The sequence below is a fragment of the Scomber japonicus genome, chromosome 11 (assembly GCF_027409825.1).
Source record: "Scomber japonicus isolate fScoJap1 chromosome 11, fScoJap1.pri, whole genome shotgun sequence".
Taxonomy (NCBI): Eukaryota; Metazoa; Chordata; class Actinopteri; order Scombriformes; family Scombridae; genus Scomber; species Scomber japonicus.
Window position 1 is genome coordinate 21,977,883 of NC_070588.1, and position 72,089 is coordinate 22,049,971.

At 39.9% G+C, this 72,089-nt stretch overlaps 3 protein-coding genes across 3 annotated transcripts; 2 read left to right on the forward strand and 1 right to left on the reverse strand.

Moving 5' to 3' along the window:
• Positions 1–1,866: 1,866 nt before the first annotated feature.
• cmss1 (cms1 ribosomal small subunit homolog) lies at positions 1,867–30,759 on the forward strand. The gene is made up of 10 exons (XM_053328935.1): positions 1,867–1,947; positions 28,733–28,869; positions 29,144–29,215; positions 29,309–29,447; positions 29,541–29,600; positions 29,700–29,802; positions 29,894–29,954; positions 30,040–30,127; positions 30,220–30,308; positions 30,421–30,759. The coding sequence occupies exons 1-10, from the start codon at positions 1,899–1,901 to the stop codon at positions 30,502–30,504; spliced, it is 882 nt and encodes a 293-aa protein (XP_053184910.1). The 5' UTR covers positions 1,867–1,898; the 3' UTR covers positions 30,505–30,759.
• A 386-nt stretch (positions 30,760–31,145) lies between these two features.
• tmem30c (transmembrane protein 30C) lies at positions 31,146–34,645 on the forward strand. Its single transcript, XM_053328474.1, has 7 exons — positions 31,146–31,463; positions 31,711–31,827; positions 32,066–32,173; positions 32,361–32,451; positions 32,540–32,686; positions 32,791–33,003; positions 33,200–34,645. The coding sequence occupies exons 1-7, from the start codon at positions 31,266–31,268 to the stop codon at positions 33,385–33,387; spliced, it is 1,062 nt and encodes a 353-aa protein (XP_053184449.1). The 5' UTR covers positions 31,146–31,265; the 3' UTR covers positions 33,388–34,645.
• Positions 34,646–35,573: 928 nt separating this feature from the next.
• On the reverse strand, positions 35,574–52,442 carry dcbld2 (discoidin, CUB and LCCL domain containing 2). Its single transcript, XM_053328472.1, has 15 exons — positions 52,123–52,442; positions 49,342–49,566; positions 47,762–47,899; positions 43,856–43,907; positions 43,703–43,775; positions 40,638–40,771; positions 40,416–40,456; positions 39,777–39,992; positions 38,875–38,999; positions 38,195–38,342; positions 37,966–38,103; positions 37,786–37,879; positions 37,644–37,693; positions 37,426–37,560; positions 35,574–36,660 (listed from the first exon to the last, which is right to left on the reverse strand). Exons 1-15 carry the CDS (start codon positions 52,223–52,225, stop codon positions 36,242–36,244), a joined length of 2,091 nt encoding a protein of 696 aa, XP_053184447.1. The 5' UTR covers positions 52,226–52,442; the 3' UTR covers positions 35,574–36,241.
• Positions 52,443–72,089: the final 19,647 nt, after the last annotated feature.

A 72,089-nucleotide genomic window follows, 5' to 3' on the forward strand; every position in this document is an offset into this window, starting at 1 on the left:
TTTGTGTAGCTCCCTCTGGAACAACACGTCTTTGTCTAACTATGTTCACTGTATTCCCAAAGACCTGTAAACTAAGTGACTTTAATGTGTATTTTCCAAGCCACCATACCAACTTTGCCATCACAAATCCAACCTGGATTCATTTGACTTGTCTCATGATGAAGATAATATTCTTCAAAGTTCAAACACTGCAGCATTAGCAGATGAAGCCTATGTGTGTGAGCCAGAATGTTAAAAAAAAAAAAAAAAAAAAAAAAAGCACCGTAAGTGGTCGAGTGGTTAGCGCGCAGTCGACCCGGGTTCGAATCCCGATCGGAGGTCCTTTGCTGCATGTCACACCCCCCCTCTCTCTCTCCCATGTTTCCTGGCGGTCTACTGCTAAATAAAAGGCGCCTATGCCAACAAAATATTTACAAAAAAAAGTTAAAAGGGAAAGTTGCACTTAACCATATACTGTAAATAAAATAATAAAATGGATGTAGACACAGCAACGTAACCAAATGGTTAACCCTGAAGTTTTCCTCTTGACGACTGAACTTTTGGAGCCATAAGTGACGGCAGCTAGCAGCTAAGGTAAGCATATTTGGAAGGGCTAGTGGAGGTGACCCTTAAGTTAGCTGCTAGCCTAATTAGCGCGGTTCATTTGCGATCTGTGGTTTACTATCATAATGCTAATGCTAATGCTAATTTCCCCAGCGAAAAACAGCCTTAAAATCACTATAACAAAATGTACTTACCATAAAAGAACTTCACACTCATTGGAGACTCGTTAGGGGGTTTTAATCCAACCAAACGCCGACCGACACTTCTTTAGGCGACCAAAACGTTACAATTAACTTTCATGAACTGAAAACATACTGAAATAGACGGTTTGGCTACGTCTATACTCCGGGACAACGCCGCGGTTACCTTACCGAGTCAGCGTCGTGGCGACATGTTTGTGCTGTCAACCAAAGCTGCCACGCCCTAAATTGTGCATTACTTTATGCCTTAATAATATTTAAACGGTTGAGTTATATAACATTTTAAAATTGCCGTATTGTATAATATTGTTGCACAACTAATAACACTTAATATGCCTACAGTGCTGACAGTTTGGCCAATTAAAGTCGCCATCATAACTGACAGGTCAGTTCCATTAGGCTAAATAATACCCCAGCAATCAAATAAAAGCCCTCAATTACAAATGCTACTTAAGTAAAAGCATGGAAGTATCAACAAAATGTACTCAATTTATCAAACATTCAAGTATTCATTATTTAGACAGGCTTCTTTAAGAGTGTTATATTTGCAGTATATTATTTAGTTTGCTTTTATCACGACAACATAAATGTAAGAGAATTTTAATGTTAGTCATTCATCAGAACCAATTTTAGATACTTTAAGTAGTAGCTACTAGTTTTAATATTACATCATATTTTAAAAGTGTATCATGTCTTCGTAATAATTATGATTATGACAACAAAATATAACATTTTATGTCAAATCTGAAAATAACTAGTAAGTAGCCTATAAGTGGCAAATGAATGTAGTAATTCATTGTATAAGTCAAAAGTACAATATCTCCCTATGAAAATGTAGTGGGGTAGAAGTCATGGACTGTATAAAAGGTAGAAGTCAATGTACTTAGTTACTTTCCACCACTGCTGACAAACAGGCGGTGTCACTTATCAAAATTTAAGTTAAACTACGATCTTAGACATCGTTGCCTATACGGAGATAAACCCTCACCTAATAACCATTCTTTAGTGTTTATAGTTCAATGTGAAAAGAAGTCTCATTGACACTTTAAACCCATTCGTATGTTTTCACCGTGCTGCTTGTGAACACACCCCCGACACACACGCTGTCTCAGCGGTAGATTTGGATTGGTCTGTCTAACTTACTCGCTGAGGAAAATGGGAGACGACCTGGGTGACGAGTGGTGGGCGAACCAGGCTAATTCAGGTATATATCTTAGCACTAGTGTCTTTATTTACTGGTGTGTCTGAGACTTGTGGTCCGTTTGGTTTCGGTGTAACTCTGAACGCTGGGTTGTTGTCGCTGGTCGTAATGACATGTGTGTTGGTTGTTGCTAACTCTATGCTAACGTTAGCTAACCATCGAGTAGCTGTTAACTTCTGGGGCTAACGTGCTGTGAACCGTTAACATCAGCCGCCACAGTAACATGTCTAAAACACGAATTACCAACATGTGTGTGTCACTTGACCCTGGTTTGTTAGAACAGGGAAAGTTAGGGTTGGTTGCCGGAGTTGCTCCGAGCAGCTTTCCATACATGTGTGAACACGTGTGTGAGTGTGTCTGTCTGTGTGTGTTCACGTTATCATAACATTGCCTGCCGTGCTATATACCTTCGCCGAAAAGTTCACTCTCCTTAATATCTGTCTTAAATCTTTCGTTCGTTTCGTTATGTTCATCCATATAACCAACAGAGGAACCTTCCTGAAGCTATTCCTCATATTGTTTAATGTACTCTGCATACCAATAGAGGGCACTCGTGTACTCTTAAGGATTATTGACCTGATTGAGTCGGACATCAAAGTGTAGTTGCCTTGCTTACCCAAGTAAGATGCATCATAAGATGATCATTAAAGTAAATCGTTTTTAATTGGACTTGTTCGGACATGCCAACACATCCTTTCTCTTGTCTTGCTCTTCTCGCTCTCTCATTTATACGCACACACATTTGTGAAGAGCTGACAGTTTTTGAATCTAACCCAGCTCAGCAAACAACTTAACATTTAATATCCCAGTAATTATGTTTTCCCTTCTTCATTTCATGTTAAACGTATGATATAGTAACATATCAACTAGATATTGTTTGTAGTGTGGAGCTCAAGTAGCCACTTTACCTGTTGAGAATAAATGGTCTGCAAGCTGTTTACCTTCACAAGTGAGCAGCTACATTCAATTTGACAATTTTTTGGTTGATGTTTGGCTTTTCCTGTTTTTCATACATGAGAAAAACTGTTTGGTAACATGTATTTATTCTTGTGGAAAAATATACAGTCAGTCACTACAGTACATTTTTGGAAACTGAGTAACCATTTGTAGCAAATTCTGATGACAGATATATTTTCAGAGCTGCAATGACCAATCGATTAGTTGGCAACTGTTACATTTATTGCCAACTATCATCAAAAAAAAGTATACCAGTGCACATCAGGATACTAGGACAGATCCTGGTGTGGTTGGTATACTTTATTAATGATTGTAATTTACCCTGCATCAGTTGGCACCCAGGAAAGAGACACTACTTTGTGAGGGGTATCTTCAGCTTGTTATCGCCAACTGTGTTGATGATCAATTAATTGTTTTGAGTCTTTTTCTTTCTTTTTTTTCGTTAAGAAAAAATGTTGAAGACACAGGAACGTTGGACATCCTTAAGTCAGTCTTTTCCCTGCATATACCATTGGAGGTGTTACATTCTCCTGTCAGTACTGAGAGCTTTGTTGCCTCTTCTGTCATTGCTGTGTCCTTTGGTCTTGGTGATCTGTGTTGGACCAGGCGTCTGCAGTGACCCCAGAGGAATCTAATTATAGAAAAGAGACATAAGTACTTGTTTGCATAACAAGCTTCAATCACAAAGCCTTTCCCTTGAGGCTATTGTGGTCCAGCTCTGTATCAGGGCCAACCTGTGATTGGTTTTCACTGTACGGCTTAACATGTGTATCCCAGCCATAAAGAAAATTATAGTAGATTGGGAGGCACGCAAACGTACACAACCCTAATGAATTGATGGATATCCTCATTTGTTGAAGTTGGCTTCTTTTATAAAAAATGAAATGAATGCAACATGCATCCAAACCAAGCTACAGATGGATATGATATGTTTCAACATTCAGAAGGAACATATTATTTTATTGCACAGTGTGAGTCTTAAACCTTCATGAGATTGCTTTGACATGCACTTTTTATTTAGAGACATGTGAGGGTGACCGGAAAATGACAAGACAGAAAAAGGAGGGTTGAAGTCTGTTAGAGCAAGGAATTAACTTTGAAGTTAGACTCGCCTGGGAAATAAAGCAATAGCAATATGTACCATCATTAGACACTCGATCAATAGCAATTACAAAAATGGTTTGATTGAATGTTCAATAGTTGCGCTTAAATGCAAACAGCAATGAAAGCACATAATGAATACTCAAAGGTCGGTTGCATGACCAAAAAGTGTGCTGATATCCCTTGATAATGGAGAGTGATGATCTGATCTTTTTTTAAAAACATATTAAAACAATTATCTATTGACTGAAATGACATCATGACACATTTTTCAGCTTTAGTGCCCAGACCCACTTTGAAGTAGTGAAGAATGATGAGGGGATCAATTTCCAAACTGAGTAACTTTTATGGTGATGAGTCTTGTGGCTCTCACTAATGACAAAGATTTTCGTGAGAGCCTCCGTCACACTGCAGACTTCCCCAAACCGTCATCAAATGCCTCATCTGGTTTCTACCTTACCAACTGGTGATCTCATGCTGGTTAAGGTTTCTCCCTGTTTGTCATCATATACCCGCTATGTCGGTTCACTGCCAGCCTATCAAACCACGGGCGACCTTTTGGTGTTCCCCAACACTGTCAGCTTTTTTTAATTTAGATGACACATTGCCTCACAGCTTTGGCAACAAGATACAGTACATAAAAAGGCAATTTAAGTGCAAATTTTGGGCCATTTATTCCTGTCACACTAATTAACCATATATTTAGCGGTATTTTTCAAAAGTTGACATCATTAGAATTGGCTGAGCTGGTAAAGATCATCAACTGGTTCCTCTTATTAAAACTTTTTTGACAGAAAAGTCTCATTTAGATTTAGTAGACGTTTAATGTGTGATGGTTATTTGTGTGATTTGAGAAGTTGGACACATTACTCTAAGATATTTCTCCTAGATGTATAAGTTCTTTTAATTTTCCTGTTTTTTGTTACATTGTTTTTCTGTTATCACTGGTGACTATTTACTTCTTACCTTCAAAATAATTCTGACTAGATCTTCTTCCCCTGTGTGCCATACACAGCAATTTGAGCAATTGAAGCGCCCCATTTGCATAGGATTATCATTTAAATGACACTAGACCACTGACATACCAACTTAGATGGTGGGATTTTCATGTTTTCATGTGGAACAGGAACCAAATAGGAAAATGCAGTAAAGTAAGGGAATCAGCACAACTGTGTGAAACTAAACTTGTAAATTGGTGCCACAAGAAATGATGTAACAGTGGGAGGTGTGACTGGCAGGAGATAGATGATGTTGATTGCTCACTTCAAAGTGGCTACCTTTTTTTCCCCCCTTTTTTTTTTTAAATTGTAAATGAGAACAACAGCAGAGGACATTTGTTGAATAGGTTTATCCAGAAGTTGTTGTTTTCATATAATAGCTAGAATTTAAAAACGAAAGTCTTTTAGTAGTCTCTTTCCCACAAAACCAGAACAACCCCACCAAGACCCTGGAAGAAGAAAAAAATCTAACTAGGGTTCTGCCACTATCTATGTGTTCTTTGCTTTGCTCTGTGCTTATCAACCTGTAGCTCTGTTGATATTAAACCCCTTTCAGAAGTAGTCAAGGTGGATAAATGAGAACAACATAATGACTTTTTAATGAACATCAAAAAAAAAAAGAACATGAATGAAACATAAATGTATACATCACATATAAAGTTGGGATGGTCTCCCTTGGTATTTATACAAGCACTACACACATATATACAATTGATAAGAGGCTTTTAAATTCAGTCTGTGGATACACCAACCAGATCAGGCTGTACAGAGGCTCTTTTAGGACAAACTATACACATCTTTTATTTGATGGTTGTTACTTAATAGAACGAACTCAGGGTTCACTTCAGAAGAAGTGTATTGTTTAAGTTGTCTAGTCCAGGAATGTGGCATCAAACATAATATGTCCAGAGTATATTTTCAGCTAATCACAAAGGCCACTTACTGTTATATTTGAGGAGTGTGATGCTGGAGAGGTTGCAGGAGATATAGTGATGCTACTGGTAATCTTGCCAACACCTTTGACATGGCAGCCATTAGCGAGGACTTGAGTCCTTTGCTCATGTCTGAGGTAGTACGGGCCGACAGACTGTGGGATGCTGTGGGTCATACCATTCAGAGACTGGACATATGGGCTCCCCAGGTGAATATGGATCTTATTGTCCTCTGCGGTGATGATACTGGGGCTTGTGTCTGTGCTGTTGGATTTCTGACGTTGCCAGCTGTTCTGCTGCTCTGGCGTCTTGCAGAAGACAGCCTGGCTCACGACCTCCGTTGGCTCTGGAGAACAGGTCCTAACTGTTACGATCTGAATGGGGGAGTTGCTGTTGTCAGGTGTTACAGAGCGTGATGAATTTGGACTTAACACTCGACTGACAGGTGTGCCGTTAAGTGGGGAGACAGTGCAGTCAGGACTTGAAGGTGGGGTTTTAGCAGCAGACAGAGCCGAATTCTGGATTATTGTAATTCTCTGCTTAGGTGAGGCTCCGCTCGTTGGGATGACGGCTGTGCTGGTGTAAGATGTGGCTGTGTCTGCAGTGGGGCTGCTAATCTCAAGTGTGGCCGTGTTGAGTGTGTGGTGCGGTGTCACCTTGATGTGCAGAGGCTGCCCCGGTGTGTGTGTTAACATCATCACCTCTCCATTAACATTTTGGTGCATATTTATGCTGTTGGCTGAATGGTTGCTGTATTGACTGGTGTTGTTATTTGCACTGTTTATGCTGTTAAAGTTGTTGACAAGAGTTGAACCACTTCTGTTGAGGACTTCTGCATTATGGTTGGGATCCTGGTCATCATTTTCTTCATCTGATTTCTCATTCACCGAAGGAACTTGGTAGCTGTATTCAGGAGGCAGACTGTCTGCTGGCTCAGTTTGCACCTCTTTGGTGGTCTGATAAAGGTCTGAAAAGTGCTGACTGTTTGCACTGGGTGTCGAATTTTTGGTTTGTCTATACCTGTCCAGCTCACTACTCAGTTCCTTCATCTCTCTGGCCAGCTCTTTGTTCCTGGCTTCCTGTTGGGTCAACTTGCTCTGCAGCGTGGAGTGATCCGTCTGGACCCTGCAGATGGACTCCTCAGTCCCCATCAGCTTCTGGAGTTTCTCCTTCAGGGTATCTACCTCTCTGCCTAACAGTCTGGACTTCACCTGCTCCCTCTGAAGACGACAAAGGAGAAGGTGTTCCTGGTTGACCTCCTGCTTCTCTGCCTGCTGATACCCAGAAAGCTCCCTTTTAGCCACCTCTAGCTCCTCCATTAGAGCATTGGACCTCCTCTGTTCATCCATGAACTTCCTCTCCAGGGACTTGAAGTCCTCCTCCACCTTCACCAGTTCTCTCTCCAACACCTCCTTGTCCTGGAGTCTTTTTTGCAGCCGATCTAGTTCCTGGGTCAGTTCTTTGACTTTGTTGTCCGTTTGGCAGTGATGGTTAGTGATGTTCGGGATAGAGCTGTGCATGTACTTCTCCTCTTTTTCTTTTTTGTTTTCCAAGACCTGTAACCGTTTCTTCATTATGGTTATTTTACTCTGTAGTTCCCCATTCCTCTTTTCCTCTGTCATTAGCCTGGCTTGGAGTTCGTCCTTTTCTTTCGCTATGCCCTTAATCATTTCCTCTAGCTCTGCCTTAGACCTCAGCACCTGCTGCTTCTCGTCTCTCAGTCTTTCTGTCATTGTTGCCAAATTGCTTTGCTCATATGTATTTCCCTCCCTCCTGCTGAGTTTTTCCTCAGCTTGCCGGAGCCTCTCTGCCATCGTCTTTCTGTCGTCCACCAACGCTACAGTCAGCGACCTGAGCTTGGCCAGGTCTTGTCTTATCACTGCTTCACTCTTCTCCAGTTGACTTTCAACAGCCTCTAGCTCTCTCACCCTGACCTTCATAGTGTCTACCTCACCGGACAACATCTTGCTAACATCCCTCTCTTTTTCCAAGCTGCCTCTCAGAATACTACAGTCTTGTTTGCTCTTGCCTAAAGCCTCCTCTATCCTGTCCAATTCGTTGATTCTACCATTGAGCTTATCAACTTCACCCTTCAGGCCACAACAGTATTTGGTCTCCCTCACTAGTCTGCGGTCCAGGTCTCGACATTGGTCTCTGATGCGTATCAGCTCCTCGTCCTTCCCCTCCATTTCCACCACCCTCCTCCTCAGTACCTCCACCTCTGACAGCAAGCTCGGGGTCCCTGTTTCTCGCTCATTGAGCTCTCGAAGTTCTTTGTCTGCCCTCCTCAAGACACCCCTAGTCCCCTCCAGATCATCAATCCGATGGCCGAGTAAGACCAGCTGCTGTCTGAGCTGTTGATTCTGAATCCCGTCATCAACTAGTTTAGCTGTCATGGTGTGCCGGGTTTGGTGAATGATGTTAACTTGGTTGTGTCGCTCCACCTCTAGACACAGTGATTTCAGCTGCTCGTCCTCTTTTGCACTGGGGTAAGCAGCACTGACCTCCAGGGTGGCGTAGTTAGTGATGGTAGTCAGTTCTTTGACACGATGCCTCTGTTCCTCCAGCAGTTCGCTCAAACGTTGTTGTTCCTTCACAACCAGCAGTGCAAAAGCCTTCAGCTCGATCAGCTCTTCTTTCAGAGTTGATACTTCTCTTTCACTTTTCTTCTCCTTTATATCCTGGTATTCGCTCTGCTTTACAATCAGGAGCTTGAGTCTGTCAAAAAAGAAACAAATGACAAAAAGAATTGTTGCTTGGGTTTATTGTGTAATTGACTCATTTCACTCATCAAAAACATTTAGTATAGTTTATACTTAACATGTTGGCTACAGTGTAGAAACACTTTTTTCTCTTTTTGACTGTGTGTGTGTGTGTGTGTGTGTGTGTGTGTGTGTGTGTGTGTGTGTGTGTGTTAAAAACCCTAAGACATGTAGTTATGCCTGTATTTCCAACTATGTTGTTGTGCACTTCTCTGTAGGCAGCATGCTCTTTGTAGGATGTTTTGACTAGCACAGCAGATGGTCCCTTGGCAGGGAGTGTTAATTAATTAAGAAGTTCCTCTACCCTTGAGTACCCACAACACCGCATCCAATCACCCTCCTTCTGTGCACCTCGAACGCACCTCAAATGCCACCCCCTTTCCAGCCAGGAGAGGCAGGAATTCCCCCCTGTTCCATAAGTAATTACAGACCAGCTACATTTACCAAGCGCTGTCACTCCTCACATTTCCCCAGATGCATACCAGTAATGTACAAATGCATTTCATACTCACAAGTGTTAATCTCATTAACCAAAACTATGACTAAATATGTTCGTCAACGACCTTTCTTTCCATGACCAAGACGAGATGATGACAAGACAGCACAGACATCAAATACTAGCTGTGGCTACATCAACATACAGTATTCTTGACCAAGGAAAAAGACAAAATATTATAGACTTATTTTTGGGTTTTTTTAGTATTTTTTTATATATTTTTGTAAATTACAATCCAAATATCCCATTTATTGGATGGCATGTGCTGCACGCCATATCAGGACTACACCAGCACAATGAGCACAGTGAGGAGAACATCAACTATTTTATAGAGAGCAATTTAACATGAAAGGTTCTACAAGTAATTGTAAAGCAATTAACATGTATTCATTGCTTTTTATTACCAATGAGTGAACAGGTTGTAATGTAACTTAAAAAACGAGATGTTCCCCGTCTTTCTCAGTTCTATGTAACACCCTGTGCCCTGATCTCTGTGAAGGACCCAGGCCAAGATTCTTCATGAAAATCCAAAGGATGTGATATGTTTGCTTACTCCCAAGTGCCTTGCCTCTCTTCCCACTTACGTCAACAAACAAGCAGCATATAGACACAACAACACAACAAAAACAGTGCTATCCAACTAGAAACACTGCACATACTAGCTGTCCAGCTAATGATGGCTAGCTGCTTCAGTCAACCAGAACACATTTTACAACAAAACGCCCCCACAATGACTGATGCCAGAGAGTGAAAAACATTTTGCTGAAACACAGTGCAAAACACAGTGCTGGAGATCTTTCATGTAATTAAGAAGAAAGAAAAAAGAAAAATTCACGCAGTAGCAATAGTTGGTATATTGACTGCAGCTCACAGAACTGCCACCAGTGTCACTAATGAGAAGGAATTTCTGATTCTCACAAATGCAACCTTTTTTCTTACAATGAGGCTCAGAAAAAAACAAATGCATTGCTTTATTATATGGGAAACAATGTGGCCATAAAATAGCTGGGAAGAATACCACAAACCTGAAAAGGCAAGTTACAGCTCGCCACAAAGACATTGAGGTAGGTTAATGTCTTAGTGGTAATGTTGGGGGGGGGGGGGGGGTTGTTTTTTGGGGGGGTTTTGTAAGGCAGTGGTGTTATATTGCGTAGGTTGTGTTTTATAGCCAGACCAAATTCATTTAGCTTGGCTACCAGATTGTTGTGAAAGAGATGAAAATGAACAGAAAAGGTAACATAGGATTGAGTTTAGTCTTTGGTATATGACTCTCAACAACTGGGCATTGCAAACATTAAATGGTTTTCATATATACTTTTATACTGAGAAAAAGTAGAGGCCCAGTCAAACCTTTTGCTTGGAATCATATTATGCAGCGTAAGTTTTCGAGGTAGTTTGTGTATCATTGTCAAAGCACTAAAAACGTATACAGCATGACATAGTTACTCATTTGTATCCCATTACACCTGGAAATATAGGACCAAAATACAACAATTCACATGCTGTGAGCTTTTGTCAGTGCAAAAAAACAGTTTTATTGTATAAAACTATACTAAAATAGTTAGTTTTCTTTGAATAAGATAAAACTAAAATGTCCAGACATTTAGTCAACTAAAACTTGACTTAAAAACAGGATGATGTTGATTTAAATATGATGAAAACTAACAGGGATATTTGTAGACCAAGGTTAGTTTAAAAAAAAAAGAAATATAGCTTGCAAAATGTATTTAACAAAGTGTAAATTTTTGTGTTGCATTATTGCAAGTGAGGCACACAAGTGATTCGTCACCAGACCATTTTTATTACTCTGAATTAGTTTTCTAATGAGTTTGTGTCCAAGTTGAAAAGCTCTGTAGAACACCTAATGTTAAGTGCAAAATATTAGATTGCATATTAAGCTTTTCAAGTAAACACTATACAAATTTTGAAATTTTACATTCTGAAGATCTTTCACTGTTAAGACAGGATTTCACTTACAGTAATAACCTATATAGTTGAGTGGGTAAAAATACTTATGATCTGTTGTTCTGAATGGAAAGGTTGGTCATATTCCTCTAATACATAACCTAATCTCATTATTGATTTTTATATGATCACACATTAAGTTGTGAGCATTGTCTTGTCAATAATGCTCCTATAAAAAGCTAATAATTGCAAAGTGTGATCAATGAAGTTATTAAAAATGAAATGCTAAAGTTTTCACTGTAAAAGTTTCGGAGTGAAACTTAAACTTCTTTCTGTTGATATAAAATTTAGATTCCTATTGAAGTGCACTTTGATTATTTGGGATCAACTTGGAGTTGTAAGACTGTCTAATCTATGGAAAATTGTCCAACAGTTGGTTTGTCCGTTTCAGCTCATCTTGCAGTTACAAAGCAACTTTAAAGTGAAACATGTTTCTAAATGTGTATCATCCTGCTGTTCACAAGTCTTGTGATTGTTCTTACCTGTGCTGTTGGTTTCTGTCCTTTTTTTTATAAAATCCTTAGAGAATAAATGGTCTCTGCTCTTTCACCTCTCCCGTTCCCGGAGATCCCAGTGATGTGGACATTCCATCCGGAAAACCAAACATTATGAGAAGTGCTCTGCACACTGAGTCTCACTCGCAGTCAGTGGCGCCCATTACATCATCAGCTAGTCCTTATATGGGACTGTACAGGCTCTACTGCTGTGTGTGTGTGTGTGTGTGTGTGTGTTTTACTGGAGTTCAGCCCATTCCAGATGAGGTCACTGTGTAGCCTTGCCAAAGAGGCTAATGGGAAGGACAGAATGTGTTTGTGTGTGCACGAAGAAAGCTAAAGCTTCAATCACAATTCAAAGCAGATAGGCTCTCAGTTTGCAGGATTAGCCGCGCAAACATGTTAACCATGCTGCATAAGTGAGAGGCCTGACTTGGCGTGTCCTAGGAATTGTAGCCCTTCTAGAAGCATGCATTATATGTTTTGTGTGTGAGTGTGTGGTATTCACATAAGTTTTTAGAAGAGACATGTTTTGTGTGTTGTTGCTGCTTTGCCTGGGGCCTGATAACCTGACTGTGAGATGACATCATCAGTTCATCGGCCCACAATTACATCCATATGTCTCTTTCTTCTTTCCCCACATCCCCTTTATATGTCTTCTCCGTTTTGTTCCTTTTCTTGCTTTCTGGGTTTAAGGTATAAATTGCAAATTTTCTTGTGTGCTCACATTTGTTTCCTTTCTCTTGGCATTATCAGTTCCCTCTATATCTGTCAGTTAAGTCAAATCTACAGTATGTGCCCAGTGGGGCAGCGAGGAATGACTGATAATCCTTTCATCAGTTTTCTTGCATGTCTCATGATTCACAACAAGAACGAGAAACGATAATGGAAAAAGATGTGAACCCTAATAAATATTTTGGCTTGCTAGATCGTAGTAGTAGGAATGCTGCAGGAGAGAAACAAACATATAGCTCTGTGTGGCGCATGCCCCCCCCCCCCCCCCCCCCCCCCCGGGAGCAATTACTTGCATTGTGACTTCTATTTCCAGCTTTCATTGGGAAATATACCTCTGGTGTTTTTGGTTTTTGTTGTTTTGTTTTTGTGTTTTGTCAAGCAAATTCATCTCGTCCCCAATTAGATTAGAAGTATATCCCCTGTGAGTTTCTGTCAGCACACAAGTATTTCCAAAACAGCCTAAATGACACAGTTCAAACTTCACTATTTGGACATTTACGTTCAAAAGCCTTTTTACACCCAGCATGAATATCTGTGCAGATTGTTCATATCTTTTAAAGAAATGTATTTCATAGTGTCTAGTGAACAGTGTTAAACATTTGTGCAGCAGAAAAGAGTTCATGTTTTTTGCTCAGAGATGGGCTAGTATAATCATTCTGACGTGTCGGAGACAGAAACAAGAAGTCACTTAGTGTAAGTAAGCAAATGTGGTAAAAATGTCTGTATGATTATTGAAAGTTCCTGTGAGCTCCAGATTTAGCAGTTCTGAGTTGAATCAACACTCTTTATATATCTCCTTTTAAACATAAGGATAGTCACGTCGTCTGTCACGTCTCATCAAATCAGTAGTTTGAAACTATAGTGTTTTATTTCAAAGCACTCTGGATATCAGTCTGTTGTTTTTTAGCCAGAAGAGTCCGTCTTCTGTCTGGAGGGTTCGATAATGACCACTTCTATAGCAAAAAACTTTGTCAGAACAAGTTTGTTCTGTTTACATTTTTATTGTTATTTACACAGCTGTGTATTTTGTTAAGCAGGAGAGGAAAATCTGTAATTGTACTCGATAATCAGTCTGTTATTGTTGTTGGTTAAAACAACTGAAGGGGCATTTTCACAGAGGCCTATATTTTTTTTCTTATAAACTATTTATTTTATATAATTTTTCACTTAGATGTTGATATATTGTGTAGCTGTATATTTTCAAACAGGGAATGTCTTTGCTTTTTATTTTGATCACAGCATGCTTCAATAAAAGTGGTTGTGACATATCACATGTGGCTTTAGCTCACAACTGAACATTTAGCCCACGTCATAGAAAATACCAAGATAAATACCATGTATCGACATTCAGCCTAAAAATACCAAGATATGATTTTTGGTCCATATCACCCAAGCCTAGTATGGATAATAAATCAGCCTACTCAATTATTCTGCCTTTCCTCTAAAGACTCTTCTGACAAAGTGCTCAGTAAGAGATATTTCTTTTGTTGTGGAATGTGAGAACGACCCTTCACATTTCTTGCCATTCCTATCCACAGACCGACTCCCAAATCCAGAGTCCACCAGGTCCATTGAGGAGGAGCTGGCATCTGCAGTGCTTGTCCTCAATTACAAGCATGAGCCGATCCCTCAAAGGCATTTCCAAGAAAAGCCTCAAACTTTGCCGATATGTAATATTCCCCCTTATGTAAGTGGAGCTCTCTCTCCTCTGTTGCCATAGACCGTATTTTCATTCAGGGGTATAATTTTACAATATTGAGTTGTTTTTTTTTAGATTCTGCCTTGAAAACAGAGAACAACCAAACTTTTTAGTTTACTTTTTAGTAGCTACTACTGAGCTAATCTGCCGGGGTTGGGAACAGTGATGGACAGCTAAATATGGGAAACTTGCTACTAATATTTTTTCTATTACTCTTTGTCAAAGATAAAAGGTTCAATCAGAGATTTGTTAGCATTGGGGCTAAATCAATCCAGGTAGTTTGCTGAACAGGAACCAGATCCAAAATGGACCCACTGATCAGAACCCATCCCTATCGTCTGCCACGTGTCACCACGCTGGAGAGCTTTTCCTCATCGACTTCTTAATTTAGATCATCTGCATTCCTCTCCTACATGTGTGTGTAACACTTATTGATGCCGTATTGGAAGTGAAAACATTTTAAAAGTGGTTTGCAGCTGTAGGGGTAGTGTATTTGAAGTGTTTGTGATTCAGAACCCAAGTAGGCAGAGGAGAGCGTGGATGTCTTTTTAAGTGTTGAACATGTGTGTGCGGTTAATGCTGAGATGCTGTCAGACCATCGGAAACACACACACAGGCTTAGAGCATGTTCTGATAGCTGAGGTCGGAACAACCAGATCCCTGCATTGTGATGTGCAGATGTAATCATCTTTTGACACGCAACGGGGATCTTCGAATGGCACAAGTGATTATATGCCGTGACTGGAATTTACTATATAGTTCACAGCTAAAATAAGTCATCTGCTTTGCACATGGCACCTCATGGAGCTACTTTTTAAGGGAAATGAAAAAGACAGAGGGGTGCTGATTTTAAGCCAGGCTGAGTAACTCTCTTGGCTCAGAGCGTACGCTTTGAAAAGAAACTGGGAGGGAGATTGAAAGATAGAGCTGAAGAGGATTTGGAGCAGGAGTGGAAATTCTTTCAGTTAAATATTTAGGCTACTGCAGAGCAAGATGTAAGAAGGGCAGGATGGAGAGAGAGATGAAAGGGACAGGCGTATCACCATGTGCCTTGTATTGTTTACCCTGTGGATAAATTCAGGCATTGACTCAGCTCAAACCTATTTGTGCCAAGCTAAGAGATGCTGGTGTGCAGCAGGGAATACAAACAAAGGGAATATAAACAGTTTTTCAAGTATACCTAAGAGTAGATATAAATACACAGACAAGAAAATAATAATGTGTGGATTGATTTGCAATGTGCAATGATGATTAGGTCATTTAATGGGTTTGAATGGACAAGAATAGAGACTGCAACTGTTATTTTCCAAATTGATTGATTGTTTGATGTGTGAAAATGTCCATCCAAAATGTCTAAAGCCAGAGACCAGCAGTCCAAAATCCAAAGATTCACAGACTTTCACCTCACAAGACAAAGAAATGATCGAAAATATATGCAGTTTAATTTTCCACTACGAACTATCGACTAATTGATTAATTTGCCAATCGTGTCAGCTGTAGATAATAGGCCAACAAAGTGAAGATAAGGAAAGGGTAAAGTTGTGACATCGAGATACTTTGGTCAATCTAACATTGCAACAACGTCACAGTTTATTAATTAGATCCGTTAATACTTTAGTGAAGCTCAGTGATGTTTTACATGTTTGCTCTTACAGGGAATTCGTAGAGGAGGACCGACAGGGAGATGAAAATCCTCTGTGTTTGAGAAGTCAAGAATGTATGAGCCACACAGGGTTCACACCGCACCACAGACATGCTGTCTACTCATGTATTAATCATCATTAGACCAAGATGAACCACAGTGCCTTCATGTGTGCATGTTTAGGGTTTCCACATTGTATTTGAATGGACAGAATTCTAGTAAACTTAATCACTTTACTGGCATGACTATTTTTGGTCTTTAATTGCATGTGTGCCTGTGGTGGATCAGTAAAGTGTTTGCACTTTGGCATACAGATGCAGACAACTAGTCTCCTCCCAAGGCTGAGAGCCCGGTGCAGGTCCGGTCTCTACACAGCTAGATTACAGAGTGGGTGCTGGTGGTACATGAACCGAGACAACCAGGAACTTGAACAGAATAGCCCTGTCGTGGGCCTCAAATTGCATAGGAGAACAAGTAACCACCTTCATGTTAGACATCTGAATGTGCTTTCTGTTTGTGAAGGGAATCTTTATACCCAACAGCAAACCCTCAGCACATTTGCTTAGTTTAGAAGAAGGTTTGATCCTGTGCTGTGCGGTATTGTTAAATTGGGGCAGAAGGATGCCAATTTGAAATGTACAAGTAATTCTATGTGAGTGCATGTTTATGTGTTTACAAGGGAGAGTGAACAGAGCCAGGCTGGCCACAAGGCCAAACCAAGTCCAGGATGTATTGGGCTGTGTCTGAGTAGAGTAACTCTTAGTACAGTCTTGAGGTCACATACTCTGTCTGGTAGAAATCCAGCAGCCAACAGTGCCTTGCTGTCTCGCTCAGCCATGAAGAGCATTACAGACCAACATAGATTAAAAGAATCTAAGTCTGCACAAGTGTACATGACAGAGCTCAGATCTGGCTTGTTCCACCGTGCTGAAATACTTTAATCCTTCCGCCTCTTCTACACTAGCTGTAAATCCTCATCTGTTTTACTACAGGAGGGACTCTGTGGATATTTCTACAATTCTAGCTTCAGTGAAGGGCTGTCAAGTTAGTGGGAGCTATGAAATATCAGTGTTGTCCTTGCTTAGGTATTCATGTGAACCTCTTGGGTTTGGTTCACCAACCTCTCTCTGTCCTCCTCCAGTAGAGTGGTAAGGCAGCTACTCTTGTGGATATAAGTCATGTGGCTCCTCTCTTGCTCTTCTAGCCTGCGTAGAGCATCACTGTGAGAGCGGGACACATGCAGAAGCTGCTCCTGTATCTGTGTAGATGACTGCTTCTGTGGCTCCATTACATGATTCAGCTGCGAAAAAAATGGAAAACAACACAGGGGGTAATGAAGAGGAAGATATATGTGTACCTTGATTTGTATACGGTCTGTCAGGAATGGCCTGTAAGGTATATATAGTGTATGTGGTAAATGAAGTTCTGAGGGTTTGTTTGCCTGATGCAGACTTCAGCATCTGTGTAGTGTAGGTTGCTGCAGACAATATCTATAATTCTTAGCTTAAGCTTAGATTAAGATCATCAACTCCAGTCACACAGACCAAGTGAAATGTGGCCATCAGTTATTTAGATATTCTGACACAGGCAGTGGGATTAAACGGTAAACGAACCCAAGGACCTTTTTTTTCTTCTTCTTTTTTGTTCAAGTGAAAAAATTGATACAGTCCAACGGAAATTAAATTGTATTTTCTGCTCTGTAAATCACTTGTCCTTTGAGAAAAAAAACAAAATTATTTGGTTTCATTTGATGAAATAGTGTTCTGTTATCTGTATACATAGACGGAGACTGGCATCCTGCTACAACAACCACCCACACTAACTTTCCTGCTAAAGTGTCCTTCTTATGTAACTTACAAACTTGAACACACATCGTCCTGCACTTTGTTGAACAAGCTACCAAACAAACATAGACAGACAGACGGATGCATAATCACTGCAGACGAATAGAGCCAATACAGTCAACACATGTAGTGCAAAATAACAGATTTGTGCAATGATGCGGCAATAATTGATGCTCTTTTGTCAGACAGTAATGCATTCACCTCATTAAATTTGACAATTCACTTCATATGGGGTCTAATTTCTTACTATTGGCTGTTGTTACCTCAGAAATCGGTTTTCCGTACACATCCTGCAGGTGGTCCTGCTGGGCCTGTAGGGAGTCCCTCTGCAGGGCATGGAGCACCTTCTCCAGTCTGCTGAAACCATAGTGGGCCCCCAGTAGACCTGAATCTGTCTTCTCCGATTTTAACACCGTAATCACCTCATCTCTAGCCTGATATGACAAACAATGCAACAGAACATGAGCTACATTTAGCTACAGATGGAATAAGTAAAGTGAGCAAATCATCGTACCTGTAGCTCTCCCTCCAGAATACTGAGCAGAAACAACATGTCATCTTGGGACAGGTCTTCTCTTTTGTGTCTGCTCTCCCGCCTCTGTCTCCTGTCTCGCCCGTTATCCCTCTGAAAAGGGCTTTTGGGGGGTTGAATGGGCTGGATGGAAGGCTCCATGTTGTTTTTCTGTGGATCACCTTGATTCCAAGCAACCTTTTTGCTGCTTTTACCAGGGTGATGCATTCCTAGGAGGAACAAGATAATGGGAAAGTATTGGAAGTGGCAGCTGAACACAGGGACAAATAGAAATGTGGGCCTCCAATCAAAGAGGTTAAACAGGGTCGCGTAATGTGTCTTTACAGTACAAGTGGTTATTGTGTGACTTTAATAAGAAACCAGCTGATGCAGATTATATAAGCCTTTATGAGCTAATCCAAAACCCAATCCAAGTCAGAAGGCCTCTTGTCATAACAGTTAGTGTTCCTGAAACGGATAGGCCTGTGCCTGGCATTACTTTGTGTTGGGCTTATGTCATCTCATAGCCTGTCTCTTAGCACATTTACAGCAATCAATGTCAGCTTTGCAGACAAAAGGACTAGAGGTTGCCAGAGAAGGGAGCCTTAATTGCTGACCATGTGAGTTAGATGTGAGTGTGCATATATGTGGTGGAATCATATTAGCTAAACTGTTTGCTAGCCAGCAACACTGACTTAGTGTTCTCCCATATTTAGAGAGGGAGAGCAAGCAGGTTCATATTAGTGAGAGATGATGTCATCGCTTTGCTCTTCAGCTCTGCTTCTCCAGTCCAAACTCTGTCTCAGGGAACGCCTTTTATTGCCTAGTTGTTGGTCAAATTTCTTTAGATAAGTTACTGAAGGACCTTGTGTTTACCAGCCTGATGAAATTGAGAAGAGCATTTAATTGATGTCAGGGCTGTTACTTTTTATTTGAAATTCGAACTTTGGTTTGAACGTGGGGAAAAATTAAATATTCAAACTCTGATGATCTGTTCAAAGTACAGAGTTTATAAGAGCAACATACCATTTGAAGTAGTTTTCCTTTTGAGCCAGTAGAGGGCACTATCAAAATTCACAATGTTTTTTGACCTGTCAGTAAACTAAACTAATAAATAAAAATGGACTGGACACTAGTGAGCAGAGCTTTGTGCATCAGATAATCATGACACCAAAGCTTCTTTTGGTTTTACACTGTAGATGGAAAAATGTAAACTTCTCAAATACACCCGTACATGTTCAAACCGTAATCTGATCCAAAATATGCCACTGGACAACACAAACAAACTTAGCACTTAGCATAAACAGATCAACGGATGACCATTTATGGGCATTTGCAAACAATCTCATGTCATCACAAGGAGGAAGTAGAGGAAACTGTGCATTCCCGTCACTTTTTGTAACTTAAACCATGTTTCACACGTCCAACATCATATGGGCATAAAACAGAAAATAACCCTGAAACTGATGGGTTCCTCGGACCATTTTACAGTGTTTAATTGAATCACTAAAGAGGAAAGCATTCAGTCTCTTTTTCTCTGCCTCCTACTCTGTGTTCTGAGTTGTCCTTTCTCTTCCACAAGTGCACACACATGCAGGCACTACCTCATTGTAGTCATCATGTCCTGAGAGCAACCTTGGGTCCCTCTAAACAAGATTAATACAGGTACATGAGGGACAAACATTGTGCAAGAAAAAACAAACATATAGCGAGCCCTTTTAGCTGGTTCCAGACTCTAGTGTGAAATATCGTGAGGGTGTTGGCTCAGTCAGTAGATTGTTTCTGCATACCAGTATTTTTCTGTCGGCCTCTGTGTGTAAAGAAAGAGTGATGTTCTCTCCACAGCCTCCCTCCCTTTCTCTTGATACCCTCTCTGTATCAATCAGTAAGACAGATGAAGCTGTCTTTGCTGTCCCCGCGTTCCTTTGCTCCACTTGTTTATAGCGACAGGAAGGGATAATGAAAGCTCTTAACACAATTGCTGGGGAGTTTTCATGAGGTCCCTTTTAAACTATCAAGACTTGCTCAGGAATCATTCACAGACCAGAGGCCGGCCTCCAACACACTTAACTACATGAATTCAAAACAATGATATCATCTTTTTCATTTGATATTCATTGTCCAGCGGCCCAGAGTCAAAGATAGGAAATTGTTGAGGTTTTGGACTAAAGAGAACCTTCATCAGTCACTTTGAATAGGTTTGCTATAGATCAAGATAAGACACGTAGCAGCGCTGATTAGAGTAACTCAGCAGTGGCCTTGGAGTGTGTTTTCCCTGGGCATACAATTCTTTTCTGTGCCCATCTGATGGTGCTGTTAATGACAGCAGTCGAGCCATGACTTGTGCTGCTGTTTCCTTGCCCTTGGCCTCCAGCTGACTAATGCTGACAAGACCCTGACCACCTCACAATTTTCTTTCTCAAACACACAGATGACACAAGTCAGACTCGGCTCTTTCTTTATTGTGTTTAGGCCGTCTAGACAAGCACATACATAGTGATGTCTAAACCCAAACTAAGACAATGCCAGCCAATGTAATTCCTCTAAATTTAAGTTCTGGCTGAGAGACAGTCAGCCTTAATAATGGTTGCCAGGGTTGCCTCACTGAGGACTGTCTGCCAGCAGGCAGGTTGGCAGCTGCACATGTGGCAGGCCGCCCCTGTTTATTTATCTGAACACCACCCAGAGCTGCATGCCTGCATCCCTCCTGCCTGCCCTGAAGGGCACTGGCTGCCCTCTGAGTAAAACAACACTTCCAAAAATGTAGCTCACTCTCACTGTTCTGGTCCACACACACAGGTGGGATTTTAACAGTATGGCTGTGGCTTATGGTTTGTTCAACCTGCTCCTTCAGATTTTTAAACCAGCTCTGTAATCACATCAAACCAAGATGTGTCACTTTTATATTTAACTATCAATAAAACACTGAGTGGCCCTGTCTGGACCTTTTTTCAGATTGTCTATACTCCAGGAGTCTCACAAATTAGTGGCTTCATATTTTTAGAATTTATCACAAAAGCAAGAAACCCACTAACAACTTGGCTAGATTTGAAAATCATGTCAAAAATGAGCTCAGCAAATGTTTTATGATGAGAAAAATGCATTGAACATGTTTGCCTCAAGAATTGAGACAAAGTATTTTTGTTGAGAAATGGTAAATGTAAACAGAAACGTTAAAACTCCCACTCACATTTACTCATATTTAGACATGAAAACAATCTGACAATCTGTCATTTCTTTGTGTGTTTTTCTCATTTTAGATCAGTGTTACTGATTTTGTCATCTGGTGTTCTCAAACTGGTGTTCTGAAATTTATTGTTGAGAAAACAATATTTTCTCCACTGAGCGTCTCCCCCCCCCCCATAGGAGTAAACAGCACCGCCAGTGATCCCTAGGTAATTTAAGTTTGAGACCCTTGCTATCGCTATTCATCTCCCATGAGCAAATTATATCCACTTTATAACCACCTGTCATGGCAGGTCGGTTCAGTCAGTGCCCCGAAGTCCTCTTTGGCCTCCAGTTTCTAGGGTCAAGTTCGCACAGTACTCTGTAATTTGCATTTGCCACGGCTGATGTATGTTTTGGCAGGAGCACAATACTGCAGGCATGGTTGGTAAGAGTGTTGTTACAGAGAAATTATACAGTAAGCAAGCCAGCTACAGAGCGAGGGAGAGCCTATAAATTTATATTGTCACCAGAAATGAACCACTGTTGTATTTTATGATTATATATGTGGTTAGGCTACTCTAAATGCTTTATACACTGAAGATAACTTTAGCATAAAGACAGAGTTTATTAGATTGCAATCAGTTGCCTTTGCTGCCGTTGTTATAATCACTCTCCCTAATGACTCTCTAAAAGCTGTTTGAGAAGGCTAAACTATTGAATTTTCATTGCCTGAGCATTTACTACAGTTTAGAGTAGATTTTCCATGTTGACTCAGTATAATGTCTTTGTTTTATCATGAAACTAATGATAGCTCTGCTGCAATTCTTTACCTCTATTAGATGATATTGTGTTGTACTGCATACATAATTTTTGAGTGGAGGAGAAATAAGGGAACTACAAAATGCTCATGAAATCTGGTTTGTGTGAACTTCTTGCATGTTGTAGTGATGTTTCCTGTGCCAGTCATTTTCTGCCGTAACTAAGGTACATTACATGGTAACCATAAATATGGAAAGCAAAACAGTAACCATTAGGCGGGCGGTGGTGTAATGAAATACGGCCTACATTGTTACGCTCTGATGTAAACTGTGTCCTCCAGAAGTTATTTTTGTTCATCAAGACTTCCTCGACAGAGAGGTGCTCATTGAAAAATGAAGATGTGACATTCTACAATTCACCATTTCGTGTGTGTGGGTGTTTGTGGATGTGCACACTTAAGCCCCCCTCTCACTCTGACACTAGACGCTAGATTCCACATGTATTGCATCATGTGTGTTGATGATTGATAGAGAACGAAGGACGAGAACAGTGTTACAAATATCATCCGTATAGTAAATGCCACTGGAAGATTTAGAGGAGAATAAGGACAGATGAAAAGATTAGATGTGTAGGTAAAGCAAATGTGGGAAGGAGACTGAGCTACAATCATGTTAACAGGAGGAGTGGAGTCAAAAGTGTAGTTATTTAGGGTGAAGTTAGGCAGCTATAAATGTTTTGGGCCACCTACAGCACCAACATTACGTAAGTTGCAATGTGCTGTCAAGGCATGCCAAGGTGAGGAAAGGGTTTCTTCCTTTGGTGCTTGTGAAAGCTTAAAAGCTTTGGGTTATTTACATAACCAAGTGTCTCTGATTAGATCATTGTGCGTGACATCATCAGAAGCAGAGGCGAGCCAGGATTGGCTGGACTCAAACACATGGATGTTGGAGTGTAACTGAGACAGTTTAGTTTTTCTATTAATGACCATGCGTCTGTGACCGAGTCAGATCACAGTTCACTTTATAAACCAGAGGCTTGGAGCAATGTGCATTGTTTTAGAACCAGAAAAGCATTTGGTTTATTGACTCAGATTTCATAAAGTGAGGGTTCAGTCTGCTTTCTGTGCATGCCCAAGTACATTTTTAAAAGTAAACCTCTTGTGCCACAAGTGTTGTTCAGCCCGTCTTGTGTTGAGTATCCAAAACATGGTTGTGAGCAAAGCGGTTGTCCTTATTGTGCATCCAATGCCCCTCCTGCTGGTGATATTCTATATCTGCATTTTCTTGTGTCAAAATTATGAGTCTTAAAAACAAATAAGACTAAATCAACAGTAAGAAACCCCAACAGGAGCAAGGACAGCCAATTAACTGTTACAACATCTACCACTATCCCTCACTTGGCAAGCTTCTAAATCTTTTATTTCAACTCCAATTAGCCAGTCTAAAAGATCTGTTCTTGGATTAGTCTCCCAACAACCAAAACAGCAACATGTAATTGAATACAAAGTCAAAATGTCCAGACGATGGAAATAATAAGTTGAACAACTGAATTTGTATCCAGACTGGTAATCTTTTCTCTCAGAGAGTTATTCCACTATAGCCTGCTTGTTAAATTTGTGCGTGCAGCCTAAAGTCTCCATTGATTTAACAATAACACATACTCAATTGTGGCTTGAGAGAGGAAGCTGCATGCCTCCAAAACCAATAACTTCTACACCCACACACCCCTCTCCCAACCCACCCAAGATCAGGCAATTGGTACACGTCTTGAGATGAGTTATTGATTGTTAAAACAACCAGAGAATTGTTTTCACGGAAAATATCACATTGTTTTTTACAGAATCACCAATTTAACAACATAAATGCTGTACGATGTCCGCCTCAGGCAGGTTACATGAGTGTGGGGGGCTGGGGATGGCCATGCCTGTATATAATGGGATGTTTTTAGGTTGCCGGAGGATAAAAGGTTTAATTGGTTTGTCTTATCCCTCCGTACAGGCCTAAATGGTATCTGTAATCAGACTAATAGTGTAAACTGTGATGGTGATTAAGTGCTTTTCTAAAGGTCACGGCCAACATAATTGTTAGCGAGTTGTGTAGGCGCTGTGCCAGGTGACACGTCACGCTTTAAAACCATCCGTACCTGAGTGCTATTTGTCTGGAACCGAAACAATCAACAGTTTCCCGTAACCAGTCAATTGATTCTCATTACATCCAGTCAGTGCCATTGACCATCCATTAAAACCAGTTACCTCTATTGATCGGCCATTAAACCGGGCGGCTGCATTTTCCTGCATCCGAGCCCTCTCCACTGCCATTGACTTTCATTGATCTACGGTTATCTGAGATGAGGGCTTATTGCCTTGTGTGCATCTGAAAGCATGCTTCCTCCTGACCCCACCATCTGGAACCATCGTGGCTTGGAGGATATTGGGGGTGAGGGGACTCTTGAGATATTGACCGTCTGATTGGTCCGGTTGGCCTTACAACAGCTTTGTTTCCTCACTACTTTTTTATTTTACATGGTATGAATTGAGTTAGCCTTTGTCATCTTTATTAAACCTTCCATTCATTATTCTATTCTTTTGTTCTTGGATTATATACTCATCTGTCCGTTCTTTTCTTTACTGACTGGGTGTAAGGATCACTAGAGGCCCCTTTTTAGATAAATAATCAATCATTTTTTATATTGCAGGAAGCAATACAAAGTACTGAAGAGATTTTTTTCTTCTCCCTTAACGTGTACAATACCTGTCCAATCTAGTGCTGTCATGCAATAAAAAGAAATCAAAGAGCAGAAACATAACAAATACACATGCATCTATAGGGGTTGTGCAGGATACAGTTAACATCCTGTCATGTTCTGTGACATTTATAGAAACACTGATCTGGCCCAGTTGACCTCAATTCTAAATCAAAATGTCAAGAGGAAAAGTGACTCGAAAGAATTTGTTGTTGGGGCATAGAAGGACATTTGAGAGTTCAGTGCAAAAATAAATCGACAGGTCTGGAGAAATTTGGGAAAAAGCCTGAATACCTAACCAACAACGTGAGGTTGACCGGTGACTCTGTTATGCTGTCCTGAAATGATTTGGGTCTACTCGTCCCCTTTGGTGGAAAGTGTCACTGCAAATAAATACAAAGTTATACCAAGTAATCACATTTATCTTGTAATCGCACTGTCTGGTCCTGATGTGGGTGCTCTCTCCAAACATGATGATGCATCATCCACAAGGGGTCACTCAAAGGTCTGATAAGTGTGACAGCAATGTGAGTCATATGCTATGGCCTTCACAGTCACCATGTTATGACGCACTCCTCACCACTGTCATCAAAACATTTCAAAGAAGGAATGTCTTTTGTAAGAATTGTTTATCCCTCCGGTAGAGTTTGCAGACTCTACCCCAAGATGCATTGAGGCTATTCTGGGGAACCACAGTGGCACAAAACCTTACAAAGACACTTAAATTTAGTTTTTTGGCCTTTTCTTGGCTCGTCACCCAGCTGCATGTCCATTATGTTGGACTGTTCTACACCACATTTACGACTTATTCTGTGCCTGTAAATGTGGAGGTTAATGACCAGCTGGGTGCATCACCTTGTCAAGCCCCCTGCCTCGTGGTTGATCATCTGTCTGTGCTTCACCATGCATTTAAGGCTTTAGTAAGACAGATGCTAATTACAGTAGTCACAACAGGGTGAGCACAGGTATAAATAGTAAAATGAATGGTGGCTGAATTTCATTCAGCTGGTTCAGTCTCAGGATCCTGGTATTGTTCATGCTGGCTCTCCGTCACGGCTTACTGGGACACTTGAATAGAGCGGAGCTATTGTTAACGTTATTCCTAACACTTCTCTTCCTATGATAAGTACTGTGAAAGGGCCTATGACTGAATGTAAGTGTACATTTAAAGCTCCCCTTGTAAATATTGTGCTCAGATTGAATGTATGAAATGGATGAAACCACGGCAAACTGTATTTTTTCTAACCTTCAACTAACCTGAGCTGCTGTGTTAGTCGAGTGTTGAATCTATCCTTATTCATGTAGTAATACTCAAACAAGAAATATGTAATTAGATACACTCCGTGCTTGTATTGTCATTGTCATGGTAAAGTTCAGATGACACACTGATTAAAAGCCAGTATAGATCATCAAAGTCACAAGCATTCTTACGCTAATGATAAATCAGTTCCCTTTGTGATACTACCTAGCCCCAGTCTGTTTAAATGTACCTATTTTAACTCTAGTCTCATCCATGTAGGTAGTTTAATTTAATATTGAACCACATCTGATGACTTTCTGCCTCTGTTACAATAGAGGTAAATGGAAACATACGCAGATAAATGTGTAAACAGCTTTCGGCTTTTAAAACTCTGCACGTACACCTTTCTGCACAGTGAAGGCCAAACATCCAAGTGAAGTAACAATAAGAAGACCTAGTTCTGAGTGGAGGGGGACTTTAAGGTTGGCGTAGCTGCCCTGTCAGCACCCTCCACTCATCTGAAGCCTGGGTTTGGTTAACTTCTGAACTCACAGGGTTTATTGTAGAGAACAGTGTTTCACAGCTAATTTAACACAGAGCAGCAATGTCAGGTAATTGTTTTTTGTGTTGTCTACTCAAGCACATAAAATGAGCCTGTAGCGCATGCAAATCACATTAGAAATGTGAACTAATTTTAAGACTTGACCCCACAAGCTCAACACTTTAACCTGCTGATTATACAGAAATTAAAGGGCGCTTGCTGTAAAATGTTTGCCACAAATACCCCCTTTATACTCAAAGCTGCATCCACACAATATCACACCCCCAACTTCACTGGTGAACACAAGCCAGAGAGGTCCTAGAGGCAAATACCAGTACTGGCAGAGAAAAACCTTACCTGCTGCAGGACAGGCGGACCACTCACTGATCATACAGGCCTGAGCTTTGCTTTCATTATGATCCATTTATCTCCAATATCATTGCCTGAAGTGTCTCTCTCTCTGTCATTTCCTTTTCCCTTTGTTCTTGTTTCATTGGTCTTTGGCACCAATGTATCCTCACTTCACACTCCACTCTTCCCAGTCCAAAATGAGAGAACCAGGAGAGAGAGAGAGAGAGTGGGTAATGGTTGGTTTGATCCATCAATAGTGGGGGTGGTCTTTCAACAGAAGGAGTGCTGCACGGCTGGATAGATGACTGTAAGGAAGAGGGTGAAGATAAAAGTCTAGCAGTGAGGGATGAAGTAAAGGAGTGAGAAGAGAGGAGCACAGCTGGCAGGCATCAATCCATCACATTCTCGGTTGTTTTATATGGCCCGAGAATATAATGGCTCCAGGGAAGTGGAAGAGAAGGAAGGCGGGAGGATGGTGTGATAGAACAGATTGGATGGGATGAATCGATGTGAGATGGGAAATAAGACGATAAAACAGGAAATCTGGGTTCAGGTGTTGGATGGTTAATGTGTGGTGTATGTTTCAGGAACAGATCTCTTGGAGTTTATCAGTTACCCACTGTGGCAGGTCAGAGACATGTTCAGGTGGTGCTTGTCACTGTGTTATGCTAAGCATTCATAGGTGTAATGGTATGAAAATCATTATTTGTTTTGTTGCTTCAATATAAATATATGAATCTGCATGCACACAGAACAAGAAACTCCAGTTATTCTGACTTGGTAGTGTTAACACATGGTTGACTTTAAGTCACATTAAAGTAACTTAACTTAAATATGCTACTTTTGCAGTGTTACATAATGGAGCATATTCGTCTACAAGTGAAAGCAAAAACAAACAATCTGAGCATTGCTCCTTTTTAAATTCACTGAGATTTCACTTTTTACGTACTTTATACTGATAGTGAGTTAATGATGGTGGCTTTGCAGCCATTTTGCCAACCGTTGATGATTTTGTAGCTCCTTCATCAAGTGGGAGATATTATTGATGACATTCTTGGTTTCTGAGACAATACTTTTATAGACACATTTATTTATCAATAGACCGACAGGAAACATGGGAGAAAGGGCGGGGTGTGACATGCAGCAAAGGACCTCTGATCGGGGTCAGCTGTGTGTATGGCATGCGGTCTAACCACTTGACCACCTGCACGCCCTGAGACTATACTGTATAACTACTAGGCTGAAATGAATTACTTTTCTGACTCGTTTGCTTAATTTTACACTTTTAATGATATGATGTGAATGCAGCATCGTGCAACTTCCTTCAGTTGTGTTTCGGCTCAAAAGGGTGATTAAACACTTCATCTGTTGTCTTCCATTTGTGGTTAATAATTTGTTGCTACTGATTTGGCAAGAAGCCTGTATGAAATATCAACTCATAGAGCTTCAAACACCGAATAAGATAAAGAGGCAATATTACCAGTATTTTAAAAGTGAACATTCAGGACAGACACAGCAATAAAACCTCCACATTTATTGTTGAGTTCAGTCTAGAATTCGTTTTTAAAGCTGAATTTTAAGCAAGTGTGCAGATATGCCAAGAGGTCAGAACATGGCCTCATAGCATAAGACAAGAGGTATGCACTGAGAAGTGTTAGTAGCAACAGAGAGGCTAAATATAACCATATGCTTAAATCAAGGACTGCAGCGTTGTTGTTATCTCAGGTGACGTGTATGTGTTTCTGCTTTACTCGGTTTCTTCTTTTTGCACTCAAACCAGATGTAAATGAAGCCTTAAATCCAGAATGGTATTGATGACATTTCTACCTGCTTTTTTTTTTTTTGTTAAAGATGCTTCTGAAGTGGAGGAGGAGACAGAACAAAAGAAACTTCCAGCAGCAAAACCAAACACCCAGACAAAACCAGAGAAGAGGAAGAGGATAGAAGAAAAAACAGTGAAGGCAAAGAAGAAGAAAAAGAATGAACAGGTATAACCTTACACCCGCTCTGTTTTTCATACTTCTCTTAACTATAAAACCTTTTCATTCAACCCCATTGTACTGTTGTCAGCATAGTGTACTGTTGCACTTATTAGATATCAGAAAATGATCATCTGTCTCATGAAGAATGTAATGAATCAGACTTAAATATGACAATGGACATTGGACTTTTTGTTACTAAGTAAGCAATATATAGTAAACACTGTCATACAGTATATCATCAGTGGTTTTTTTATGTTTTCTGCATGTATTGTTGTTACAGAAAGAGGTTGTAACTCCTCAGAAGACAGTGACTGAGGATGAAAAGTCAGAGAAACCCAAACGAAAGAGGAAGGTGAGTGTGTGGACTCGGTGGCGACACCTGCTGTTGTAAACAGTTATTGTTGCATAGACAGTCACTGATATGAAAATCTATTTTGTTTTGCAGAAGAAAAAGAAGACAATTACAGATGTTTTGGCCTCCTCAGAGTCAAAGCCAGGCTGTCCGGCAGACCTGCAGAACCTGGTTACACAGTATTTCTCAGACAAGCGCTCTGTTATCGAGCAGGAGGAGCTCAAATTGCATGGTGAGTCAGGACGAGTCCACTTTAACATTCAGTCAATATTTGCTGATCTGTTGTTTTCATCAAGGTCACTGTCTGCCCTCTCGCATCCTCCAGACTCCAGTTTCCTGTCCAGTAATGACCTGACACACAGCTTCTCCTCATACCTGAAACAGAGTGAGTGGTGTTCTAAATCCAGTTTATAAATCTTATATTAACTGTTTGCTTCTGGACACACGAGTTTCACTTTTATTTTCTTTTTCCTGTTATGTTTAGTTTGTCCAAAATGGTCGAAGATTCAAAAGCAGCACACAAACAAGAGTTCTGTGGTTCTGCTCATCGTCTGTAGCTCGGCTCTACGAACCATCGAGCTCATCAAGTAAGTGAAACATCTGTGATGTTTCTTTTTCCTGCAATACATTACTTTAGCATTTGATTAACAGGAGAGAGATTTGTGTTGTTCTTCCCAGGCAGCTGACAGCCTTCAAGGGTGAAGCCAAGGCACTAAAGCTTTTTGCGAAACACATCAAGGTAGTAGACAGTTACTCATCAGGATGCATGTGGATTGTGTGGTTCAGTCAGAACAGCATTAACTGTCGTGTATGTGTGTTCACAGGTCGAGGAGCAGGTGAAGCTGCTGCAGAAGGGCATCACACACATTGGAGTTGGGACACCTGGCAGGATCAGTGCTCTTATTGAGAAAGGTATGTGTGGGCACTGTGAACCATCAAAGCTTTCAAAGCCTTCTTATCATATCCGGTGGAAATTTAGATTTGTATTATCTTTTTCCACCCAGACGGTTTGAACTTGCAGGCGTTGCGCTACCTGGTTCTGGACTGGAACTGGAGGGACCAGAAGCTCAGAAGGATGGTGGACATTCCTGAGGTGAGCTGCTGCCCCCTGCTGGGATCAAATATGATTGGCTTGCTGCATGATTCTATTATTTTTTATTTATTTTTTTAATTTGATATTTGATATTTCTGCATGTCTATTTCAGATCAAACTGGACTTTTTTAAGCTGCTGGAGAGCGGTATCCTAAGTAGCTGCAAAGAAGACAAAGTTAAAATTGGACTATTTTAACTGCACATTGTAAACTTCACCATGTGCTGATAATTTACACCACAACTTCATGTTCAAAGTGCCGTACTGATGTGCCTCCACAACATGCTGAGGGGCCTCTTCCTGTTTGTTTTCCCTTTTGTGTCAGTGTGAAACCTGCGCTGTGCTTTTACTATTTTCAGAGGCCGTGTCAAATCTGTGATGTTGTTTGTTCACTCTTGTAGTCCAACGCGATGTCTCAGTGTGATGGATTGAATAAATGGACTCTGAATGAAACCGGCATCCTTCTGTTTGTTTATTCTGACCTTGGGCAGTCCCTCCCACAGAGAATGTGAGGTCATGAGTTTACTTGCCCACTAGGAAGTCCAATTTATCATAACATTCTTTGATAAAACATTTAAAAGCAGCACTAAGGGGGCGCAAAACCAACAGTTTATCTCCAACAGCAAATTAGAATAAAGATGTAAAATAATATTCTGTTTTATTTTGATGCAAATAAACAGAAAAACGTTTGTCTTGATGGACAGAAGCAATAAAAACTAAAGAAAATGGAACTAACAGAAAACAGAAAGAGGTAGTTAGGTAAGAGATTGTGGTTAATGAGTTACAGGCCAGTAAGGTTTCAACGCCCTGCAAGGCCTGCTGGGAAAATCTCTTGGCAGGCAGAGTTGTGTGAGTGTAGAGATATCGCTGAAGTAAAGAACAGGAAGAGAGCAGCGCCTTCAAACACACTTATTGGATCTGCAAACTTCCTCTCCTATCCTCAACCGAAGGTTCCTCTCATGGGCACAGCGAAGGTTAAGTCTGGGCCCTTGGCTCGGAGGCCAGACAACTCTGCTTTCAAACAGCAGAGGCTCCCTGCCTGGTCTCCCATGCTAACAGCTAACACTGTGCTGCCCTTCTTCTATTTTATGGCTTTGATATGTATGCTGCTGGGAGTGTGGCTTCTTCTTACTGTGCAGACCATACAGGAAATAAAGGTGAGAGTGTGTTTCTGAGAACTGCGCCAGCTTATTTAGTAGTGTTTTTGACAAGTGGATTTCTATTCTAGTGTAAAATACAAAGTGTGTGTGTGAGAGAGAGGAAGAGCGCGGATGGCCTTGTGTGCAATAAAAAAGGGAGTGACAAAGAGTACTGATCCAAGGTTATGTTTTGAATTATGGTAAACAGGAACAGTTTATTCTCCATTTTTTCTGTTCATTAATTAACTCTCTCCTGTCCTCTCAGCTGGACTACACAGAGGTCGGGACATGTAATGAATGCTTTGAAATGCTTAAAAATGTGAGCAACGCAGGAAAGAGCTGCCCTTGCAAAGTAGAGTTCGACGTTGACAAAGCCTTCAAGGTAATAGTCTGAGTGTGACAAACATATCAGTTTGACAAAAGAGCTTTCAAACACGTCATGGTTTCTGATGCTTTATCATACAATCTTATAAATGTACCTTGAGTTGAGGTTATTTTGTCAAACTGTTGTATTTCATAACTACTTCTGCTAAAACATGAAGTGAACTAGACCCACAATTCAACCTTGCATTTCTGTTTGCACACATATGCTGATAATGTGCACCCTGCTGCTGTCCCAGGGAGATGTCTTTTTCTATTATGGCCTCCGAAACTTCCACCAGAACCTCCGAAGATATATGGACTCCAGAGATGATGGACAGATGGTTGGCAGGATACAAAACTTAAAGGTAGCGCCACAATATTTTGTATTCATTTTTATATCAGTGTAAGGAAGCTTCACTTGATGACAACTGCAAAAAAATTCACATTTGTCTCCATGTGAGAAGCTTGTTTGAGCCTGATGGTGTTTCATACACTGTAAACATTGTTAAATAATGTCCATGGATGTCTCTGTTAACTATGTTCCCTGACTAGAACCCCAGCACATACTGCAAGCCATTTAATATAGGCAAAGATGGACTTCCCATTGCTCCCTGCGGTGCTGTGGCCAACAGTATCTTCAATGGTAAGCACCACTCCTAATACACTTCAACTGTCACATCCATCCTCCACTTTCTCCTCAATGCTCCCTCTCGACTCATCTGTTCTCCCAGATACCTTCAAGTTCACGTACCGTAGTCCCAGCAATGTGGAAGCTCCGGTCCGTCTGTTACGGAGGGGTATTACCTGGTACACTGACAAAAACATCAAGTACCGGAACCCAAAAATTGACAACTTGACACTGGCTGAGGTGTTTCAAGGTACATAGGGATCTATACCCTTGATCAAACACAGAATGTCAGTTTCTTAACTTCCTGTTCTGTAATATTTTACTCACCATGCCTAATGTGCGATCACTCCACAGGCACGACACAGCCACCGTACTGGCATAAACCTGTGTACGAGCTTGACCCCCTCGAGCCGGACGACAACGGCTTCATCAATGATGACCTGATCATTTGGATGAGGGAGGCAGCCTTCCCCAATTTCAAAAAGCTCTATGGGGTTTTATACAGAGCAGACAACCCATTCATTGACGGGCTACCAGAAGGGCGATACACCATCGACATATCCTACAGTATCCTTCCACCGGTGTTAAAGATTTTAAGGGAATGTTTGTGCGGCTGTAAGAAGTTGCCGCTACAGGAAAGTGAGACATACTTAACATGTGTCCCATTGTGTCCATTTGTTTCCATAGCCTTAGCGTCTATTTTAAGACCATTGAGCTTCTCTTTGTGATCGCCTATTTTCAGCCTTGACCTCTGCCCTTCCAGATTTCCCTGTGCAGTACTTCCGAGGCAGAAAGGAAGTGGTGCTGACCACGCTGACCTGGTTCGGAGGTCAGAACCATTTCCTTCCCATTGCTTACCTAGTAACCAGCAGCCTGCTCCTACTGATAGCCGTCACCCTCACCACGGTTTGGTGGAAGTTTGGAAAGGATGGAAAGAATATGGAGGAGTGAAGGGTGAGGAAGTGATACTGAGGAGTGAAAGGGTGGAAAAACTCAAAAGCAGCTGAAAATTGTGCAGTTTAGGAGAGATGACAAGAACATTGAATGAAGATGTAAGTAAATGCAGTATAAGGAGAATGGGTTAAAAATAATGTTAATTTGGTAAATACTGTAATGCGTCTAATAACCTGTGTGATGGCTTTTAGTGTGATGTTGTTGCCTAGTTGTGTTGGTGCTTAATGTTCCATTATACTTAATAAATGTTTGCATTTTTAAACATACACCATTTTGTTTATAGACAAAAAATGCCATTAATAATTACTGGTATCCAGTCACAATAATGTTGAGGCTGTTTTTTCGTATATGTTTGTAGAAGGTTTCCAATTACAGCATTAGCACTGAGATTAGCAACTGCAGCCAGCACTAGTTCAACATTGTTCTTACATGCTTATACATGACAAATAAAGTAGTAGTATGAAATATTCACTATTTTTTCCCAAGTCTGTCTTAAATCAGTAGTCAAGTGAACTTGACATGATATGAACATTGAAACAGGTTTAATCGTTCCTCCTGTTTATACTGAACATTAGATACCCTCTAAATGCACTTACAGTTGAGGTGATGGGAGCCAAACACAGCCATTGTTATGAGCAAAAATGTACTTAAAAGTTTATTTGAAACTAATTTAAGGCTGCAGCCATCCAAATTAAACAATTTATCAAGAGGATATCTTCCAACATTTTGTAAGAAAAAATACTGTTTCCCTGGACAGTGAGTCCATGCTGAGCTGCTGCAGAGGAAGAATAACAAAAACACAGTAACTTTGGAAGATATCCACTGGATTAAGCTAATTAGATTGCTGCAGTCTCATTAAACCTTTGAGTACAGTTTTGTGAGGAAGAAGGAACGATCAAAGCAAGTAAAATCTGTTTCAGTGGATATATGAGCACCTCATAATTGTTTTAAGACAGACTTGAAAAATTGTGAACCTGTCTTTTAAGAATAGAATAGTGATGGATTATAGCAGAGGAGAGGATGGTGTTTAGATCAGTTTCTTTCCTATCAAGGTAAAAAAAAAAAAATCATCTCTACTTTGTTGTAAATTACTGTAGTTTCTGTGTGATTGTGAAGTCAAATGTAAAAAGATAACACAAGATGTAATAGATACATAGAGCGCCATCACTTATTGTTTTTGTGTTGTGGGTTTACAGTAAATGTGTTCATTTGATGACAGCTGGTGATTGTAATAAAGCATTTTCTTTTAAAAATTCTTTATTTCTCTATGTACAATCAGTGAGAGCCACATCAACAGCTCCTCTGTGAGCAGGGAGCACCAAAAACTCTGCATGTAGATTGCCTCGGTTATCGAGTGCAGCTGTGTGAACAACACAGCAAAACCCTCCTCCAGGCTCCAGGTTGCTGATCTCTGAAGTTGTAAAGCAGCTCGTTCCCATTTTTCTCCTCCATCTGCACTCCTGCCATGTGTTTGGTCACGTCTGTACCACAGGAGGAGGACAAGAGAGGAATGCAGTCTTACTGTGGACTTTTTAATTACCACCGGTGCTACAGACAAACATGTCCTACAACCACTATAAGCCATATGATAACCAGTCCAAAAAGAACACAGACACAAGGAAGTAACAAGTCACACCCAATTACGACAGATCGAACACCCATTTCAACACGAGACAGACACGATGCAAGAAAAATGTTTAAAAATTTCAGGACAAACATACAGGAAACTCAGTTACTACCAAACTATCAGCTTCTAACTAATTATCCCATTTTTCTCTGTACCTTTTTGCTAGGACACATCGCCCACTAAGCTTTGAAAAATGATGCATTACTTACATTAAGACTGTTTTAACGTGTATTTGGCTAAACTTTTGATGTTGGCACCATCGTGAACATTGGATCAGCTGCTAATCAATATTGTGTTAACAGAAAAGGCTACATTTGGTCTTCAGTACTACAAGAAGTATTTTCTCTTTGGATCGATCCTCCCGATCAGCCTATTCAAGTTCACACACAACAAACAAACAGTGTTCATCAGCCGCGAACAAGCCGCAAACCTCAGTGTTCCCAATTACAACAGTGCAACCACACGTCTTTGATCTGTAATCTGTGATGGCAGCGGTGGGCAATTTTCTTAAAGAGTATCTCCTTGTCAGCAGGATGTGAAATAAAAAATAAATAAAATCATTTGAGAATTTTAACAGGTTTGCAATAATGGAATTACAAGAACTATACACAATTTCAAGTCATGCTTTTAAAACAAGGTAAGACAAAACGTACCGTGGAAAACTAGAGTTTCTCAAGAAAGGAGGAATTCTTTGACCTTGGGTGAGGGCTACGTAACATGCAATCAATTCAATAAGATCACCCTCAGATTTGAAGAATGTAACTCACCGTATACAGTTCAGTTGAACCTGGTTCAGTATGTAACAGAATAATAATGGAATAATGGAAATCACAGTTTCAAATAATGCATGAACTAGTTAAAAATCACAGAACAGGGACAAAGTCTTTATCAAATAGTAGTCAGCTCTCTTCTTTTTTTTCCCCCATCCTCCGTCCATCCAACTTTGACTCTCACGTCTGGCACAAACACATTCATCTTTGTGGTTTCAGTGATAGGACTGTAATGGCACTACACAAGCAAATTGTGGCCATGCAGAAACAATTAGGCAATACAGACATCTCCAGATGAATCTAAAGCTAAGGTAGTGTTCATTCAAGGCTCGAGCCCCGTCTCCAGGGCTCACAGGTTCACACCTCCTCCTCTTCTATCAACCCTCTTTGCCTGTTAGGTTGCGGTGGCAGAGAGGGGCAGATTAAGGCCATGTGCATCCCGACTCACAGCTCTTTAGCTCTGTTCCGTCTGCTTCTGAGTGCTACTCTGAGGCACCTGATAGGTCAGGTCCTCAGTAGGCGTGGCCTGTCCAGTGGCATTTTTGGGCGTATCATACGCCAACCTCCCTGAGTGGCCACTGTCTGTCCGTGTGAGCAGGGAGGTGGGCCCAGCACCCATGAAACTACACACTGTGGAAGGCTGGTTCAAAGAGGAGCCCCCTGATGGGTGGCAGCCCATATCCACCACAATAGGTGTAGCATATTCAGCTCCTGAAGCTGGCAGGGGTTCTGCATAGGCGTGGTACATGTCTGGTGAGATGGGGGCGTCGTACAGGTCAGGATCTGTGTATCCTGGGTCAGGCCCCTCGTCTGGTTTAAAGGTTGATCGCGCACCCAATGTTGTAACACCACTCACCAGGGGCTGGGCGTATTCTGAAAAGAGAGTATAATAACAGTTTATACTTCATAGATTACATGTTCTCTACACTGTCAGCAATGATCAACAATTCACAAGAAGAACAATGCAGACATGCAGATTTTCATGTAGAATTCTCTATAAGAGCAGTGTATTGAAACAATACTGTATGCATGGAAGCTATAGTTTATCACTTTGCTGCAGCAACGCCACAGGGTCAGAGACATAAACGTTGTAACACACAAACACATAAGTACACCATTTTATACACTCAAACTAGTATTTATAAAAATTTAATGTAAACCTCATGTGTACTCCAGACCAGACCATACACGGGGTTTATCAGTAAAATGCCCATCAAAGGCTTATTAACTTCATTTTGATGAATAACTTCAATGTCTTAAATCTAGATTTGGTTTAAAGAGCAATGCAGAATAAAACCTTATCAATATGTAAAAAGATAATTAAGGCTGTGCTCATATCTATTTATACTCAACTGTCAGAGACATCAGGTCTGTTCACATCTGCCTAGTTTTACAATAACAGATAAAACATTATGCCTTTATTGTGTGCAAATACTTTGATAATAGAAAGCGAAAATACTTAAGAAAAAAAATACATGAATTGACAGTTCATTTAAAAAGGTAATCTATAAAGATGTAAACTGCAGTGTTGGGGTGGTATGTGTCCATGTCAGGTGCTGTTTAACTCACCTGGAGTCTTGGTTAATATATCAAACCACCAAATAAGCTTCAACAGTTATAATAATAAAGAGGATGTACCTGCAGGCTCAGCGTGTAGTCGGGGTACAGCACCTCTCCCAGTTATCCGGCCCACCTCACTGCTGCTGTACCGAACTGAATCGTCCGTCTCCACCATCTTGGATGGCAGCAGCTGCTTCATGCTTTTCCACCAGTCTGCAGCAAGTTCACAGCGAGTTGTAACTAGAAACCCCTCATGAAACAGAACTAATAAGCTATCCTGCAGAGCCATGACCTACCTGTACGATCCCAGTGTGGAAGATCATACATTCCTTCAGAACTCTTCTTTCTATAAAGAAAGAAATATTTAAGTCATGGAGGGCAACGCTATTATTATTTTTTTTTTTTACAAGACTCCAAGTACTCATGAAGAAGACGTACCTGTTCCTCCAGTGCCACGCACAAACCACAATCACGATGAGAGCAGTCAGAACCATGACCAACACGGGCACCAGAACTGCTGCCAGGGCCACATCTAAGAGCAAAACCACTACAATGAACACCAGACGACCAACATCACTATAAAGGGGTGAAACGAGCTGTATCAAAAATCTGACGCACCTTTGCCTGTGTGAGGAGGCATAGTGGTGTTTCTGATATCTGGGGTGTGTGTGGTCTGGTTAAGCTGAGGTGGCCGTTTTTTATTGACGGGAGGTGGAGTGAAACGAGAGGGGGACCTCGGTTCAGGGGTCCACCTCACTGTCGAAAATAAATAAAAACGAACATCTTAGATTTAAAAGGATGGAAAATGTTGAATTTATTTGGAACTTAAAATATGATACCCGTTTACCTGTAGGAACTTGGCAGCCAAGCAGCTCCAACTTGAGAGCGATTCTCTGGTTCCATGAGGTTGGATTTATCCTCACAAAGCGGGCCTTGATTGGAGGGATGAAGTTATTCCTGACCTCATCCAGGTAGTTGGTGTTGCCTCGGAAAATCTACCACAACATGGGAACAAACACTCTTATTTGTGCCAGTGATTTAACCCCGGTTGTAGGCCAGTAGTAGTGCTTAAGAATTTAAAAATGTTCACCGGAGCAAGTCTTGTTTCAGACTGAACAAATCCACAATAAGCTGTAAGCCGATTAATTCCTAACTTGGCAAACTAATAACTACTTTCCTCCACACAAAAAGAGCCTGTAAGACTTCCAGCAGATAGCAGCTCATAGACAGCACTTCCAGCCTTACAACCCTGCCACTAAATCCATATCCATTCATTATTAATGCCCAAGTGTCCTGATTTGTCTACCACAGCACTTAACTCAAACCACTGACTGCTCCCATTTCCTGCCATAAACATCCCTTCATCAATACTAGTTACTATGGAAACAGTCCAAGTATGTGTCCCTGCAGCCTTCTAGAGTGACATTTTTGTCAATTTGCACCAATTTGAAAAAAAAAAAAAAGACATGAAAGCCAGTGACGTAATTGTTGAGCGGGCAGGGTTTATTGATTTTGTGCTTGTATTACCTTGTCTTGTGTAGAATTAGGTTCTTTGTAGCCGTACCACTGCTGGCCGTCATGACTGTACCGGACCCGGTATGCTGAAAGATGGTACGGGTATTCCCTCAGGGTAGAGCCGGTGGTGGTGATGCCTTGATGGACAGCAGAGAAACAGATGATGTACAGTAGCTTTGACTGTGAGTTTAGTATGTTAAACCAGGGGCAACACTTTCCTGGAAAGCCTTATTCTGAGCTTACTTAAGGGGGCATATCATGCTTTTTGGTGATTTTCTGTCATTTTTATGCTGTCATGATGTCAGATGTCAATATTAAAATAGTCCAATGTCCAAAACATAAGGTAGACATATGTAAAAAGATCCCTGAAAGACAAAAGCTCAGGCTTCAGTCTCCTCTGAACACTCTGTTACTTCTACTTCCCCATTGAACAGACATCATATTGTTCACACATGCCAATAAAATGTTCCTTCATGTAGCCTTTGTTGCTAAGACTGTGGATAAGGTTTTTCCACGAGTTGTGTGTGTTGTTCACTTCATTGTTATTATTATTATTATTATTTCAGAGTGGACTTGAGAAGTTTGTATTTTGAGTTGAGAATGAGAAAAAGAAGTGAAATCTTACTACTACTGTTTGTTTATTCAGCTTCTGGAGGCTACGTTAACAATGTGAAAGTCAACTTCTGGACACTAACCAATCACAACAGAGTGGGGGGTTTGCATAAAGAGTCAGTATAAGAAGTTTTTTTGAACTGTAAATGATGCAATGGTATTCCAGCAGAGCCCCCGAATATCGAAATGGACCTGGAAATGTGCATGATATGTCCCCTTTAATTAAAGATCAATTCAAGATAGTTGTTAAAGTGTATAGCAATACCAGTGAGTGTGTGTTTGTATATGAATGTCTAGTGTACCTGTGATCTTCTTCTCCCTCTTCAGATCGACCTGCAGCCACTGCTGTTGGTCACTCTGAGAAGGCGCCCAAGGCAGCCCCTCCTTTTTTAGCCGTGCCCCTGATGACGCCCACACACTGTGCTGACCAATGATGTTGTTCCACTCCCACTCAGACGAAGCAGAGAGCTGAGTGTCTGCAACACCGCCGGACTGTAATCCCAGAGTTCCATAGCAGCCTGCAAGCACAGGGAAGTCAGCACCATCGTTAATGTTAAGAATAACTGTTGAGGAAATTCAGTTAGATTTAGTGCACAAGGCCTGAACATCATTCTAAATAATTCCAGAGGTCCATTTGAATAAAGGATTCCTGCTCATAACCCAGACACAGTAGTCCAGATGTACAATTGAGTTTTTCTGCCTGTGTCTACATTAGAGACTTCAGGTCAGACATTAACAGCAATCACGTTTGAACTGTGAAGCTGTGTTAAAACACAAAGTAATTTCCTCCAGATTTTTTTGTTGCAGACCAATAAAAAATTACAGTCATGGCAAGATCTGCACTTAATTAAAATTACAGATGCTGATGGTAATAATTACATTTACAGGACTTCCCCCAGCAAAACAGCTCTTAACGGCGCTTGAGTGAAAAAACAACTCACCGTTGGTCTTGAAGGTGAAGAGACTGTTTGACAAAGTTCCTCTGAGGAAGGAAGAGATGGGTGAGATTAGACCATCAAGAATATGCTAAATTAAAAGCTAATGAAGGATACAACCAAAAACAACAAGCACCAAGTACACAGGATGAGGAGGAGTCATACACCAAAAGTACATGAAGATCAGAGTGTGGTAGGTTTGTGTGCTGTAGAGCCTGCAGCTCTTACCCAGTGGAAGTGACATTGTTAGCCAGTGTGCTCTCATAGTGAGGGATGCCTTTGCTGCTGACCACGCTGATCTTCCCTCCCACAGCGTTGGATACTACACCTGCATGGATGGCTGCCACACACAGAGGAGACGACTGCAGAATGAAAGGAGAGGAGTGAAATTAAAATGAGGGGTTCTGGATATGCACATTCCTATTACATCAAATAAGCCACACAAACTAAAACTCCTTTGTATTTGTGCTGTCATCTGCTCATGTGATGAGCTGTGAATATTAGGCATATTAGACTTACAACACATTATAAAGTCAGAGTTTTGTTCAAGACACTATTTTGATGTGTGTTTATGATCCCTCACTTTACCTCTTGTGTAGTTGAAAATAAATTTAATGAAGTATAGATGTGTAGTTTTTTAGTGAAAAGTCTGAACAGCTATTAGAAAGGGGGCCAAGAATTTCTTATGAGCACATTTTAGCACGCTTTATTAATTGTCATTGTGTGCATGTTAGCATTTTGACATTAGCATTTAGCTCAAAGCAGTGCTGTGCCTTATCGTTGGTGCTGCTTCACGGAGCATGGATGTAGAATCTTAGATTGATTTGATTAATTAAAACATTGCTGAAATGATTAATTAATTATCAAAATAGTGCTTTTTTTCCTGTTGAACCATTAACTGAATATCACACTTATCATTTCAGCTTGTCCCTGTGATTACTATCATTTGTGTGATGCATCTTAAAATGCTTTATAGGATTGCTGGTGTTGAAATTTAAAACACCAGTACGAGCCATCAAAACTAAAGCCTTGCATACTGTACAGGTTGTCCTTTTACTGGAGGGACTTTCCAGTGTAAAATATTGCTGTTATTAAATTAGGTGCTATCAGATTGGTGCATAGATATGTGTACTTGCCGATACATGATCCAGCATTTTAGGTAGGATCGGAGGCATTCACTGATACTGATACTGGTATGGGAACAACTGTAATAGGTAGCAGTGCAAAACTAGGACCATTTCCAGGTAAGTCAGGCAGCACTGTCTTTATGTGTGATCACAGAGAGCAAACTCTTAACCTTCAGACTGTGGCAGTTAAATGCTGATGAATCAGCATGATGTCACTGCTCTGTAGAGAGAATACTGAGTGGCACTGGTAATGATTCACCGCCAGCCGCATTCCAGTCCAAACCTGCTGCCACATCACTGAGAAACAGACAAAAGCCTGATTCCACTGTGGCCACAAGCTCCTTCCCATGAACAGCTGGGTGAGTGAGGTGGAAATTTATTACTGGAAAAAAGCCTACACTGGAATCCACAGCTGACAAGCTTGTGTGAAAACTGGGGTGACCCAGTGACGAGTATGCATACACATATGCATTTATTCTCACACATACAGCAGTCAGTGCTGCCACAAGCAATCAACACTTGCCCTGTGACTCTTAAACTTCCCAAAAGCACACACCACATCCTACGGAGCGCCATACTCAAACCACTAACACAAACACCAAGTACTGCTCCAAACCACCGCACCCTGCCTCCAACAGAGCAAACCACATTTACATACATACATAAGATAAGCTGGATGTGGCAATTACATTTTTTAATTAAAAAGAAGATTACATTTTAAGAAGAGAGAACAAGCTGCAGGGTCTGGTCAGGGTGGGGCAACTGTGTGACAGAGACTGTAATATTATGCCGATTATGTAGGCTTGATACAGTACTGTTCTGCATACTTCAGTGTTGGGACACACATACACCCCTAAAAAGACAAGCATGAATCAGTCACAGGCAAAACAATTAAAAGACAAAAAACAAAACACCCAGGCATGCACACAAAGGTCTTCTCCAACTTCTCAATCACACTGACTCACTCTCCAGAACACACACACTTACACGCATGGCTCTGCTCAGCACCCTCTTGCAGCTGGACTGGATTAGAGGGCTATTATTTTCGGCCAAACTATTATCTCACCTCCCTTTCACCCCCTGACCCAGCCCCTCCTCTGTTCCTGTGGGGCACCTCACTCCCTGAAGCACACCCCGCAGCTCCTCCCTGTCCTCCATCGGCTAGCCAACACCCCTCCCTCCTTCAACAACCCCAAACTCCTAGCATGAAGTCACCAGCCGGAGACTCGGCGCCCATGACCTCACGCGCAGCGGGGGCGCTGTGAGGTCATCAGTCCAGGACTAGCATACCACGGAGCGAGGGGCCCGTTTACACAAGGAAGAGGGAGAAGCCTTCAATGAGTCAAACTGAAAGATATGCAGACTTGCAGCTCAGAAGTAGATGGTGACAAAAGACAAAAGTAATGGAGCAAGGTCATAACGGCATGAGTAAGCAAATGCTGATGGTCTGGCGGTTCCTGTGGGGTTACATTGGGAATCACGATCAAACAGCAGGAGACTGGTGGGCACTATGACTCATCTGGGACAATGGCTACCAACACTATGGAAGCACACACACATACACACACATATATATAATGTGTATGTAGGGATGTCCTGACTTAGGATCAAAGTTGGGGCTGATCCAAGCTTATTTTAATGAACTGGTATCTGCTAAAATAAACCCCATGAAATTATGATTCTTTTATTCATTTTTGAATTTGTTCCACCTTCTCATCTCACCACCAGCTTGGGTTGGATTGCGAGGTATCCCAGCATGCTTTATGCAGCAAATTAGTAGCTTCCCATATACAATGAATGAGCGTGGATTAACAGCCGGGCTCTAAAGTGCGAGTGTTTCTCCTGTATATACACAAGTTAAAATTGTGTGTGAATACAGAAAATTACTCCTGACACCTGTTAACGAATCTGTTACCTCTCCTCTCTTTTTTAAGTACAGAACGGCAAACTAACACAGGCAGCAATTTGTGTGTTGTCGGGTTTGTGTGCTCTCTGCAGGCCCATGTTTGAAATAAACTGAAGATTGTTTATGAGGGAGGGCCTTGCACTCTGTAACACCTCTGTGTAATCACTCATGAAATATTTCTTTAGCTAAAACTCCAACAGAGTGATATGTCTTTTCTAGAGAGGACTCCATGCTATAATTCATTAACTGTGTGTACTTGCCTCTCGGTATCCATTGGGTATAGTTCCAGAAATCTCCTCAGTGGATGTCAAGCAGCCCGCTGGACAGAATTTACTAGGAAGAGAGAAACACACAATAAACATCAGACAGCCTGATCACTGCACAAATATTCCCACAAAGCAAACATTATTTACCTAAACTCTGCCTCTGGGAAGTCAGTTCCTTTGTCCAAGCAGGTGATTAGATCTGCAAAAGGCAAACAAACAGTGTCAGAGCGGGTTTCTCTGCATTTGTTTCTCTCTCTCTCTCTCTGGCTAAACACAACTATTTACGTTTACTGATTTTCTCACAGAAAAATGTTACAATTGGCTTGATATGAAACATAGTAGGGGTGCTCTATCAGGGCAGACGAAAGGCAGAGGCGGTAATGCCAGAGATAAAGATGATGATTCTCTGTCACTTTTATAATGTCGGATGTTAAACATAGTTGAAACGTGAATGCATGTAAAACTGCCCCAACAGTCAAAAGCCAGGACATCAGCCTGCTCTGCTTGCAAAGTGATCACTATTTCCCCATCAAACTGACATCAAATTTTACCCACATGCCCACAAACTCCCCGTAGCCTTTATTACAAAAGGCAAAAGTAATGCAGTGTGGCACAGCTATGTTTTGAGCTAAATGCTAACAATAGCATGTATTATGTTTAGCAAGAATATAATGTTTACAATGTTTCCCACCTTAGTTAACAAGTGTTAGCATGTTACCATACATTGGACAAGTTAAAAGTGAATGACAACCTGGTGATGATGAAAATTTGCCAATCCATGGATCAACGTGTTGGACAGACTGACTACCACTGCCATTGCTGCTACCATGGCAACTTATTAAATCAGTTATCAAAGTTGTGGCTGATTAATTTTCCGTCGACTCACTTCAGCTCCATTTCAAACAAGTCAAAGTTATACAACACAAAAGAATGTGTGAGCCGAGTTGTTCCTAATGACATAAGTGTTTCAGTGATGAGGCACACCACATGTCCAATGGGATGGGGTCGGGTTTTCCTGGGAATTCTATGAAAAACCGAGCGGAGGTGGTCGTTCCTGGTGAGTCTTGACCACATATCAAAAAAAAAAAAGCATTTATCTGGTAAACCAACCATGTGAGTCAAACTAACAAATACCCCCAACCAGCAAAAGTAACCATGGTGACTGATTAAATTAGCTGTGTGCACTGTCCACCCACACTCCTCTGCGTGATCAGTTACATGACCAGTAAAATGCGTGTGGACAAACACATTTTAGTACTTTGGTGGAAAAAGCTCCTGTAGCCGGTCTCACTGACGACCTTGTTTGTCCTCCAGGGTGATTCAGTCGTACCCAGATGACCACGGAGACAGAATTACTTCTCTCCTGCACACACGCCACTGTCTTCCTCTTCTTGTGGCTTCAATTATCTGTTTATGTGAAATCACTGAAAATGTTCCACATGACAAAGCTTGCCCTTCAAAATGGCAATCACACAGTACTCATCAACAATATTTTTATTGAAAAGAACATCCAATTTTAGACATCAGAAGTTGTTTCTTTGTCTCCCGGACTACCGTGCACAATAATTCAGGGTGGGTATTCCTCTAACAGCCACATAAGATCCACACTATCAAGCATCAAACTGTCACCATTGTGCAAGAGTCTTCTGAGGGGAGAGAAGTGCTGATAACTTATCATCTGTTTTTAGAGCCAAACCTCAAAGATGATGAATGAAAGCATTTTTATTAAGTTCTAGAAAATGTTCTTTGGCTGTAAATGGATTTGTATCTCTCAAGTAAAGCATGCAACTGACGCAAGTGCTTTAATAGCAGGCTGATCACTCCAGTACAAGACTGATAATCAATTAATCATACCAGTCATTTATCAAGTCAAACCAAACCCGACATTCTCCCGTTCCAGCTTCTCCGATCCACTTTGACATTTTTCTCTATTCATTGTAAATTGGATATTTTGATTTTACACTGTAGGTTGGACTAATAAGAGAGTCATTTTTGCTCTGGAAGATCATGATGACCAATCACTGTGAGCGGTCTTTGGTTTAATGTAACATGTGACCGGCCCACTACCGCAGCAGCTACAACCCATGCAGTCTGTGGTGGTGAAGTTCACTGTGGTGTATTTCAAACAGCTGGCAGTTCACATAATGGGTATCGAATGAAGTAGAAAAACAAAGGTATCGAATGAAGCACTCTATTGATATTAGTACGTGTTTCGTAATATTTGAAACAATCCCCTGCCTTAGTGCTTCATTTTTTTGTTAACGGGGGGAGATAAATGCTTAATTCCACTACTGCCTTAAAAACGATGTTTCACAGCTTCGAATCACAGTGTATGGGAAGAAATTCTTGTTATCAGCTAATTATTTTCTTTCATGCAACAGTGTTAAATGGGTGTGACAAACAGTTTTCACAGATTATAATGTAACACATGGGCATGTCTACTATCACACTTCTTCAGTAATATCATTTCACATTAGAGAAAGTCTGGAGGGGAAACCTCATAGTAAAACCACAAAATACAACTGCTTTCTTCTCAATTTCTCTCACTTCCTCTCAACTCTCTTCCTCCTCCTCCTTCTTCTTTTTGTCGAGCATTTCGGATATTTCTCACTCTTCTCTCTTCTAGAAATATCTGTCTGCATTCTCCACCATCCCTCTTTGCTCTCTTTCACCGGCTGCACTCAATTTTAAAGAACAGTAAAAAAAACAACAAACCACAAACACACTAAAGTCGGTCTAGATTCACAGATTATCACGTAGGCATGGGAGGTCTGATGAGCAGCTATATGACAAAATCCTGACTAAGACACTTCTAAGAAGCAACTGAGAAATCTTCTTCGACAGCTACACACACACACACACACACACACACACACACACACACACACGCACGCACACACACACACACGCTGGTGCCACCCCACTGTATTCAGTACTGCCTGTTCAATCATTTACAGGAGAAAAAAAGACATTCATTTTAGACGATTCTCATTAGCATGATGACTCTGCATACTGCAGCTGGAATCCCAGATATGTGGCTGATCAGAATGTAACATTTACAGCAGAGCGGCTCTTTATCTCTTCAGTGTGTTTAAATACACTCAACGGGAAGCAAACACCGCATCGTAAATGCTCCTCTCATTTGGCCTCCAGCACTGTTACCACAAAACTGCACACAGCCCTCCATTCAGCTCAAGTCATCTAACTGCACACACTGTTTGCTTATGGGACAATGGGACGTGTTCTGTATATAATCTACTTTTAACCCTAATATACAGCTCTGACATGCAGGGCACAAAAACTAATCTAAACACATTAGGCAAAGCAGAAAAGTTGAGAAGGTTCTCTAAAACTTCAGCTCACTTTTTCCAACACTATATGGCAACGCAAATGCTGCGTCATGTGATTTGTTCATATGTTTTATGAAATACTGTTGTCATTTTTTTCTGTTTTGTCCAATGCTGCAACCATAAACATCTGACATGATGTAAGTACACACACACACGTCACTGAGTGAGAGAGAAATGTCTAAACATTCGTTATCTCCAATTCTCACAATATTCATGTTTGAACTTGAAAAAAAAATCCAAGCACAGGATGACACCTAGCTTTAGGTCGTATTATAAACCCTAACCCTGATCTATGAAGAGATGACACGCACACGCACACACACACACACACACACACACACACACAATCATATTACCTGACCTGTATACAAGTATTTCCAGAACAATCTATTCACATTAGATAAGCTGACAGTGAGGACGTGGTGCTGAACAGAACAGCTGTAATCAGCCTCACATTAAACTTTAACTCGATCAGTGACACACATGGTCTCCAGAGCAACTCTTTACACCTGGGGCCAAAACAGAAATGTAACCAAGCTTGACATTAAGATGACTTCAACTAAACATCATTTCAGTCTGTTACACCTCTATCACATGACCGTCCCTGCAGGCTGGGACCTATGAAGAAGCGGGAAGAGGGGGTTGGGGGGGGGGGTGCCTGATGATCAACACATGAGACGCAGACAGGAGAACAAGCTGCTACCTGTGTGTTCAGTGGTGGAGTAGGACAGGTAGAATCCATGTCCCGTGGTGTGGGTCCCACTCATGAACTGGACCGTGACCTGGTTGCCAGTGGACTCGATAAGCTCTTTCACCTTCAGACCCAAACCGCAGTACTTCACTGTAGCACATCACAGGCAGACACAGGAGACGCAGGACGAAAAGGGTTTGGGTTAGTTACACAAGCCAGTTAAGTATAGAAAGTATTTTTAAAAATCTACCATAAAGCATGCTCATTATGTCATATAATAATGCATAAAAAACTCTTTGTGTAGTGGCTGCTATAACTAACCGGGATGTACATCACCACGGGCAACAATAGAGCACCAATCTTATAACCAGCTGATTTTAATTATGTTAATGGATTAAAATATTTCAAAAGTGAATTTGAATTTTTTTGAATGTTCACAAACCAACTTTAAAAAAGCAAACCCATAATCTGTTCAATTAAATATCATTTATCACTGGCCTTTTTATTCAAACTATTATGGAGTTATCTCATTACAGCAAGGTCACAGCATGAGCTAACATATTGAACAATGTCTAATATTTAACTTACTATCATTACAGTTTTAATCACTGATGACTCAGATTGGAGGTGTTCCCATCAGCACACCAGCATGAGACTGACTGTATCTGGATGTTTATCATGTGACCACTACATCGCTGCGTTTACATGCACTTTAGTAACCTGTACTGTCAGCATGCTGCGGCAAATTGATCTTTTTAAACATTGTATAAGCAAATACTTCAGAGAATAAGTGCTGCTATGACAACAGCACAGAGGGATAACAAGAAAGATTATTTCTCGTGCTGTGGTCGTGGCAACGCATCTTTGTTTATGTTTCACCTTAAATTAACATTTTAAAAAAGGACTTTATTTAAAAGATCAGGCATATATTATGTGTATAAATACAGATCACTAGAGATGCAACTATTTGGTGATTAATCAATTAGTTGTCCATTTTTACATCGATTAATTCTCTTATTCCAGTTTGTGAAAATGTGAATACTTTCTGATTTCTTTGTGTTTCTTTAGTTTTATTTAAATCTCGGTGACAGTAAACTGAACATCTTTGGTAGTGGGCTGGGTTACGCATGTCATCTTGAGCTTTGGGAAACAGGGATTGACATTTTTCATCATTTTACATAACCAAACATCTAGTCAATGAATCAATGATGAAAATAATCATTAGTTGCAACCCTGTGTATCTCTCAGAAAGTGATGCAGGTCTCACAGTTAGCAGGTTATTGCAGCACATGTTAATATATTCTCCAATTTCCTGACATAACCTGTAACCTAGTAACCAATTCTCTGGTTTCTCCTGTGCATGTAAACATACAGACAGTGACAAGAGTAGGGAAGATACTGAGAGGCATACTGTCTAATAAATGGCTGGTTTGAGATTAAGAGGACTTGCTCACTTATTTTGGTGCTCTTACTAACTTTAATGGACTTCCAGCTGATATAACAGCAAATAGATATTAGCATTTTCATTTTGGCAGCAACTTTCTTCCCATCACCCAACTAAGACCAGGCTGGTAACTGCTTGTCACTCTCACCAATCTCGCTCCTCTCTTGTCCGATGCCGTTGTAGAGGCGGAGGTAGTTGACCTGGCAGTCACTGTCTTCTATGTCCAGCTCAGCAAAGCGAAAGTGGATCCTATTTCCGCGAGGCACGCTGATCTCCCACTCACACACCGTGTTATTTGGGTATGTCCCTGGATAACCCAGAGAGGACAGAGTCCCACTGCTGGGGCCAAGCACACTGGGGCCACAGCCATCACCTGCAGAACACCACAAACAGATGTGAGGAAGTTAAAGGATAAATATGATAATAGTCTATTATTGTCAACAAAGTTCATTTACAGACTAAAACCAACAATTATTTATTCCTACGATCAAATACTGGCTGCCTTAAAGCCTTAGACCTCCATTGTTCTCCAAGAACTATTAAAACACATTAATGAACCATACAGTAGCATCAGGTGATATATTTCGTCATTGCAATGAACAGACACACTTTTCTTATTTAGTCTACACCACATACATCAGCTCACTTCCATAAATACTTACGCACCAAATGTGGATTACAAGACTGAAAATAGTCCCCAATAAAATCACTATTTATTCTGTATAGATTAACATTTGCTAGTAAGTACAGGCGCAATTATTGAGTTTTAAATTAATACAAATCTGTGACCCATATATATCTTTCAGACAGAAATGGGATACACTTACATGAGATTTGTTGACAAAAACAACATCATCAGTCTTATCCTTTAATATTCTGTATTTTTAGGTTCAGGTTTAAAAAAGGAGGGTATCCACATGTGTTGAGAGGGGCCTACCAGCTTACATGTACACAGTAAGCTTCTAGTCCATCTATAAATGTTCCATTAGTAACTCTGTTTCCTCTAGGACATACAGGGAAGTAAGGCAGTGTAATAAATCTTAACTAAGGTTGCAACAATTAGTTGATCAATCAATCTGCACACTACTCTGCAACTGTTTTGATAACTGATTGACTGTTTAAGCAATGTGCGATATTTTTTTGTTTGCTATCATTATATGCTGACTGTCTTTAGGTTTATGACTGTTGTTCGGACAAAACAAGACATTTGATGACATCACCTAATGCTCAGGGAATGCCAGATAAACATTTTTCAATATTTTTTAGACCAAAATGTTAATAGTTAAATCAGAAAATAACCAGCAAATTAAAGTATCATGAAAATAATTGTTAGTAGCAGCCCCAATCTACCTTCTTTTTTATTTTTCAAGGATTTGTATAACATGCGATTTGTTTAGGTTTCTTTCTGTAGGTATGTACATCATTTCTGGTTTAAGTAGAATAGGCCTTCCCTTCTCTTTGTGTTAGTGTGACCTGTTAATCATCAGGTCGGGTGGGTTGACTCCTGTACAGGCTGATGTGTTCTGGTGCCAGACACTGAGCACCAAACTGCATACAAATGTGGGGTATAAAAATGCAAGTCACTTTGGGTGAACGGGTACTGAATAAATGTAATGTTATTAGGTTCAGTAGAAAGAAAAGCATTACGTTAGTTTTGGGTATCATCATATGCAAAAGTTTTAGCTGTGCTGGTGAGAACTAATTTTGACCAAGGCGTAACATGAAAGAAGCAGCCGTCTGATTGCATTTGTTTCTGGCAGTTAAAATTCAATTTTACTAAACGTATGACCTAAGACTTCTTTTTGGGGAGACGTTTGTTTTTCTGTGTGTTGATGCTGTGGCCCTATGGCTCTGAGATAACACTCAACAGTCACGCTTCATGGTGCTAAGTGGATGTTCTGTCAGCCTGGTGTTACGTAAGAGCTTCTCGGTGGACATTATCCAGATGAACAGGACAAAAACAAAAGCTGCTTCCCTCGCTCTGACTCATAAATGTTAGTGAACAACTGCATGGTATTCAGTTCAGATTACCTTCCTAAAGTCACTCTCTCATGGTCAAAAAACAAACCACAATACAACTCAATTCAATAAGAAATGAAGCCTACGTTTCCATCATTAGACCTGCTGAGAACACTGAAAATAAACGAGGTATTTCAAGACAGAAACTCAATGATAATTCATTTGAAATTTAAAGTTATGACAAACTGTGTCCACGTGTTTACAGTCATACCCCCACTGCCACCCCACCCCCAATCTCTAGCACCTGAGGTTGGCTGTCTGCTTTAAAACCTACAAAATGTTCCGTTTTATAGGTTCAGTGTGTTGTAAGAAACCCGTCACCTGTCTAACATATCATTCTGGTCGAGTATATAATATAAGGAATACGGTAAATGCGAAAAAAGGTGTAACTACAGCGAGAAACAAGGCCACAAGCTCCCAAATGTGCTGTCGTCTGATAGTCAACTTAAAACCAGACTCCGTTTAAAAAAACAAGCAATTTGAAGGTGCCTCGCTTATTTAGAAACACGAATAACTAAAAATGGCTATGCTTTAAGCTTTTAACAACTCATTGAAAGCCACGGTTTAATTCGGCTAACAACTGATACTCCAAGGAGCAGTTGTTCCTCAACAAGGAACCGGTTTTCCTGGTTTAACTGCCCCACTCTTCCACCAAATACACCGATGACGGGCGGCGGCGAGCTGCGTAAATCAAGCAGAATTCCACGTACACACGGCCATGTAAGGTAGGCTTTAAGTTTGGTGCACAGCAACAATAAGTTATCTCTACACATCTAAACGCCTGTGTTTAACCACTATGGCCGCGTGTCCTCTCGGTTACACACAGAGACAAACACACACACACACATATACATACACACATACACACACGACTCCTCCAGTTGTCACCGCAGCTGTGCGGGGCACCAACCTTTCTGAGCTCGACAGCCCTCCGTGGTGAGAATGATGAGAATCGACAGGACGAGGACCCCGGCCCCTGTCGGTCCCCTGCCCACCATTACCGCTCTGCCCATAGCAGCCTGCAGTCTGAATGCATAATGCTCGCTTCTGGACCGGCTGCACCGCTTTCAACCTGTACCGAAGAACATTCAAAAATAAAATAAAACTAATCTTCAGGTCCGCGAGGGGCGAGATCGCGCGTGGTTCCCTCTCGAGGATGTATTGTGTTTCCCGTTTCACGATCCAGTGGTTAGCGACACTCTCACTATGGAGGTAACTGCTCAACACACACACACACACACACATACACACATACATACACACGCATCCAAGCTGTGGAGCCACTTCCTCCACGGAGGCTCCTCCTTGTGTGCTGGAGCTGGATGTGCTCTGAAAAATCCCAAATCTACACCCCCCTCAAAGTCTTCACCACAGTACTACATTTAAAAAAAAAAAAAAAAAAAAAAAAAAAAACTTATAGGCTCCACCTTATTAACATCTGCAAACCAGTTATTATAACTTTGTGTTTTTCATGAGTTTTTATTTTTAAACAGTAAATTATTGTAATCGATGTGTTTAGTTCAGTTTTGTTAATTTCCAGATTGAGTTTGTTTAATTTTTATTAGTTTCAGTATTAGTTTTGATTGTTGTTGTTTTTAAATTATCATATTTTTCAGTGGCAAGATTTAAGAAGTTCAGTATAGTTACAAATACAACGCTTTGTGAAGGTCATGTGCCAGTGGGGTCCAGGAGCCCCAGCAATAAGGACAAATCATTTAAAATAATTTATTTCACTATAATGCTATTCATACATAACACAATGATCATTCTTACTGGTGAAACAATTTAACTCCAAATAATCAATATCTTTTTTTTTTTTAATTCTCTCTCTCTTTTGTCTCAAAATATTTGGACAACTTCCTGGTCCTGACATGCAATTCAGAATGACAAAAAAAAAAAAAAAAAAAAAAAAAAACACAATAAAGCTAAATGCTCCTATGCTAAACAGTGCCTGTTTAACTGTAGCCATATAATCTTAATACATGTTCTGATTAATCACTACTAGTAAAAAGCATGGATAAAGAAATCAAATTCTCTACAGAGAGAGAGAGGGGACTCATGTGTCATTTTTAACTAAAGACATGTTGACATCATAGTAGGAAAATTAAAATTAATGAACACTGAATCCCATTAAGCTGCTTCAATTTCAGGCTGCTGGTGTTTTGCCTGCTCACTGTCACACTGTCATGGCTGAATATGACACTTGAACACAGTTATTATTAAAAGATTGTTTCACTTTTTTTTCAAGTCTGTTTTAAAACAATACTCAGATGGCCACATGTACAATGACACATGTTTTGTTTGCTATAATCAGTCATTTTCTTCATACTGGCTGGTGAAATATCCCACTATTTGTTTACAATGTCAGTGATGGGGAACAAAATCCACCGTTGAGTTCAATTCAGTGCAAACTTACACATACAAAGCTTATTTGAAATCAATATGAGATTTCAGCAGTGTGAGTTAATCAGATTATGGGGCTATCTTCCATAGTTACAGTCATCTTTGTGTTTTTCTTGACAGTGTTTTTGTGCTGAGCCGCAGCAGAGGGATAATCACACAACAACATTTTGTTCTAAAAGCACTAAGTTTGGAAGATGGCCATTTCATGTGATGACCTCAGACTGCTGAAATCTCATAATAACATCAGATAAACACTGGACTGCATTTTTTTTCACAGAAGGAGGACTAGGGATTTTGTACCTCATCTCTTATATTAGTAGTGTGTTATGAAGCAATTTTTTGTTTTGAAATAAATAAATGAATATAGTAAGAAAAAAAACTGTGCCAATGTTCAACAGCACCATGAATTTGGCCTTTTGTCCCAATCCCATTTCAGTGTTAAATTATTAAGCAGTATCATAATGTTGTAAGTGGTCTAAAGGATGCTGGTTTTTACTGGAGACCTAAAGTGTTCCATGTTAGATAAGAAATAGATGATCAGAAAAAATACACAATATAACAATGAAATTATAATATTATCCAGTATTGTTCACAAATAAGGTTTATGCAGGTCTCTGTTTCTTTTTTTCCATTTTTATTTTTTTTATTCCACATCACAGTTTTTCCCAATGAATGTTTTATTTAAATGAGTATATACAGTACAGTTCCTACAGTGTTGCTGTGCTATCTATTATGGTTCATCTCTTGAAAAAGGTTACTGCTTTTAATTTCAAATACTGTAACTGATATCCTGCACTTTCATTAACACATTGTACTCTAATTTGTACTTTGCACCGCCTTATATTTAAGTGTTTTTTTCTATATTTACATTAGTTATGTATTTATTTATTTATTAAATGTAGTATATTTTTATTTGTCTGTACTTAAAATGTATACAGAACATACATGGCTACATATGTTTATTTAAAGTATATTGGACATACACATTTCCTTTAGGATCTATAGTGACTGAGCACTTTATTAGGAACACCTGTGTATCCTAATGCAATCAAATACAACAACTCTGCCATAAAAGCTACTTTCACACTTTCACAAAGCTTATACATTTTCAGTTTTTATTGACATTGTCAGGAAGGTGATAATTCTGCTATATGTTTATTTTTTTATAGTGGGTGACTGAGTAAAATATGAACTTATCTTAAAGTGAGTCTAACATAGCATGCATATTAAGAACAAATTACGCATAAATACTTAAAAGTGTTAGTGTACAGTACTGCAGTAAAATCATCCTCATCCTCATGTCGATAGTCATTCACTTATGTAATAACTCCCGTGTGTTCCTGTGACTAAAGAATTGTATGAGCTAATAAAGTTAATATATCTTACCCACCCACCCCGCATTATTCCAGTAATGTGTTTCTGTGTTTTCTTTCTGTGCACCCAAATCTGGCTCTGAATCTACTTCTTCTGCTCGGTAAAAAGGCAACCCTTTACAGACTTATTAAAGTGATACTAAACAGAAATGAAGTTGATTGTGGTTGATTAACGACTGGTTGGCAAACATCATGGGAATTTTCAAAATATCCAAAAAAAATGTCAAGATACTTAAGAAATATCCAGATATTATTGTTCTAAATTACAGCCTCACTTGGCAAAGAGCTTAGATGTGATGCAACTGTCAGGGTAACCAATAGTAACCTGTAGCAACAAACATAGTTTTTAGCCTGTAGCCTGTGAGTAATATGTCTGATGATTCAGAGTTTTTCTTTTTTTTTTAACACTAGATGGATGACCGTGTGTGTGTGTGTGAGTGTGTGTGCGCCTGTGTGTGTGTGTGTGTGTGTTTCTACATCTCTTTGTGCAGTGTGCAGTTGTGCAGGGTGTAAGTCAGAGAAGCAGCCAGACAGTTACTTGTGCTGTAATTGTCCATAACTCTGGTCTCTCCCCTACACGCCCCTCATCTCTGTCTATCTGTTTTACATCCTCTATCTTTATTTCTATCACACATTTTCACAAGGGAAATTCCAATACATTCATAGAAGTGAACTTATAAACATATCCTGAGTGACATCGTCACAAATTCCCCTAAAAGTCCCATGAAGATAACATACTATAAGCAGGTTTGGAGAAAATAATATAAATGCTTGCAGAATGTAATGCAGGCCAGTGGGACAGACCTGCAGCAAATAGTATATTTCTCAAGATTACTTTTTTGAGACTTTGTCAGAAAAGTGTACATATGCAAATTCTTGTAGTTGTTTATGGTGGTGATGATATTGTATTGTGTTATGGTCCCACAGTTTAAAAAAATTGAATTTATTCAGTACCTTTCTCAACAAATATTGATATTGTTATTGTATATTATTTATATTACTCCTGTAAAACTGTTAATACAAGTAGTGATTTGGTGCAGGGCTACTATATTCAACTTTACTGCATTAAATTATTCATGACACTGAGTCCACTCTGTGTAATTATAGGTCAAAATTCTACAATTTCTTCAGACTTGCTGCATCTTCTTCACATTGATTGTTGTTATAGTTTTAAAACCGGCATCATTTTCAGCCCAGAGGTTTTGCCAGTATAAAGAATAGTCATTGTATTGGTTGGATGTTGCTTTGACATAAATACGATTTATTTTACAAGGAAAAAAAGTGTAGTAGAAATAAACATCCAATAAATGTCAAACAGGTGCTGGACTAAAGAAACATCGCAATAAAGAAAGAGAAAAAAACAAAACAAATCTAGCCATACTGAACATATGATAGCTACTGGCCTGTTGTATTTCTACTGTGGTTTGAGGGTCTGTTCTATATTTCTTTGGGTCATATATTTCTATATATATATGTATACTATTTATTATTGTTGTCTTTACACACGTGTGTTGGCACAAAGGGGTAATGTTGATCAGTGGTAAAAAGGGTTTTGTACATATATCATGTGACTGTCATGCGTCCTGGAGTCTATAATCTATTTAAGATGGTGACTGAATCTAAAGCTGCTACAGAGTGCAGACCTTCATTTTTCGTTTTTACAAGAACAAAAAGTCTCATGTCAAAGTACTTTCCACATACACATTATTAATGCACACTGTTTTCTTGTCTCTTGTAGTTACACAGTGGATTTCTGACCTCATTATTTCAGTGATACTGGCTAAAGAGCTACTAAACATTAATAACTTTAACCAGCTGTCTTCATAAATATTGTGTTACACTGTTATTTTGTGAGAAAGGGAGTCCACTCCTGAAGAGTCACTGAAACTAGATTGTGCCCCTCGGTGGTCACAGAGCATTATAACAAGGAGGTAGCAGTTGGCCATTTTTATGCAGACCCTCGATTTGGTTGTCTTTGAACATCAGTTTTATATGTATTTTTTTGATATCATGCAAACTATATATATTCAGATCATATCCAGTTGTACCAGAACTACTAATGCTAGCCAAAAATTTCTTGACATCCCATATACTATAGTTACAGAATTGTTACAGATGTTACTTGATTATTAATGCTTTTTCCCTTTACTATTCCCCGTCTCAGATCATTTGATAAGAGCTTGGTACAGCGTTCTGAGGAAAATAAAGTTTGTGAGAGTGAGTGAGTCAGTGACAGTTATCACATGCTGGGGTCATGTTTGTACCTGCTGCTCCATGTCTGGACAACAATCAACTAGGAACTAATTCGTACCACAAAATCTGTCTGCAATCATGGTTAAATACATCATTATAATGATACCAATAGTTTTTACTATTAAATCAGCTAATGTAGTGTCATGTATAGGAGTGAGTCATGTGTCATGATTTATGAGGTGCAACATTAGTGGGTTATTTCTGAATGCATTTTCATTTGATTTGGCAAACATTAAGCATTTCTCTATGCAATTCACTTTTCTTACGAAATTACCTGCATTCCGAAGCACAGGACAGTTTTTTCATGGTAAATAACAAAAATGTTCATATTCATTCATATGCCCAGAACAGATGGTTAGATGGTAACCTAGGTTCTCTGAGTGTAGAGACTATCTCTCCATATATGGAATATGTAGGATCGAGAGATAGTCTCTATGTATGTTTTTTGTCTGTGTGGGTGTAACATTAGTATTGCCTCTTATAAGAAGTCTTGGTGGTATCAATAGGTTACGTATCAACCTTCATAGCAGTATCTGTATTTCAGAGTGTTCAGTGACTGCTGAACAGTGAAAAAACGGACACATTATGACAAACACAACCTTTAAAAGAAATAATTCAAAGAGCATATGGTACAAGGTTATAAATGATATCGATCTTTGGGATGGGAAATTAATGGAAATTCCTGCAGACGTTTTGAAGTCTCAGCATGTAGCTGTTCTTGGCCGGTCAGCTCTGGAAGGTCAACAGATGCAGGGGAAACCTGACTGGTTTTCTAATTCTAACTCTGCTGCAAAGGGACGATTGGACTTTGAAGAATTCAACCAAGGTCCTGACAGTGACCACGAGGTCAAGAGTTTCCATAGTGATACCAACCCGAGTGTGCTCTGAAAGCAGAACTGGTTTTCAATGGACCTGTATGATGAAACCAAATAAATTGCGGGAGTGTGTGTGAAGAACTGGATGTAAAGTATTTAATATATAATCAGGCAATTGGAATATATTTTATTTAATGTGTTGCTATGAAAACTTTGTGTTGTGAGTCAAGTTACAGATCACCTGATCTATTCCTGGGAGTAAACTGTGTGCACTAACTAATATGTCCACTGGGAGTCGCTGTAGGGCACAGACAAGTGCATCACAGTCACCAGTAAATTATCCTTTCCCTGCTTAGTGATTTAAAACCCTACTGCACCTTCCTGCTTTCTAGAAATGTCTTCCCATTACCTCATATTTACAAAATGAAGATAATCTTTTGAGGTCTTTGGCTAATATAAGACTGATATCTGGAAATATCGTATTTAATATTTGCATAACCATGTAAATGAAAACCAAATGTCTTAATTAATGTCCTAATTAAATTAATTCCAGGTTATTTCAGAGTTACGGGTTCAGGAGCCTTTAAGGTATTTTAAGTTGGATAAAGGGCCTTGACTGCTTGTCTTTGGTTACTTTGGGAGTCTTTTTGTTGTTGATTTTAGAACTATTAGTTAAGGAAAATGGATTTGAGTTGCATTTTGGTCAATAAAAATACAATGCAATAAGATATTATGAGTTCACAGGTTTTAATTTAGTTTATTATTTATTTATTTATTATTATTTAATTTAAAGATCTGAATTCACCACTGTATATGTGTTTGTGTATGAGGACATACTGTATTGTACAGAACATACTACATAATTAACATACAGAACTTACTGTAAAGGGAAATTTAAGATAACCTCATTAATCATATTAATCTCTGGTTTAGTTCAGCAGAGGGACATTGGATAGGTGACATTTTTTTAATTTGCCATCAAATAATTCCTTCCAGTTTCTTTTTAATCTGATTAAGAGTTACCACAGCAGTAGACCTCTGTTTGACATTGCCGTTGAAAGCCGTCTGGGTGATGTTATATAGAAGCATTGCACACGTGTTTCAACTCTGATTAATGTGTCCAAATGATTATTTTTCCCCCCTCTGATTTATGTTCAACATAATCAGTGTGGCTTTGGCCATTCAGACAACAGTGTGAGTCCCTGTGTGAGTCTTTCAGAGAGTGACTGAATCAGCAAGTGTTTTCCATGCATGTGTACCTTTGTTTGTGTGCATGTGTCTGAGTGTATACATGAGTGCATGTGAGTTATGTGTCATCCTCCATCTATCATCACAGACGCTGGGCAGAGGAACAGTACAGTTTAAGTGTGTAAGGGTCTGCGGTTGTCTGTGGTTTTAGAGATGTGGAAGGAAACGTGGTTTTCTAGCTACCGGTTTCTTCAATATTTTTCTGTACCATTAAATAAACATGTGTGACTTGATGAGTCCGTTTCAGTATTCTGCCCATGGCCTTATGGGAGATCGTAGCTGGTGGTCCACCACTGTGTTAACCATTAACCACAGTGTCTGTTCACACCACAGCACCCTCCAGTGGGACAGTAGACATATGTTCATACATCACATACTCCGCTTCCTGAATACCTCCTTGCAGACACCAGCACACTCACACAAATAGACAGTTTATGGAAGACATACCAACAGGAGTAATCAGACCCAGTGCACAGATGGTTATCTTTTAACTCGGCAAATTTGCTGTAGTGTCCAATGGGAGCTTTTTTTTTTTTATGAAGACTAAATAATCAGCAGCAGACTTTTCAAACCGGGGGTGACTGTAAATGATGGATGTCATTTTGCCTTAAAAAGGATTCCTCCTGCTGTGGGGAATACACACCAAGAAACATGTGGACAAGGAGCCCATTCAACATTATGTGCATACCTAAAATATACATGCACAAAAATCTAAGGAGACATCAATAGTTCAGGTTTTGTGTGACAGTTCAATGAGATAGGACAGGGAAGCACATTCTCATCATGTGTATCCACACAAATCTTAAACCTTTCAACCTTTTTTCTACAGTTTATTTACTATTTGAGTTCACATTCACTAGATGTGCCAATCATCTGTCAAACAAGGGAAAAAAAGAGGATGTGTTAGATAAAGTTGATGAGATCACTGGGCTATCTTCCATAACCCTTACAGGCACATGCACAGTGATGCCAGCCACTAAACCTGAGAAAAAAGGAAAGCATTAGTTTACTTATTTAAATGTGATCAAAAAATTAAGAGAGACTCCTCTCTGTCCATCTTTCTTCTTTCTCTTCTTCTTTCTGAGCCCCAGAATTAATTGTCAGTTAAAATGAATTATGTTTGCTTTACACACACTAGTGCAACTACAGAAGATTCGGTCATTCCCAGTATATAATATCTACATGACGCAAACACATACATGGTGTTCAATCCACAACACACTGTATGTACATGCCTAACATTTAGTTTTTAACAGTTGAACTAAAAACAAGAAACATTTTCTTAAAGGTGAAATAACAGCAGATGCCAATGAACTGGCTGATTTTGGCTTCTGTCTTTTATTTACCATTTCCCATTAGCAGCTGAGCAGTTTTGAGAAATATAATTATTGTAGATCAGACACTGATCTCAGAGCAGGCAGGTCTTATATGACCTCTGACCTTTTCTTTGACTGGGTCTTTGCTCCGATTGAAGAGGAATGCTGTGTGTGCTTCTTTCCTGTGTTGGCGATTGCCACATGGCACATATACACCCATCCACATGCACATAAACAGTGTGTGCATAAACTGAAGTGCCACCAAATGTTCATTTAATGAATATCTGTGTTTTTGTCTGAACCTGCATGCTGTTTTTATATGCAGGGTTTTAATGGTAGTGATATATAGTATGTTGTATTTAGATCAAGAGTTGATTTTGTTAAATAAAGGTTGTATACTTAATGACCACAAAAATAGCCAACATCTTTGAGGCTGTGGTGTTCATCAACAAGCGTTTCTATTTTATTTTATTTTTTGTTTCTCAATGTACAGTAATGCATAGATGTTCAGAATGTGATTATTTAAATGCAAAAGTTTAACAATCGTAGTTGGGTTGAATGTGGGAAAGGATTTTGAAGCAGATTTTTTAAACTGTGGCTTTCTGTCTTGCTAAGTGTTATAGTATTGGTTCAAGGTCCAGAGCTTTTCTTGTGGTTAAAATACTTGGACCTGAGCTGGACTAGCTCTGTCTGACTGCCCAAGATCCATTCTCAGCTCTCTGGGCACATTCCTGGTCCAGGTGCTGTGTATTTTCTTTTTCATTCTGCATGAGCCTCCCATGTAAACTCTGCAGGATAAATTCATTTATTATTCAAACACACAATAAAAAGTTTCATCTCTCTGGCAACCAGCCCGGTACGTCATGTTTTTTTAGATATACTGATGAAATGGTCTGGCCAGAGAGAAGAATCTTCTTCTTTGGAAGAATGGAAAACATCAGTCAAGGGAAAATGTGTTCGTTAACTCACATAATTAGACATAGTTTTCCAATGACAAAGGCAGCAGGCCATACTTTATTTATACTCTAACACAGCTCACATTTCTAGGTTGTACAGTTTGTTTCACTGTCCATTTTTAATGAGGGAAGAGAAGCATATTTTATGGGTTTTCATCTTCCAAGACAGAATAAATAAACTGCAATATCTATACTTCTCCCAAAGTTCAGGGGTCAACTTGTAGGAGGTCCCTTTTGCTACACTCAACTCCCTTGTACTGTATATGGAACATGTTTGCATGTGTATGTGTGTGTATGTGTGTGTATGTATGTGTGTGGTCTAATGTTTGGATATGTACAGAGTGTGTTTCACAGCAGCTTTCCAACACATTGTTTACAATACAGGTTTTATTGTAAGGTCTCCCAAGTAGCAAGTAGCAGTCCTGGTATATGTTAGTGATTGATTGATAGATAGAAAAAAGAAGGCCTTGAATAGTGGAAGACAGCAGGCCGTCACTGTGTGTATAGTCATATATTTTATCCAGTACTGCCTCATAACTTACTGCACAATTAAATTAACTAAATTACAACTAAATGTAGGTGCTGGGTGTGTCATGTCAAGAATAGAGTTGAAAAGTGGAAGGAGATGTTTTGGGTGCCCATGGGTTTCAGTATATCTACAAATAAACAACTTTCTGTGCGTCAAGCAGAGATTAATTATTGGATTTCAAATAGAAGGCCTGGTGTTATTCACACATTTTCAGTGTGCCAAAAAAGACCAAAACTAACCATATGTTGTTCAGTACTTTCCTACCTTCTGTCTGCACCTCAGTGCCAACCCTATTGGTTGAAGGTAAACCATTGAAAAATACAGTCTAGTTTGATTGTTAAAAAGGCTAATTCATTTCCCTCAAATGATGAAGCACTATTCTTCAATGAACATTACTCAGAGTAGATAAGTAGAGTAGAAACTAAATTCATTAGGGACTATTTTTTAGCAGCAGATTGTGTAGTCTTTAGTTTCATTTCTTCAGTTTATTTGGAGAAAGACCCACAAACAGCAGATTACTGGTGTGGGAGTTAGGTTGCTGACATGTATTTTTGCCAGGGATCATTGATGCATGTTGTTCCCCATTTCTCTCTTCCCTTGTCCCCTATTAACTTTAACAACGACATAAAATGCCCCAGAAATACTACTATAAGTTTTCGTTATAATAAAATGCAGCGGTGTGGCTCATTTTTGCGGTTTAATACTTTTTGGACAACACTGGACAGAGAATTAATCTATATCAGCCTTTGGCCACACAGACAATACTTTTTGGAATCATTGAGTTCTCCACCACCCAAGATGTCTGCCATCACCAATAAATTGAAGGTACATGGCATGCTCAAGTATCGTTAAAAGCCATTTGATATACTCTACAGGGTGCGTCCTTCATTATGGAGACAGCTGGCACTGATGCTTTAGCAGAAACTGTTATTCCATGTGGTCTAATGTGGTTTCTCCAAGATGAAAAATGTATATAATACAAATTGGGGCTAATGTCTGTCTAATCTTGCTACCATGACAATTAATTTCTCACTGTGGTAAAGACACTACTGGCATCAAGTTGTTGCATTATTACATGCAACATTGTGGTTTGATGGTTTAAGGTGGTTTGGCTTTGGTGGTGAGTCTGCACTCATGCTGAGAAGAGAATAGTAAAAACTGTTTACAGAACTGGAGACCTAGAGTGAGGTTTTGGCATGAGCAACGGCACATTTGGGCTTGGTTTGGTGTTCCCTAAGTGTCTTATGTTCAGCATGTTCTGTTAATATGAAACAATGCACCTGACAAAGTTGACCTGAATAAGTCTCACTGAGGCCTGTCTTGACAAGCATGTAACCGAAAATGCCCGAGGTGTTTGAGACGAAGAGATGATTCAGCAGGCTTCAAGATTCACATATTGGGAGTAAAAAAAATACTTACAGAGGAAAAGGGAACAAAAGAAGGACTGTGCCCTAAAGTGTTGTGTCTTTTAATAAGTGTTTGATCTCCAGTTGGTTGTAGAATTAATACCCATACAATAAAAAAGCTACGGGCCATCAAATTCAAGCTGCTTTGATTAACCCCTGGTGTCCTTTTATCCCTGCTAGCAGCAGTTAGTTAATTGATCATTTTGTTCCTCATAGCAACCATGAACCATTTTGGAAGATCTGTGACAAAGAACATATTGGCTGGCATCTTTTATCTACTCTCTAAATGACCTTGTTGGAATTAAATTAGTTTTCCTGCTGTCAGTTTAGAGCTAACCAAGCTTGGCATGACTAGCTGTCAGACGCTAATGTGTTGCTAATAGCCTGCAACACTCTAGGGCTGTCCTAATGTTTCAATCATGCTCTGAGCTCCACGTTGACCAAGTGATCTGTCTACAGATTGTGGGCCGCCACACCATTATTTCTCGTTTCTTGGCGGAAATCCCAATTTTACGTCATTGTGTGTGTGTGTGTGTGTGTGTGTGTGGAGGGGGCTTAATGATACATTTTCATTGATAATAATGCAAGTAATCATGGAATTTGGAACAAAAGCCCACAAGTGATTTCTGTTGATTTAATGAGCTACTCCACACTGCACTTTCATAACCAGACTGTGGAGGTCAGACAGAAGGGAAACATTGTGTCTTTCCCAAAAGCTGTCATAACTAATTTCACACTATGTTGTAAGACTGAATGATTTCCACATTCACATAGACAGTTTTCATCTGTCATAAGGGGCAACTGCCAACCATAACACAAACATTTCTGCTGTCAGTGTAAATGTGTTCAGCGCCACTCTGCCTTTGCAGCAATGGAGCTCAAGAGGTCAACACATTAATCAGCAGCTGGGTCTGTCTATAGTTTACTCTTTGGTAAGCAATAAACTAACAGACACTCATCTTTTTTTGCACAATTGCTGACAGATGTTTACATCTATAAAATGTTGAGTATTGCATTGTGGGATTGTTAGCAGAAAGCAGCGCAAATGCCACGGACACCACTTTTTTAAAATTCATTGTGGATTTTTTGAGAACACTACAAGTGGTTACATTCAAACACTCAAATGAAACAGTGAATCATAGAGCAAATAGGGAGTGATGCTGAACACTGTTGAGCTAAGTGTTCGGATATGTTATGTATTTATTTGGACCCTATGAATATATTTACAAGATTTTGGTGTTGCACTAGCAGTAGGGATATTTCACTTTTGTCCTGTGGGACAGCGTAACTAATTTAAAGTTCTTTAAATCTTTTTTTATGGCATCTGATCTTTTAATGTAAAGTTTGTGTTTCATTCAGTTCTGTTTTCACTGTTTCACAATTGCTTCCAAATCTTCAAACTTCAAACTTTATTGGAAGTGTGTTTAGCTTTCTGTAACAGTAAGGGCAGGAGAGCTAATACTATTAAAACCACTACTGTTATTGCACTACTGCCACCACTACTACACTGCTGCCGCTGGTGCTGCTACTGTTACTACTACTGCTGACTAAGTTAATTATCTTGCTACCACTGTGACAACATATCAGTTTGAGTGACATTATGGTCAGTTTATTTCTGTTTTTGCATAATAAAACCAAATAAATAAATAAATAAGGATTGCTTTACATTCTTCCACTTTCCTCTTCAGGAACTCTGTAATGACTGACTCCTGTTATAAAATGTGTTATGTACATAAAAAGTTTATGTGTATAAAATTCCATAAAAATGTAAACAAACAATTTGGCACAGACAGACTAGTAAAAAAGACTTTTGTTCCATGTCTCAGTTTTGAGAATACATTTTGGGGCTATACTTTTCTTTCAAGCATATTATATCTGGCATACTTGCCTGCCATGTTGGAGCCTCTGGTATGACATTTAATGATGGCAACAGAGAGTGTAGGATGGAATAACACAGCGTAGTGCAGTGGTCTGCCTAATATATATGAGCCTTTTGGGACTATGGACTGTACATTAACTGTTCTCCCTGACTACAAGTGCCAACATTTTCAGTCATTATACAGATTATTTCAATGTGCTTTCAGTCGCAAAGTGGACATTAAATAGGGCTTTTGTGTAAACTGAGCTCCGGTTGACAGAAACCATGATGGGTGGGTAGGTTTTAGAGTATAGAATGCATGAAATGAAGTGAAGTAGAATATAAATACACTCATTGTGCACAGTTTGGTGTTACTGTCAACATGTGGCACTCTTTCCCATTCTACACTTTTTGTTTATTTGGTAGACAGTATAGCAATCTCAAATTAAGTTTGATTCATCCCCCAGATTACGTTGGTGTATTTCTTGTGTTGATATTTATAGTTTGAAGAAATTCTGCAAGAAAACTGTGTTTCGTCATTTATGCAGTAAGACTGATGTTGCATCTAACACGCATTTCAGTTATGAATTATGCAGGATGTTTGCCATCTTTTCAATGCACCAAATGCATTAAATATGTTTTTCTTTGTTTAGTATACTGTGATCTCAGCCTGACTTTTTTCAGATTTCCATGGGAGGACATGGCAAACTGCTTAAGCCAGAGCTGTCTTGTCCCCCATATGCTGTATCCCAGCATGCTATCTGTTTGTCCCAGGTCAACACTGAGTCCTATGAGCATTCCTCACATACTAACACCTCACTGCAGAATAGCCTACCCACAATGCCTTTCAGCAAGCACCTGTGTTTATGGCCCAATACCTTACCCTTTCACCCAGTGGGAAATACTGCTTTATTTTTTTAGTTGTGGAAAAAAGTAGCCGATAACAGCAAAAGGACTCAACAGGAGGAGAGTCAATTTCATAAGAAATTGTTGTATGTTAGAAACAACCCTGGGAGTCACACTTTGTCTTTATATGTACACAGGTTTGTCCAAGAACCAGATCATTTGTACTGATCATTTATCCAGGAGGAGCCAAAAGTGAACAATTTGATTTGTACTCACCCACCAGCCCTGGCTGGTACTGCCTCCAGAACATAGCCACATCCTTGCACTCTTAAAGCCTTCTCCTGCTCAGTTTGTATATTACCAAACTGACATCCAGACACATAAATGAAAGCATAAATAATCTTAAATAATGTTACAAACTAGTTCCTGTGTGAAAAAGTTTAGATTTAAGCAGTGCGGGTGGTGATAAAATAGCCTGACTCAAAGTGTTGCATGGTAGACTAATGTCTGTTATGGGACATCCTCATGCCTTTAAATTATCCTTAAAGAGGGGAGAAACACGCCCAGGCAAACATTATGTGAATCACAAATGTTGATTGATAGAGCTCACCTCTCCTCAAAATGTAAGAATTGGCAAAAAGCTACGAAAACTATGAATAAAAATTTTATTTTTAAAGGCCATTTGTGTTATACAGTGTGTGTATGTATATGTGCATGTCTGCATGTGTGCACACCATGCCTGACTGGCCACCTGGTATGAATTGGAAGTAGAAGACTCATGGCGAGCCAAAATGCAAGAGAGTATTTCTGTACTCAATCTGATTTTCATGTCAAATGTCAAGTTAGTGAGTGAATTTTTATTTTATTCAGGAAATATTAAACAGAGTATGATCTGAGGGTTTTTTGATACTTGAATGAGCAGAAAGGAGGAGATAAAAGAAGAGGAAAATTCTGCAGATTTGTGAGTGATATTGATTGTTTTTTCAGCCTGAGACTGCTATGTATTTCTCTGTCCATGCATGACTTTGAATAACCTTTTACCCCTCCTCCACTGAAGCTTTAAATATGTTTACCTGTCGCTCTGTTGTGTCTCCCACGCACCTAAAATCTGACCATTAAATCAAACGGGACAGACGTCTACAGACTGTCTGTCTCCCTCTGACTTTTCTCGCAGTATATCACTAATATGATTTTGTCTGTTTGCCAAGCCGTGTGTGCAGGTGATGTAGGAAGGAGCCAGTCATACCATAGTGTGATGAGGGAGTATGTGGTGTTCTGTACATATGTGTGACTGTGGAGTGTTTTGAATTATCCTGTAGGTGTGACTTTACATTCTCATAAAGAGTTTCCCCAATCACAAAACAAGTGCACAGGAGTCACAAAAGCAGAAACATGTTAAAAGAATATAATATTTGTGGGTAACTGTGTTTATCTGCTTTGTGAAAGTTAAATAAATACTGTAGCGTTATTACTTGTATGTTCGAGTTTAATTGCCTTGAACATGGAGCTGGAGTCCAAACATGGGGAGCTTAGCTTTGTATGAAGTTTGGAAATGGGAAACAAACAAAGTGAAAAAATAGACCATATAGCTGTATTATTTACACATTGAACCCTGTTTGTTTAACACACACATAGATACAAATGTGAAAATGACAATTGGTTGTTTTAGGGCACGCAATCCACAGAGTTTAGCCATTCCAGCAGCCCTTTTATGCAGCATTTCCGGCTTTAGCATGAGTTCCCAAGTACAGTTGGTTGGTTTTGGTCTCTGTATAGCCACACAGTCACCGCATCTCACTGTTAGTTGCTTTTTCCATTTTTACCCTTCTGTCTATGTACGAGTTGAGAGAATGTGATACAAAATGTTAATTACTCAGCAGTAAAATTGTTGGTGGGCAACTTTAGGAAGTGACTTTGCCCAGCCAGAGAATTAGTGTGACTCATAACCCTTCTTCTGTACCTCATGAATAACACAATCAAAGAACATTTATGGATATCTCTGTTGAACAGAGGTCTTTCCATTAAAAATCATCTGACAAGGTTGATCCATTCTGTTTGTTTTTGGTGTTGTGTCACCTGTTTTATTTGGATACACTATGTTTTTATATGGAGCCCAGGAGAGAGAGAGCCCTTTGAATCAGACTTGACCCACCAAGCCACCTCATGCCTTGTAAACCCTTTGCGCGTCTCTTTCAGTGTGGTGATGTCATCGTTGGACAGCCCTGGGTGAGAGACTGGAATGTTAGAGCCTGTTGATTGAGGATTGAGGCATAGGATTGTGGGTGCTATGTGTTTGTGTGTGTGTGTGTGTGTGTGTGTGTGTGTGTGTGTGTGTGTGTGTGTGTGTGTGTGTGTGTGTTTTAACATGAGGAATGAAGAGATTGCGCATGTGTTTGTGCATGTGTACATTTATGTGCATGTATGGGGGCTTTGGTGCAACACTGCTCTGTGGAGGCTTGTCTTCAGTCCAGCTGAGAGCGGGGGATTGTGTGTACAGTCACTGCAAACTAAATAAGGCCACTACTGACTTAGAGGCACAGATATATGTATGGCAGGATGAATATGTAATTGTGATTGAGTGTAGACTGTTTGGAGTCATACTGGCTGGTCATGGTGTGACCATGGGAGCCTCCAGTGAGGGATTCATTACACATTTAGTTCCTCTTGGGGAGAGAATTCACCAAAATATTTGATCAAGTAGTTTGTGTTGTCTTTAACCCAAATTCTGTAGTGTTGTACTGTTCACATGACAAATGACTGACAATTTAGAAATATAGTAAAGGTTATGGGATTTTGACCTTATTGGAACATATCACTCTTCATGCCCACAGTTTGCATATGTTTCTTGAGGCGGAGGTCTATGAGAGAGGGAGGTGGTGGTAGGAGTCCTGGGAGCCCCTCTGCCAGAGCAGTAAGGTTGTTTTCATAAAAAAACTGAATAACAAACCTCTGGCCTTGTTGGTGGTGAGAGGGGCATTTTTGAAGTGACACAGGGGGCTTTTAAAAGCAGTGATTTATTGCTGGACCCATAGTAGGGGGCAAGGAACGAAAAGTACCCACCCTGAGTGTAGCAGGTGTGGGCTGAATAGCATGGTCGTCACAACTAGAAGTGAAGGGGGCAGGGACTGAACTAATTTTAAGCCAACTACTAGTTATGTAGGCATATTGTGGAACATTTGTTTTACTGCTTGAGGGTGCAGGATTATTTAAAGTGATAGCAAGTGGTAGAGAAAAGACCACCATTACTCTTCAGACATCAATTATACGCCGGTATTATAAGCTGCTAGCCTATGTGGTGTTTAGGTAATACAAACATGTGCTTACATCGAAAAAATGTCATCATCTTACCAAGTCTTATTTGTGTGTTTTTGACCCTGAAAAGTCTTGTTTGTGAAAAAGACAATATCGGTGTCATTGACTGTAAAAATGAAGAAATGAAGAAATTGGGGTCAGTATCCTTAACAAAGTAAGACAAATAACGGTGGAGCTAGCATTACGGAAAATGAAAAAACTTATCAATTCTCAAAAATCCTTTAAACAATTTTATTGGTAACAGAAATTGGCAACAAATTTCATGCCAATCCATCCAACAGTTTGTTGAGATGTATTTGTCAGGATCAAGAACTGGACCAACAAACTTACATTCCCATCCCTAGAGCATCACTAAATAAGACTTGATAAGAAAGAGTGTTCTGTTGTGGCAGCGTCCATGCAAACATGATTTGAGTAGTATAGTGATTATTATTCCTGACATAGTTTGGTGTTTCTTGCTTTACTGCCCTCCATTGTTCCTGTGGGTTAGTTCAGTGGGACCTAAGGTCAGAGAAGGAAGGTCAAGGTTCACTCTTCTGGGCACTGGGGTAAAAGTTCAAAATAGTAAAAGCCTAAAAAGAAAGAAGCTGATCACACACTTGTTGAAAAGCAATGTCGGTATAACCCTGATTTACTTGTTGTCCTCTGAAAGGATCCCCCAGTAGCTGGATGCCTCTAGGTGACATCATGAAGAGGTAAATATTAACCAAGCGTGAGATCGGATTCTGGTATTTTTCAGTATTTGGCTAATGATGCAGCAAAGGGATTCTCTTTTATTATTTGTTCCATGGCTGACAAGGTAGGTAATATAGTCTGTCCATCCCATATTTGTGACACTGATTAATGGATCACTCATATTTTTGGTTGCCTTCTGGCGGAGCTAAATTCCACAGTGCTATGTCCCTACAGACGAGGTGACATGGACACTTTCCGATGTTTACTCCTGTTTGCACTGCAAATTCCAGGATTGCCTCATGGTGAAGAGGAAAGAAGTTAGGAATGTGGAGGCCTTACAAACTCAGATGTCGTAAACTCATCTGAAAATGTGACGGGGCTACGGGACAGCAACTTTTGAACTGTTAAAACCAGATTCTTAACGGTGAGTTACTGTGGTGACTGCCTGTTTGTCTCAGCTTTATGACTGTAAAATGTAAACTCTGCAAATATTTGAAACTACATTTACCATGCTGCACTGAAGCACGGTCAGTGAGCTGCTGGGAGCCTGTAGGCCTTTTTGACAACATGTATATGCATGCAAGGTCACAGAAAATAGTCTGTGAAAGTTGGTGACCAAGACCAAGAAATAGACAGTGATAAATAGCAGACTGGGCACAGATTGCTCCGTATTTTACAAATACATCTGATAAGAACACTTCATTAAGAGTAGCACACACTGACACTCTATTCAAATGCAATTCTGTCTGTCATCTATTTGTTTGGACAATTAATAAGCAGTATTTATGGTGCAACCAAATTAGTGTTTTTGTTCAGCCGCTAAGTGGTACTCCACTGGAATGCAAAAACACAAATACCTAGTGTAACTCACATCAGGGGTTCTGGACAATGTCAGGCATAATACGCATCATAAACTTTCTCAGGGCACAGAGAAGGCTTGCCAACTGGTGGGAAAACAAAGCCACTCTATCTTATGTGCTGTGTGCAATTCTGTGTTTGGATTGGCGTGTGTGTATATGCACGAGGACTAAATATATGGGTGACCTGTATTTGCATTCGTGTGTGGATTCTGCGGTAGTCGTGCTCTCTGTTTATGTCCCAAGTTGGGAAGTGACTGAGCCATGTTCTTATTTTATTCTCATTGAGCAGGGAACAGCATCGTGTGTCTGCCACATGCTTCTACTCCTCAGGCTGTCGCCATGTGGAAGACAAACTGCACAACTTTAACTCTCAAATATGATAATAAGCTGATTGACTACAGAGCAAAATAAAGAGTCAATGGCAGAAAGTCCTTCCATCTTTTCTTGCTCAGAAGTTAAATATTCTCTCAAATTTCCCTGTATGCACTACATTTGAAGTCTTGTAGAACATCTTCTTCATCTCCAATATTTACTATTTTAATTACATACATGCTAAGTATGTAGCTGTTTGAATAGCTCCTCATACTTGTATACTTAAACTTATATGGCCAATTTATGTTGTGTATGTATGTGATATGCAAAATGTAAAAGTAAAATGTATGAAATCTATATGAAAGCATACAGAATCACCAGAATAGGCCAGATATTACAGTTTTTTCCCCTGACCATACATACAATTATATACTGTATTCAAAAAGCATATACATCTTGAACCTGCACTGATTGATAAGCTTGATCACAACAAGTTGTAAACACAAGGCAGACATATTATCACCCTATAAACTTATGGCAAACTTCTCAGCAATCAAATGCATTTTTACTATTGCTATTTATTTGTAAATAGTGTAAAATGTGTCTTTTGGTGCTTCTGGCTGCCTGATTAGTGTAAGTCCATTATTTAATCTGCTATTAACTCCTGAGAAACACATCTGGCTCTTTAGATTCTAAATGCTCCACCATGTTCACA

What these genes read in the sequence shown, in the direction of transcription:
- cmss1 (XM_053328935.1), top strand. Translation starts at nt 1,899, where the DNA reads ATGGGAGACGACCTGGGTGACGAGTGGTGGGCGAACCAGGCTAATTCA. An exon ending in AGAAGAAAAAGAATGAACAG is followed by an intron (nt 28,870 to 29,143) that starts GTATAACCTTAC and finishes TTGTTGTTACAG; the next exon opens with AAAGAGGTTGTAACTCCTCA. An exon ending in GGATGGTGGACATTCCTGAG is followed by an intron (nt 30,309 to 30,420) that starts GTGAGCTGCTGC and finishes TGTCTATTTCAG; the next exon opens with ATCAAACTGGACTTTTTTAA.
- tmem30c (XM_053328474.1), top strand. Translation starts at nt 31,266, where the DNA reads ATGGGCACAGCGAAGGTTAAGTCTGGGCCCTTGGCTCGGAGGCCAGAC. An exon ending in ACGTTGACAAAGCCTTCAAG is followed by an intron (nt 31,828 to 32,065) that starts GTAATAGTCTGA and finishes CTGCTGTCCCAG; the next exon opens with GGAGATGTCTTTTTCTATTA. An exon ending in CACCATCGACATATCCTACA is followed by an intron (nt 33,004 to 33,199) that starts GTATCCTTCCAC and finishes CTGCCCTTCCAG; the next exon opens with ATTTCCCTGTGCAGTACTTC.
- dcbld2 (XM_053328472.1), bottom strand. Translation starts at nt 52,225, where the DNA reads ATGGGCAGAGCGGTAATGGTGGGCAGGGGACCGACAGGGGCCGGGGTC. An exon ending in AACAATGTCACTTCCACTGG is followed by an intron (nt 40,457 to 40,637) that starts GTAAGAGCTGCA and finishes TTCCTTCCTCAG; the next exon opens with AGGAACTTTGTCAAACAGTC. An exon ending in TGGCTGCCAAGTTCCTACAG is followed by an intron (nt 38,104 to 38,194) that starts GTAAACGGGTAT and finishes TATTTTCGACAG; the next exon opens with TGAGGTGGACCCCTGAACCG.